Source organism: Drosophila teissieri, unplaced genomic scaffold (genome assembly GCF_016746235.2).
Source record: "Drosophila teissieri strain GT53w unplaced genomic scaffold, Prin_Dtei_1.1 Segkk35_quiver_pilon_scaf, whole genome shotgun sequence".
Lineage (NCBI taxonomy): Eukaryota > Metazoa > Arthropoda > Insecta > Diptera > Drosophilidae > Drosophila > Drosophila teissieri.
In genome coordinates, this window is record NW_025225001.1 from 1,274 (window position 1) to 73,362 (window position 72,089).

Here is a 72,089-nt window from a genome sequence, read left to right on the forward strand (position 1 = left end):
TACAGCATCGATGTTGTCAATGCGCCACCGCTACACAGTAGCTCCAACGGCCAAATTCAAAGGTTTCTCAGTACACTGGCAGAAATCGCCAGATGCCTCAAAATTGATAAAAAAAACAAGAGAGAACGCTATAGTCGAGTTCCCCGACTATCTGATACCCGTTACTCAGATGGTGAAAGTGTGCAGGACACACAACACTCACAGTTTTTGCGGTTTGTGGTCGTTAAAGTGGGCGTGGCAAAAAGTTTTTTGGCAAATCGATAGAATTTTACAAGACTAATACAAAAATGAAAAAATATTAAAACATTTTTGAAAAGTGTGGGCGTGGCAGCTTTTGGCGGTTTGTGGGCGTTAGGGTGGGCGTGGCAAATATTTTTTCGGCAAACCGATAGAAATTAAGGAGACTAACACAAAAATGAAAAAATATCGAAACATTTTTTAAAAGTGTGGGCGTGGCAGTTTTAGGCGGTTTATGGGCGTTAGAGTGGGCGTGGCAACATGAATCGACAAACTTGCGCTGCTTCTATGTCTCTGGAGTCTGCATGCTGAATCTCAACTTTGTAGCTTTTGTAGTTCCTGAGATCTCGACGTTCATACGGACGGACAGACGGACAGACGGACGGACAGACGGACATGGCCAGATCGACTCCGCTATTGATCCTGATCAAGAATATATATACTTTATATGGTCGGAAACGCTTCCTTCTGCCTGTTACATACTTTTCAACGAATCTAGTATACCCTTTTACTCTACGAGTAACGGGTATAAAAATATATATTTCAACGAGAGTACAGAAGACATTAACTTACACAAATTAAATTTAAGATCCATCCACGCTTCTAACACTATAATTTATTGGAAAAAATGTATACATATTATTAATAGTTGGAGGTGCGACGACCACATGCCTCATCTACACAAGGGGGAGGGTGGAATTTACTACAATACCAGAGCCAAGTTTCGTGACGACGACTCCTTCGTTGTGGCCGTCACTTCAATCCGGGAGGGGAGGAGTTACCGGTCCCAACCGGCACACAGACCCTCCAGCTTACCCTGGAATTGGTACAAAGTAACCAAAATGTAAACACCGGTTTGAATTAGGCCAGCCAACGACCGTTCAGCGAACGGCCGTTGCTAACAGCGGAGAAATGTTTACATTACATTTCGACAGGAAACCCTTACTCCTCCGGACTGGGAAATAGGAGCACGACATCAGCAAAGAATTAACCCACTCAAGAATAGGCAACACAGCACTTCACAATTTCGGCTACTCGACTCACCCAGTCAAGAGTCTGCGACGCAGCATTTAAGGATAACACTTACACATGTAATATAAAAGTACTATGTATTTCCTATTTACTTCTCTCATCGGAGGTCTCATTGTGACCGCCGCTGAAATAAAGAATCAGATCAGTATTGTCATCGAACAAGAATCAACGTCTTCTCACTCTAAAAATCCAAACTCGGAACTTCGGGCAACTAACATCAAACCCTCAACACCAGCAAACTACTTTAAGGACTTAGCATCCTGAATCATAACTCGCGCATGCATAGGTTACGAAAGTGAGTGAGTTGGCAATAACTGAAGACATAAATTTAGGAGCTGCTGCCGGCTGCGAGACCCGACATAATCCCCCTTGTTGGAAGCGTGGTTTTCAACAGCATCCTTAAAGTGTAGCAAACAGAGCTTATTCACTGCCCGCTTGCTCAATCCTGTTGGTGTCCTCAGCACAGTAACTCGGGCGACTCTCTTCAACGACTCTCGCTAAAGGCCACTTCAAGGGCGGCAAGTTTTCATCCTTAACGAGGACCATGTCAATTACAACTAAAACAGGCTTGGGAGTGCGTTACTTCGATCGCTGCTGCAGTAAGGTTAAATACTCTTCCTTCCATCGGGACCAGAAAATCTGCTCCAGGTAGGCGATGCGCTGTCAGCTATCCACACGTCGGAAGTATAAGTTTGTCACATTTGGCTCGATAAACGATGAAGGCGGGCCACCATTTAAAAAACCAGATACATCGAGGCGCTCATTGAGTAGATTCGGTTTCCCTCCCCCCAATAGGCCAATAATAAGAGCGCGAGGACCAGTATGTAGTTGCGCTCATAAGCGTGATTCCTAATGTCCATAGTAACTGGTTGATCCATTGTTTGATCCTTTGTTTGATCCTTTGGTTGATCCAACAAAGATTTCTTCAGTCGACCAACTACTCAAAGAATCACGTTGAATCTTGATGGTCCCTGCAGCATCCAAGAAAACACCAAAGTCGCACTTTTAATTTACATACTTCCATCGCGGAAATGAGGCATGCCGAATCTGCGCAAAACTACAGCATATATCTTGCCATTCTGGATCTTGCTCCAAAGGAAGCCTTTCGTCCCAAGACAACTTTTCTTTGCACAGCAGCTGAAGAAAAATCTTGGACTTTGTGATTACTGGCCAACCAAACCAAGAGGATCGTGGAACCGAGCGATTGTGGATAAATCTGAACGTCGGCAAGGCCTTGATATTGATTGAAGGGTTGAAAATGAACGACAACTGATCAGACACCGGGACCGAAGCGTGGCCTAACCGTTTTGTTAAATCGCCCCCATCGTCAAACTTCAGGAAGGACTCCTTATCATCTTCCGAAACTCCTTTCAAAACAGGTGGTATATGTGAACACCACTTCCTTAGATAAAAACAATAGAGAACGCTATAGTCGAGTTCCCCGATTATCTGATACCCGTTACTAAGCTATTGGAAGTGCGCAGGAGAGTCTTCAACACTGACAGTTTTTGGCGGTTTGTGGGCGTTAGAGTGGACGTGGCAAAAAGTTTTTTTTGGCAAATCGATAGAAGTTTACAAGACTAATACAGTAGTTCCTGAGATCTTAGCGTTCATACGGACGGACAGACCAACGGACAGACCAACGGACGGACACACGGACGGACAGACGGACATGGCCAGATCGACTCGACTTTTGATCCTGATCAAGAATATATTTACTTTATACGCTTCCTTCTGCCCGTTACATAATTTTTAACGAATCTAGTATACCCTTTTACTCTACGAGTAACGGGTATAATTACATCTGGACAAGAGCGGGGACGACTGCTGTATTATGTGTTTGGCCTCTTCTTTGGAGTTGGCGGCAGATATCACATTATCAACATAAAAGTCCCGGCGAAGAATATCAGCACCCACTGAAAATGCATCGACCTCACAGCTAGATAGGAAGCAGACCTCGTGGCTTCCGTAACATGCACTTGAATATGCACAGATCATCTTGAGGAGAATCTCACACAAAATGCAATGGGAGTAGCTATCCTCAGGCCAAACCCTGACACACTGGTACATTTTACAGATGTCTCCTGTGATTGCAACTGGATACGAGCGAAAACGAAGAAGAATCTGGAATAGTTTTGGCTGAATTACTGGACTAGCCAACAGAACATCGTTTAAGGAGTACTCTGCAGAAGTTTACGCTGTTCATGACGCAATGATGAGGTCCTTAGTAGCACCGAAGCAGCACCTCAAGGCAATCCATTTCTGTTTTCTCAACCAGAACAACCGCGCACGACGATATTAAAGCCTTGTCATTGGAGCGACTGCAGCCTCCGGAAACAACCCAGCCTAAACGAGTCTTTTGAATCAGGCAATCCCAACAGAAGCTTGACTTGACCGAGTCAGCAGGTCGTAAAAATAACTGGCGCCAATCAATACATCTAAGCGCTGAAGGCGATTAATATCTGGATCCTCGAGCTTAAGGTTTTGGGATTAGAAACGTCGATGTTAAATCTGGGCTGATGTTTAGTTATATTGGAAGCAATAACAGTCATTTACTCGGAGGTTCGAGATCGCATTGTTAGGTTAACTAAAAAACCATCTGTCTGGAAATTAGAGTCACCTATTTCGGTAACACAAGCGCACAATATTGTTTTCTTAAGTTGAAGCAATATTACAAATCGGGACGTTATCAAATGTAGCTGGGAGTCGAGTACATCACGGCAAGGAATAAAGGTTCCCGAACACGGTGGCAGTGTCTAGGAGTGCCGTATCTTTGCCTAAATCGTGTGCAATAAACGCCATAAACGCCCGGGCAATGCAGAGGGTTCTGTCGCATGATTAGATAAATATGGGGCCACCTTTTTCGTAAGCTGAGATCTTTCGAGGGAAGCAGACGAGGATAAGTTTTCAAAGTGAAGCAGAAGCTTGGATTCGCAGGCACCGTAATGGCCGAAGTAGAACTTTCTCAATTGATGACCACACAAAAGGCAATTTATTCTTAAAGCTCTGACAATACTGAATTGAGTGATCAGAATCAATTTAGAAAACACACGTGGGAGGGTTATGATGTGTGGCGCGAAAGGCTGATCTACGCATATTAGCTTTCGGACAAGCTGGACCCGGCATCGGCCCAAGTAGGGCGATAATGCATCCAGCGATTTGTTCCGTCATACTTAATCCATTAAAAGCGCGAATATGACCGTTGAATTTGTCCGACAGTTCACGAAGCATTGAAACGGAACCACTCTGTACTGCCCTTAGCCCCAGAATCTCAGTGACACGACCCAGAAACCCTACATGCGATTAGCAAATCTGTTGTGTAACAATTTCAAAGTTGCCCTCCGAAATGTCCAGTGAGCGAATGGTTTCCGACGCAGTGTTTCTCAGACATGATGGTAGATGCAGTAGCAATTTTAACAACATTTTCAATAACATTTTTGATAAACTTGATCCTATTGATAAGTCAAACTATACAGAAATACTAAAAAGAACAATTAAAGCCGCAATCGATCGAAAATGGCCAGATAGAATGTACATGTCATTAGAGCGTAAAGATATTGATACTATTTCTAAATTAAAAGTAGACACTATGGAGTTAGGTCTCTATGATGCTAATCCCAAATACCAGTATTTTAATAAATCGGAAGGGCATAAGCAGGGTGGACGTTTCCATCAGACTGCCTCCGACACTCAAGAGACGTGGGAGGACGAAACAGTCTCCATGTCCGAATAAACTATTATAATAATATGACACAAATTCCTCTATTGACATCATAAATGAATTTTTTGCAGGCGTGGATGAAGAAGAAAAAGATTTGACAGTATACACTATAAAAGGGCCAATACAATTAAAGAAAACAATTACGATGAGGCCCACATCAAAATGTCTCTCTTAAATATCTCGAAGAAACGAAAGCTAAGATTGATTATGAGATGGACACTGTAACTTTATGTTCGAGAAACTACAAGTTCAGATTAGAGGAAAAGAAGAAAGAAACCGCATCTAAAAAATGCCTTAACCCAAACCAAAATAATGAATTTGCAACAGTAGAGCAATTGATCAGAAACAGCAAGAGGTTAAAACGGCACCTGCAAAGTGCCTTAAACCGAAGCTTAAAGCAAGGCTTAAACAGCAAAATGTCTCACTTCAAGAATAAACATTGACACAGTGGACTATGATGCAAAGCACTTTGATCCCAAGTCCGTTGACGACGATATAGTACACTTCGCGATAAATAATGAATTACGAGAGTGTAACGAGTACAGACTCGAACATCTAAATGTAGAGGAAGTTAAGTGTTTAAAGATGATCCTATACGAGTATAGAGACATTCTGTACAAAGAAAATTCCATGCGAAAACCTCTTTTTCAACTAAACATGGGCACTATTAATATACACACATGGCCTTTGGTTTGAAAAATGACCCAGCATCATTTCAGAGATGTATGAACAATCTTTTGGAAGATTTACGACGATTGTTTAGTATAGCTGAATGGCTTTATAATTTACTCCCCTTAACTGAAGAAGCCATGCGGTAATCAATAACGGAAAAAACACTATTACATTTCGTCTCTAGACAACTATAGTTAGACGTGCGGAAACATATCCGTCACCAAAAATAAATACGGTGTGGCCGATATAGAAGGATTTTATAAGAGAATCATTAGTGGTGAACAAAATATAGAGGATAGATGTTGGACGATAACAATTCGAAGAAACGAACCGCGGTAAGAAGATCGTACACTTTAAGTCAACATTTAAAAAACAGAAGAAAACAAGAGAGAACGCTATAGTCGAGTTCCCCGACTATCTGATACCCGTTACTCAGCAATTCGAAGTGCGAAGGAGGGTCTTCAGCACATACAGTTTTTGGCGGTTTTGTGGGCGTTAGAGTGGGCGTGGCAAAAACTTTTTTAGCAAATCGATAGAACTTTACAAGACTAATATAAAAATGAAAAAATATCAAAACATTTTTCAAAAGTGTGGGCGTGGCAGCTTTGGGCGGTTTGTGGGAGTTAGAGAGGGCATGGCAAAAAGTTTTTTTGGCAAATCGTTAGAAATTTACTAGACTTACTAGACTTTACTTTATACGCTTCCTTCTGCCTGTTACATACTTTTCAACGAATCTAGTATACCCTTTTACTCTACGAGTAACGGGTATAATTACATCTGGACAAGAGCGGGGACGTCTGCTGTATTATGTGTTTGGCCTCTTCTTTGGAGTTGGCGGCAGATATCACATTATCAACATAAAAGTCCCGGCGAAAAATATCAGCACCCACTGAAAATGCATCGACCTCACAGCTAGATAGGAAGCAGACCTCGTGGCTTCCGTAACATGCACTTGAATATGCACAGATCATCTTGAGGAGAATCTCACACAAAATGCAATGGGAGTAGCTATCCTCAGGCCAAACCCTGACACACTGGTACATTTTACAGATGTCTCCTGTGATTGCAACTGGATACGAGCGAAAACGAAGAAGAATCTGGAATAGTTTTGGCTGAATTACTGGACTAGCCAACAGAACATCGTTTAAGGAGTACTCTGCAGAAGTTTACGCTGTTCATGACGCAATGATGAGGTCCTTAGTAGCACCGAAGCAGCACCTCAAGGCAATCCATTTCTGTTTTTTCAACCAGAACAACCGCGCACGACGATATTAAAGCCTTGTCATTGGAGCGACTGCAGCCTCCGGAAACAACCCAGCCTAAACGAGTCTTTTGAATCAGGCAATCCCAACAGAAGCTTGACTTGACCGAGTCAGCAGGTCGTAAAAATAACTGGCGCCAATCAATACATCTAAGCGCTGAAGGCGATTAATATCTGGATCCTCGAGCTTAAGGTTTTGGGATTAGAAACGTCGATGTTAAATCTGGGCTGATGTTTAGTTATATTGGAAGCAATAACAGTCATTTACTCGGAGGTTCGAGATCGCATTGTTAGGTTAACTAAAAAACCATCTGTCTGGAAATTAGAGTCACCTATTTCGGTAACACAAGCGCACAATATTGTTTTCTTAAGTTGAAGCAATATTACAAATCGGGACGTTATCAAATGTAGCTGGGAGTCGAGTACATCACGGCAAGGAATAAAGGTTCCCGAACACGGTGGCAGTGTCTAGGAGTGCCGTATCTTTGCCTAAATCGTGTGCAATAAACGCCATAAACGCCCGGGCAATGCAGAGGGTTCTGTCGCATGATTAGATAAATATGGGGCCACCTTTTTCGTAAGCTGAGATCTTTCGAGGGAAGCAGACGAGGATAAGTTTTCAAAGTGAAGCAGAAGCTTGGATTCGCAGGCACCGTAATGGCCGAAGTAGAACTTTCTCAATTGATGACCACACAAAAGGCAATTTATTCTTAAAGCTCTGACAATACTGAATTGAGTGATCAGAATCAATTTAGAAAACACACGTGGGAGGGTTATGATGTGTGGCGCGAAAGGCTGATCTACGCATATTAGCTTTCGGACAAGCTGGACCCGGCATCGGCCCAAGTAGGGCGATAATGCATCCAGCGATTTGTTCCGTCATACTTAATCCATTAAAAGCGCGAATATGACCGTTGAATTTGTCCGACAGTTCACGAAGCATTGAAACGGAACCACTCTGTACTGCCCTTAGCCCCAGAATCTCAGTGACACGACCCAGAAACCCTACATGCGATTAGCAAATCTGTTGTGTAACAATTTCAAAGTTGCCCTCCGAAATGTCCAGTGAGCGAATGGTTTCCGACGCAGTGTTTCTCAGACATGATGGTAGATGCAGTAGCAATTTTAACAACATTTTCAATAACATTTTTGATAAACTTGATCCTATTGATAAGTCAAACTATACAGAAATACTAAAAAGAACAATTAAAGCCGCAATCGATCGAAAATGGCCAGATAGAATGTACATGTCATTAGAGCGTAAAGATATTGATACTATTTCTAAATTAAAAGTAGACACTATGGAGTTAGGTCTCTATGATGCTAATCCCAAATACCAGTATTTTAATAAATCGGAAGGGCATAAGCAGGGTGAACGTTTCCATCAGACTGCCTCCGACACTCAAGAGACGTGGGAGGACGAAACAGTCTCCATGTCCGAATAAACTATTATAATAATATGACACAAATTCCTCTATTGACATCATAAATGAATTTTTTGCAGGCGTGGATGAAGAAGAAAAAGATTTGACAGTATACACTATAAAAGGGCCAATACAATTAAAGAAAACAATTACGATGAGGCCCACATCAAAATGTCCGTCTGTTCAAAAATTCTATGTCCATAAATCTCTCTTAAATATCTCGAAGAAACGAAAGCTAAGATTGATTATGAGATGGACACTGTAACTTTATGTTCGAGAAACTACAAGTTCAGATTAGAGGAAAAGAAGAAAGAAACCGCATCTAAAAAATGCCTTAACCCAAACCAAAATAATGAATTTGCAACAGTAGAGCAATTGATCAGAAACAGCAAGAGGTTAAAACGGCACCTGCAAAGTGCCTTAAACCGAAGCTTAAAGCAAGGCTTAAACAGCAAAATGTCTCACTTCAAGAATAAACATTGACACAGTGGACTATGATGCAAAGCACTTTGATCCCAAGTCCGTTGACGACGATATAGTACACTTCGCGATAAATAATGAATTACGAGAGTGTAACGAGTACAGACTCGAACATCTAAATGTAGAGGAAGTTAAGTGTTTAAAGATGATCCTATACGAGTATAGAGACATTCTGTACAAAGAAAATTCCATGCGAAAACCTCTTTTTCAACTAAACATGGGCACTATTAATATACACACATGGCCTTTGGTTTGAAAAATGACCCAGCATCATTTCAGAGATGTATGAACAATCTTTTGGAAGATTTACGACGATTGTTTAGTATAGCTGAATGGCTTTATAATTTACTCCCCTTAACTGAAGAAGCCATGCGGTAATCAATAACGGAAAAAACACTATTACATTTCGTCTCTAGACAACTATAGTTAGACGTGCGGAAACATATCCGTCACCAAAAATAAATACGGTGTGGCCGATATAGAAAGATTTTATAAGAGAATCATTAGTGGTGAACAAAATATAGAGGATAGATGTTGGACGATAACAATTCGAAGAAACGAACCGCGGTAAGAAGATCGTACACTTTAAGTCAACATTTAAAAAACAGAAGAAAACAAGAGAGAACGCTATAGTCGAGTTCCCCGACTATCTGATACCCGTTACTCAGCAATTCAAAGTGCGAAGGAGGGTCTTCAGCACATACAGTTTTGGGCGGTTTTGTGGGCGTTAGAGTGGGCGTGGCAAAAACTTTTTTAGCAAATCGATAGAAATTTACAAGACTAATATAAAAATGAAAAAATATCAAAACATTTTTCAAAAGTGTGGGCGTGGCAGCTTTGGGCGGTTTGTGGGAGTTAGAGAGGGCATGGCAAAAAGTTTTTTTGGCAAATCGTTAGAAATTTACTAGACTAATACAAAAATGAAAAAATATCGAAACATTTTTCAAAAGTGTGGACGTTGCAGTTTTGGGCGGTTTGTGGGCGTTAGAGTGGGCGTGGCAACATGAATCGACAAACTTGCGCTGCGTCTATGTCCCTGGAGTCTGTATGCTTAATCTCAACTTTCTAGCTTTTGTAGTTCCTGAGATCTCGACGTTCATACGGACGGACAGACGGGCATGGCCAAATCGACTCGGCTACTGATCCTGATCACGAATATATATACTTTATATGGTCGGAAACGCTTCCTTCTGCCTGTTACATACTTTTCAACGAATCTAGTATACCCTTTTACTCTACGAGTAACGGGTATAATTAATAAGAGTTGTTACGTCGGTGTATTAAAGCCCGTGTACTGGGTAAGGACTTAGGCCGAGAGAGGAGCATCCGATGTTCAGGCACCTGGTTGCCAGCGTAAGCTCGTCGATTTTGGGTAGTGGGATCTTGATAAGCCCCTCACCTCTCCAACATAACGAGAATAAATATTTGAAGTGCCTGTAAAAGTTCGTACCGTTCGTCAGTCAGCAGTCCTCACTGCCCCACAGTGTAAGCTGTATCTTGATCGAAAAACGATCGGGCAATGTCTCGGCCTCATTACCCCCGCTTCATGCGTCCGCATGCCTGATGGATTCAATTCTCGCGTCAGCACCCCTTTTAGAAATGTTTACCCACTCATTTTGTTGTAGAGAAATGAATAGCATAACTTTATTGATTAATAAATTGTTGGCTAGTGCCATGTGTATTACAAAAATGAAAGGCTAGCTATGAGAAGTTGACTATAATTGTTTTTAGCCGGGAGTATCGATTTAATCACCGGACAAAAATGCGCACGTCAACCAAAATGGTTGGCTATTCACGACTACAAACGTCGCTCTGAGGGCACTTGCCTTTGCAAATCAAAAACAAGGCGGATACTCGCTGCTGAAAAGTTTATTTTATTTAAACAATTTTGAACATTTAACATTTTATTTCTATTAAAGACTAACAATAAAATATTTTGTTTTATACCGGACACCCTTCGCTTATCATTATTTCAAAAATAGACATATATTTACTAATCGTTTAAAAATAAAATTGGCATGAAAATATATGCATATATAAGAATATAGAGAAAAACACGGGAACAGTGTTCCGTTAAATTTACGCCACTTCGATCCGGAGCGATGAGATCTCGACGCGTTGGATCTTGGGTGCTGCTATATATACTGATGGAATTATATATACAAGTTAACTAAAGCAAACGTCGCTCCCACGGGCGCATGAAATACGACAACATCGGCATACTGCAACGTAAGCATTATGCCGGATGTCGATACGTAGCCGGCAGACACTGCAGATTTGCGTGGCCGCTACGAATATGAGATCGCAACAATGTGTTTCGTTTTCATGCTAGCTCCTAAGTTTGAATTCTTGTATTTTATATTCAGTTCTGATTTTGCCTCCGACGCTACAGCTCCGCTTGGCTCGGTGTAATAAAGCATAAAAAGTAACTCCTAATCTTTCATTGTCACGGCTCCGCCTGACACCTGATTAGTAAAGGTCGCGCGCGTTAACCGCCGGCCAACCCTTATTATAATTGGCGCCCAACCAGTGGTATTTGACAGTGCGTTAGTCATTACCCACGATCACAAAAAAAGTGCAAAACAAACTATAATAAATTCTAAAAATCTAAAACCTAACTACAAGTTAATCAGACTCAGCCACATTAACAGGGCTGTAGCAACAAAACAAGTGCTTGTGACCACTGTTGTTTACAACAGAACTATTTAACAAGCGGCTGCTGCTGACCTACGTCAACACAGGCAGCACAGCTACAACGCCATTAACCTCGCCTCTTGAGTGCAGTTGGCTGAGGTGCGCTATAGCGCAAACTTAATTTCACGTCACACCGAAGCCGCGGGTGCTCTTCGGGCAGCGACTTATTGTCAGAGACAAGCAGTGTACAAAAACAGAAACCAACTTCAGTTTAGAACACAACACAACACAAAAAAAAATGTAAGTGGGCACCTTTTTTTTTAAACTGCACTTAAACCTGCGAAACAAAAAATAAGCATATAAACACATTTTTGCAAGTGTCTTTTCTTAAATGAAATTAAATAATAAATAGTTTTAACATACGTGAAACTAGTAAAGGATTAAGTTGACGGAAAACTATTGGCAGCAAAAATATATAAACATTTGTTGAATAATTACTAAAAGCGGCGCATCAAATGCATGCGCGCACAAATATTTTTCCGTCCGCCTTCATCTTGTTCGTTTTGTTTGGTCGTTCAACGTAATACGATCCGTGGGATTTCACAACTTTGTTGCCTCCGTCCTCAAGCGTTGTGTTCGAGTTTTCGTTGTTTACATTAGAAGCATATGACTTCACCCTTCCTTTTCTATAGAAACACTCGCCGAAAGTGTAGTGATTCTGACTCTGATTGCGACGACCATCGCATTCGCTGTTCAGTGCCAAGACGCACACCCTCACCCCCACCCTCACCTCGTCCTACAGACAGCGTCATGGACCCAGACCAGTTGAAATTCGAAATGCAGGCAGCCGTCACCGCTGCCTTAGCTGAGCAAGCCGCTGCAAATAAGGTCTTGATTGACAAAGTCAACGCAATGGCCCAGCAGCTGGCCGCAGCGCATATTACGCCACCAGAGGTGCAAGCTTATGCACCCATAGAGATAAGAAATGATATCCGCTGCGACGAACCATTAGATGCCGTCAAATGCTTGCCCGAGTTTGCAGGCGCACATGAATCGTATGTTTCATGGAGACAGGCGGCTCTCGCAGCCTATCGTATTTTTAGGCCGTACGACGGCAGTTCACGCCATTATCAGGCGGTCATAATTATAAGAAACAAAATCAGGGGGGCCGCGGACGTGGTTCTAGCCTCTTTCGGCATAGTTCTTAACTTCGAAGCGATTATAAGTCGCCTCGACTTCACGTACAGCGACAAACGTCCAGTTCACGTAATTGAGCAAGAGCTGGCCACGCTGAGACAAGGCAACATGTCTCTGCTGCAATACTATGATGAGGTCGGCAAAAAGCTTACATTGTTGACTAATAAAGTCAACATGTCATACGAGCCGGTCCTAGCAAAGGGCCTCTGCGAAAAGTTCCGCGAAGATGCACTACGTGTGTTTGTTTCGGGACTCAAGCGTAGTCTCACGGATGTGCTGTTCTCAGCAAAGCCAAGGGACTTGCCGTCGGCTCTGGCGCTCGCGCAAGAGGTGGAATCGAACCATGAAAGATATGCGTTCGCTGCCAACTTCGCGAGAAGCATTGAGGAAAAAGAACACAAGGCAAGTACCCAACAGCGGGTCAAGCCACCCCAACAAGAAACACAGGCAAGCGGGTCAAAGAACCCACATTTTAGTAGGCAAAATAAGCAGCAAGGCCAATACGGCCAGCGAAATGCCGAGCAGCAAACTCGCGCCAGTGATCCAGAACCAATGGAGGTAGACCCTTCGCTGTCAAAATTTGGCGTCAGCAGGCGGTCGGCCATGTCCGATCGCTCTAACGGAAAGGGCAAGCAACAAAGGGTGAATCATGTAACCCAAGATGCTGGGCAGGGGCAGACCATGTACGCCGAAGCCGCCAACGGCGCTATGGCGCAGATCGAGGACGATGCCGAAAGTGATTCTGACGCCCTCAATTTTTTAGGGGAAAAATCCCCGCTACCCGTCATTAGACGAAGAGTAGCAGGGCAGGATATGAGCTTCCTTATTGATACCGGCACGTCCAAGAATTACATCAGACCACACAAGGGGTTGCGTGGCGTCCGTCCGGTTAACTCGCAATTCACCTTGCATTCCATCCATGGCTCAACCACCGTCACACAAAAATGCTTTGTTGCGTTGTTCAACGTGAAAGCAACATTTTTCATTTTACCAGACTTGTCAACCTTCGATGGGATAATCGGTCTCGATTTGTTAGCTCAGGCTGGGGCGTCACTCTGTTTGGCCTCCGGTCAGCTCAAATGGGGTACGGAAGTTGAGAAAATCTCCTTCCACAAATGCACTGATGTCAATTTCACCGATGTGGATTGCTCAGATGCACCCGCTTCAGTGCGGGAGACTTTTCGGAAATTATTAAAGGCCAGAAAAAAGGCCTTTGCAGACCCAAACGAGGCTCTGCCATATAATACTTCGGTGGTTGCCACCATCAGAACGGTGAGCGAAGAGAACCTGGTAGCGGACGCCTTGTCCAGACAACAGCTTAATGTGCTGGAACAAGAAGAGCCCGAATCTTGCGCAGCAACGATTCACAGTGAGGTGTCTCTCACCCACACAATCGAGTCAACAGACAAGCCATTGAACTGCTTCCAGAACCAGATAATACTGGAAGAAGCACGTTTCCCGTCTAAAAATACCTTTATTTTATTCGGGAATAAAAGGCGCCACACGGTTAACTTCGTCTGCAGGGGGTCTTTACTAGACGAACTGGCAGACATAATCGTCCCAAGGGCCGTAAACGCCTTCCATTGCGATTTGCACACGCTCGCAATGATACAAGATGAGATAGTCCGGAGGTTCCCAGCCACAAAGTTCTGGCATTGCAGGAACCGTGTCGTGGACGTACTCAGAATCGAAGAAAGAAGGGAAATCTTAACTGCTGAACATAATAGGGCGCACAGAGCAGCGCAAGAAAATGTAAAGCAGGTATTGTCGGAATACTATTTCCCCAAAATGGCCAAGCTGGCCAACGAGATCGTGCAGAATTGCAGGACTTGTGCAAGGGCAAAGTATGACAGGCACCCGAGAAAACAAGAACTCGGTGAAACGCCAATACCGTCACACACAGGGGAAATGTTGCACATCGACATTTTCTCTACCGACAAAAAGTTTTTCCTCACTTGCGTCGACAAGTTTTCTAAATTTGCCGTCGTACAACCAATCGCCTCGAGAACTATTGAAGACCTGAAGCCGGCGCTGCTTCAGCTCATGAACTTTTTCCCAAGGGCAAAGACCATTTATTGCGACAACGAACCGTCGTTGAAGTCACACACGATCGTGTCCATGCTGTGTAACAACTTTGGGGTAAGCGTTACAAACGCACCACCACTGCACAGCACCTCCAACGGGCAGGTGGAGCGTTTCCATAACACGTTGCTGGAGCTAGCCAGATGCATAAAGGTAGACAAGGGCTTGAGTGATACGGTCGAAATAATAATGTTGGCCACTACCCAGTATAATAAGTCGATTCACTCGGTCATCGACAGGAGACCGGCTTACATCGTCCTAACACACCCCGATGAGCCGCAGCTAGAGATCCGCAATAGGATCCAGAAGGCTCAGACCGCGCTGAGGGCCAGAGAAAACGCCTCGCGGCAGAATAGGACATTCGATGTTGGCGAGAAAGTGTTGGTAAAATCCAACCGAAGACTCGGCAACAAGCTCACGCCGTTGTGCGAAGAAAGAGCTGTAGAAGCGGACATGGGGACCACGGTCCTTATTGAGGGGAGGGTGGTCCACAAGGACAATTTAAAATGACGCGCTCAGCAGCGAGGTCAGTGTTTCGCTTAATTTTAAATTTTTTCTAGCCACTTGGCGTAATTTTTAATAGATCTAAGCGTAGCGCCATCCGCGCACATTATATTCTTAAGCATTTTTATTATTATTAGTGTTGGGTTCCCCTTGTCTACAAAATAAAAAAATCAACCATTTAAACTTTCACCCACAGGACCAATCTTATCCTTCTCGTGTCTCTATCATTGGCATCGGCGCACATCACCGATTATTCGCGCGCCAAATACATTCCCATAATCGATGGCCAGATCTTGGTGTGGGAGAATTTCGCCTACGTGAGGCACTCCGCAAATCTTTCGGAGTACGCACGTGTAGTAGAGGAGACGGTCGGTCTGCTTAGCCACTTCCCGCAGTCACACATGAGAAATTTGCTGAATGTAGATTCAGCACACCTCCGGGACTTGCTGGATGCGCTGGGCACGCACCATCGAGTGGCCAGAAGCTTGGACTTCCTGGGCTCCATACTAAAGGTTGTAGCCGGTACGCGAACAATAGGCAGATAGAAATCAATACAAAAATCCAGAGTCAAATTAATAAATTAACTGCCACCGTCAACTTAATCCTCAAAGCAGCAAAAGCGTCGCAAATTGACTCCGGTCATTTGTTGAAACGTTGCTCGCGAGAAATAGAATGCTCATGATGGAGCTTCAAAATTTAATGTTGGCCGTGACACTTGCAAAAATGAACATTGTTAGCCCAAATATTCTTGATCACGCAGATTTGAGTTCAGTTTGGCTAGAGGAGCCCACCAACACCCCCATAGGGGACCTCATGTCCGTATCGTCCGTAAAGGTTCTGCAGTCCAATAACGCATTACACTTTATCATTAAATTTCCGGTAATTAAGTTCGCCTGTAAGAAAATTACTATTTTCCCCGTCAGTCACGAAGGAGCCATGCTACGTTTAGATGATGGCGTTATCGCAGAGTGCGACAACGAGATCCACACCGTCAAAGCTTGCACCGCATCAACCAGCGCCACCTTCTGCCAGCTATCATCAGGCAGCTCTTGTGCGAAAGAACTCCATGCAGGCGGCGAGGCGCACTGCGAAATACAACCCAGCAGCCTGGACCCCATCACCTATGTAGATGAGGGGATCGTCATCATCAACGACAGGGCCGCCAAGGTACAAGTGGACAACGGCTCTGAAATCTGGGTGCATGGTACGCACCTTGTTACCTTCGCCCGACGTGCCGTCATTAACGGAACCCTGTACGTCAACCAGAACGGGATCCAGAACAGAGTACCGGGGGTAGCGAAATTCCCTCTGCTGAACATCACCTCTCACCAAAGCGTGCTCAGTCTCCCGTACCTTCATCGCCTAAATGAAGGTAACTTAGAGACAATCCGGAGGTTCAGAGAAGAATTCAACGCCGAACGACCCCAGCGAGTGGCACTGACCGTAGCAGCATCATGTTTCCTCCTGTTATGTGTTGCCATTGTGGGCTGGCGCGCCTGGAAGGCCAAAAGGTCCGCAAGACAACTGAACGTGGCGATTGCTGAGTTAAGGTCGGCCCAGGGCGGCCTCCGTCTTGAGGGGGGGGTAGTTAACTAAAGCAAACGTCGCTCCCACGGGCGCATGAAATACGACAACATCGGCATACTGCAACGTAAGCATTATGCCGGATGTCGATACGTAGCCGGCAGACACTGCAGACTTGCGTGGCCGCTACGAATATGAGATCGCAACAATGTGTTCCGTTTTCATGCTAGCTCCTAAGTTTGAATTCTTGTATTTTATATTCAGTTCTGATTTTGCCTCCGACGCTACAGCTCCGCTTGGCTCGGTGTAATAAAGCATAAAAAGTAACTCCTAATCTTTCATTGTCACGGCTCCGCCTGACACCTGATTAGTAAAGGTCGCGCGCGTTAACCGCCGGCCAACCCTTATTATAATTTACATATACATTCAAGCACCACTAATTGTAAACCGAACAGTAACGTAATATATACACAGAAAAAAAAGAAGTTACACTAAGTAAAGGTCGTCATATCATATCAGAGATATATATATATCATATCAGATCATATATACATACGTTGGTGTGAATGTTTTCGGAGGCACGCTTCGGCCGCTACCCGATTCTCAGATTACTTGAATTATGCACTTGTTTGGAAAGTCACTGCTGTTACATTTTCTTTGCTGATATCCACTTAAAAAAACACCGGTTAACTTATTCTTTGTTTATTTGTTTTGCCGGAGTAGGAGTAGGATTTCTCTGTGACCTATTGCGGCCGCTGATCTGGTCATCGAACACTCGGTTATTGTCGACTTGCATTTTCTTTGTCGCGTTCCGTCTGACTCAACGAGATGGTGGCACCCCTTCCCCTGCTTTAGATTCTGGTTGTGAATTTGCAAAAGTCTTATCATCTTACAAAAAGGGTGTAAGTAACAGAGTAAATACGATAATTCCAGACCGACCGAAGAAAGCAAAACGATGTCACATACTTCCCATATTACTTATCTGTATGATACCTCTTGTCACAATGGTGCAATGCAGTAATATTAAAGTAAGCCCGCGCAGTGCAAAGAATGGATACCTTATATTCCAAACAGGAACAATGGTAATTCCGACAAGCCACGAATATCATTACTTAAGTATAAATATAACAAAGACAATTCTAGTGTTCCCAATGTTCCCCAAATACAGTATTTAGTTAAGAGACTAAAACGCACATTATTGGAATGTTGTGCAAAAAAACATTTGTGAATAATTGGTTGGGTTGGGTCTGAAATAATTTAGTAGGTGCCACATAGGTTGGTTGTTAGGCATTTGCTGTGTATAGGTGGGTCTAAATGGTTGCATGTATTGATTTAAATTTGGTTTAAAGGGTTGAGAATATTGTAAATAACTGTGTCGATATTGAGTCTTGTACGTGTCCGTCCCAGTTCCTTTCGATGGCTTCAAGTAGGATCCTCTGTTGTCGCACATTATTAGCTTGGTAGAGTGGCATTACGAAGTCGACTCTGCTGACGAAGGTGTAGTTGTTTTATGGATCACCCTTGAATGGCATGATATACATTAGTGCCGACGGTTGCCGTTTGTCGCCACGATTTCCGGTTCGTCATTAGCTTGTTATGCCATTGTAAATTTTTAATTTTGTTGTTTTTCAGTAACATTTTTTTTTTAACTTTTATGTTTTGGTTTTAACTGTTAGTTGCCATTGGGCTTAATGTGTTTTATAATCCAAGTTGAAGGGTTTTCGTGAATTTGTGTAGGGAATTAATAATGAGACCTGCATAATAAAATTTAATTTATTTTCACTCGAGTTTCTTTTTTTCGGCATCGCTTGCTCCGGATGTCGATTTTTTACATTGCGTGCACACTCTGCATATTCTTATATCTTCGAACAGTATGTAACTATATATAAGTTAACGACCCGCTCCCGGCTCTCCGCGCAGTTGCGGGCCACAACACCAATGAATCGACAACATAACTCGACGAACCGATCGTCACTACAATGTGCAGCGTCAATAACGAGAGCGCAAGTAAAAACAACAACACGCGGCGTCAAATGTCGAGCCAACGTACACAAGCTTCGCTGCCAGCATTGGGTTTCGCCCGCTGTTGTTGTCTTAGGTTCTGCCGTCGCTGCGCCCGTTTCGCAACATCCGTTGTGGCACTCAGCTTTTTACTCGGGTCGGCTGGCCGTTGCTGATGCAGCATTTTCCACAGGCGACGCTGGACGCAGAGCGTCGTTGCATTGGCTTCATTTGAACTTGGTCGGAGGAATTTTGTGCATTCCAGTGTGAAACGGCAAGCCGAGTTCATCGGGAAACATTGTACACTTTCAAAATAAGAATCTTAATATTGCATTATATAAAAAAAATCAACAAGGACGAAAGCTTTGATTTACTAGAAAATGTAATATCGAGTTCATCGAGAAACATTGTACACTTTCAAATTAAGAATATATGGTCGGAAACGCTTCCTTCTGCCTGTTACATAGTTTTCAACGAATCTAGTATACCCTTTTACTCTACGCCCACTCTAAAGCCCACAAACCGCCTAAAACTGCAACGCCCACACTTTTGAAAAATGTTTTGAAATTTTTTTGTATTAGTCTCATAAAATTCTTTCGATTTGCCAAAAAACTGTCAGTGTTGAAGACTCTCCTGCGCACTTCCACCAGCAGAGTAACGGGTATCAGATAGTCGGGGAATTCGACTATAGCGTTCTCTCTTGTTTTCTCTCAAAAACAAAAATATAAAGAACATCTCTATTTCCTTGGTATCTTCCATTACACTCAATTGTAATTAATTAACCGAAAAATGGAGAACAAATTTTATCCCAGGTGCATCGACAAACTTACTAAATTTGCTAAACTATTTCCCCTAGAGTCAAAATCGGCAGTACATTTGTCCAACCGTTCTTAATTATCTTCGGTCGTTGCAAATACAACTATAATACACCCCTACACAAAAAAGCTACATAGGTCAACGGTCAGATAGAAAGATTTCACTCTACCTTCTTAAAGATCTACCGTTGCCTGAGGACCGAATATCCTACTTTTAAGAGTACATAGTTAGTTTCTATATTTTTTGACAGATACAACAACTCTGTCCACTTAGTGACAAACCAAAACCAAGTGTTTTTTTTTTTTTGACCGTACAGCTAGAACTTACTACCAGGGTTTATCTGACTCATCGAACATAAAAAAACCTAGCCAATCACAATAGAAAAGAACCAGTTAGTTACAATCGAAACGATAAAATCTTTAAGCTTTATTCACAATTGCCCACTTAACATAGCGTATGTTTTAACATATCGTCAGTTTTTACATAGCGTCAGTTTTAACATTCTCTAATTAAAGTTGGCTGCTATAAACACAGCTGATCATTGTTAAGCGCTTAAAAATTTTCAAACACTCATACGTTCCTGTGCTTACACTTCAGTACCAGTCCCTAATGGCCCAAAATTAGCGTCACGAGGTTTATGGACGGCCCCTTATGCTTTCTGTAAAGAAAAGTATTTTAATAATAATATTAATATATTATAGCAAAACAAGAGAGAACGCTATAGTCGAGTTCCCCGACTATCTGATACCCGTTACTCAGCTAGTGAAAGTGCGAAGGAGTCTTCAGCACTGACAGTTTTTGGCGGTTTGTGGGCGCTAGAGTGGGCGTGGCAAAAAGTTTTTTTGAAAATCGATAGAAATTTGGAAGACTAATACAAAAATGAAAAAATATCAAAACATTTTTCAAAAGTGTGAGCGTAGCAGCTTTGGGCGGTTTGTGGGCGTTAAAGTGGGCGTGGCAAAAAGTTGTTTGGCAAATCGTTAGAAATTTATAAGACTAATACAAAAATGAAAAAATATCAAAACATTTTTCAAAAGTGTGGGCGTAGCAGCCTTGGGCGGTTTGTGGGCGTTAAAGTGGGCGTGGCAAAAAGTTGTTTGGCAAATCGTTAGAAATTTATAAGACTAATACAAAAATAAAAAAATATCATAACATTTTTCAAAAGTGTGGGCGTGGCAGTTTTGCGCGGTTTGTGGGCGTTAGAGTAAGCGTGGCAACATGAATCGACAAACTTGCGCTGCGTCTATGTCTCAGGAGGCAGTATGCTTAATCTCAACTTTCTACCTTTTGTAGTTCCTGAGATCTCGACGTTCATACGGACAGACAGACGGACAGACGGACGGACAGACGGACGGACAGACGGACGGACAGACGGACGGACAGACGGACATGGCCAGATCGACTCGGCTATTGATCCTGATCAAGAATATATATACTTTATATGGTCGGAAACGCTTTCTTCTGCCTGTTACATACTTTTCAACGAATCTAGTATACCCTTTTACTCTACGAGTAACGGGTATAATAACAAATATACATACCAATCAGAACGGAAAAGAATTTGGGAAATGCTTTTAAAGACTTTTTCCCGTTTAAGCCGTCTATGTTGTAGGCGCACAAGAGCTTTTCTGACAAAACGCCCTTGATTGCCTTCGGCAAATTGTTACGCTTTAAGATTAGTGTTATTGATTCCATCTGAAGGAAAAAAATAAAAACACAGAATAAATTGTACGTTCACTTAGACCATAAATACTTTACTTACGTAGCGTTCTTGGGACCCTGAGCTTAAGTTCAGCTCTAAAGCCACCAGGTCTTCTTCCGATGTGACTGGGAACGCCACTTCCACAGCCACATTCTTCGCCTTCCCCTTCACGAAAACCTCCAACAAGGCCGTCATCCTCGCAACCTGGTATGTGGTCTCCGCCAGCTGCTTCGTGTTTGCCTCCAACACAGTTTCCAAAGACCGAATTTTTTGGCTTATCTCGGCCGTCTCCGCCAGCTGCATCGTGTTCTCCTCCAACACAGTTTCTATTGCCCGAACTCTTTGGCTAATCTCGGTCGGACCAATTGGTCGTTAACTGTCGGGGGTTGCCGGGTTTCCAAGACAGGATCATCCTCTATTAAATAAAAATAGTACTGATATAAAAATGAATGCAATATGATTTTATATGGTTCACTTACCCTCAAAGGAGAAAACAAATTGGGTGAGCTTTTGGGCTGGTTGTCGGCTCTTCAGACATCTTAAAAAAACTAAAAAAAATGATATTGTATTTTATCTGTTTTTCTTGTTATACTTTAATTAAATACGTTTTTTTTTCGGTCATCGAACCTAAAACCGTCGTTTAAGGTATGCCCGATTCATATTGAAAAACACGCCTACGGACTAAACACCTCCAAAAAAAATGTAAATAAAATTAACAAAGGGAGAATGTAAACCCTACGAAAAATGTATATATGGAACTAGCACTATTTCGCTCTTACATGGCATCGCTACCGCTTTCCTAACCATATTAGTAACCTTAAATCTTTCTAAATCGAGTACCATATTCCCACTTGCAAATACCTAGAGCCAAAGAGGATACAGGCGCATTATAAAAGCTACGAATATCTAAAAATCTCCTACCTATAATAAACATACCTTCTGCATCCTGTTCAAAAGAATCTACTTCAATCAGAATGTATTCTAGTATATAACAATAACTATCTGGCCTTTTATTCCTAAGCGTACATCCCTTCAACTTCAAAACACTACCTTATAAATTTACGGGATCATTGTCCACTCGAATCCCACTATCCTCAACAATCTTCCTATAAATTTGTTGTAATACTTGTGTCGGCTTTCGGACAAATCTCTTAAGAGTTTGTAAATAGTTCTCGAAATCGTAAGAAGAGCCTGAAACCGGACCTCCGATTTGCTTAATCGTCTCTTTTACATTAAGTAAACCGTGAACATTGTATGAAACACTACTTTCTCCATAAATAATTGGAAAATTGTTCAAAAATAAATCCAACATTTGCTGGGAATTTTTTATGTTTGACTCTCGTTGCAAGTGAGAGGAAAGCAGCCTGTAAGCACAGTGCATCAAAAGGAATAAGTAATACTAGTCATCATTAATTGTATCTTTAAGAGCTACAATACCAGTGTATAACAAAAATTGTCTAAATTCTGTGGCTTTCCAATGCGGCAATTCATCCAATGTTCTTGGTTCTCGAGCAAACTCTTGCGGGACACAGCTCTTCATCGATTGCAAACATTGGGATATTAGCTGTTTCCTTGGTTTGGAAACCCGATATTCTCGCTCTATTTTATTTTCCACTATTCTTTTTAAAAATTTTCGCATGACACCCAAATCAATAAGGTGCATGCAATCTAAAGGGACTTGAGTTACCATTAGAACCCCTAGTTTTTCTAAAGCAGACTGAACAGTTAAATATTCTACTTTATGGTGGTTACGTCCTTTGCCTAAAGTTTTCATCTGTAATCAATTCACCACGTTCAGTGCTAAATGTCAATACAGAATCTACTATTCGTCCTACCTGGGTACATTTGCTGCAACCATGGCTAGACGTATGTCCAGGCCTGCCAGTAATAAATGCTCGAGCAGGAGCATCACAAACTATGGGTCTAATTTCCAAACCAATTTTTTTATTAGAGATTGTCAAACCATTTTTAATAATTTCGGAAGTTTCGGACACAATTCGCAATTAAAAGGCTTATTATGTCCCATAAAAACTCCATGTGCAATACGGGGCGGCTATGGATATTATTTATTCTTAGAAGAATGGGCCATAACTGTGCCCTAGAACTCTTAAAAATTGGAAGTCCGTCAATGTTTATATCGATGATCAGTACGTCCGGCAATTGGGGAAACACTGATAGTTTATTTAATTGTTTTGCTCATCCGATATGTAAATAGAACCCGCCCGCTACTTTACTTATATCGGGTTTATCAAAACAATTAAATTTATAAAAGGGCTTAATTTTCAACTTATGAGCATTTAAAATCTCAATAAGTTCTATGGCACATGTTCGTGTTGGCTTATGCTTTAAATACCAATTTTTTAACTTAAGTCAGAGCAATCACGAACATGTGCATCTAAGCTACCTACATCAAAATTACTAGCTCCTATCTCATCTTCCCCCATAAGTGGCTCCAAATATTACCCATTCACGGTTGTGGTAGGCCGCTTTTATATTATTTAATTTATTATTAGCTTTATCATAAAATAATCATCAATAAATAATAATAATTACCACCGAAGAAGTCCAAAGCAAAAAGCAACTAAAAAATAAAATTGCGTCAAATAAAAATATTGTTTTAAAAATGTCGCGTTCAAAACCATATTTTGGCTAAATTGCTATATTTCCTTAAGCGCAATATTTTTTAAACAATATTTTTATTCGGCGCAATTTTAATAGGACTTTATTTTTCGAACGATTTTTTCAACAAATATTTATATTGTGAGCGGCTTTTTGTTGTGGATTTTTTCGCGCGATTAATCAAAATTAAAATTTTTATGCTACTCTATTTTTATATTGTATGCCAAAATAAAACAAGAAAGAACGCTATAGTCGAATTCCCCGACTATCTGATACCCGTTACTCAGCTAGTGGAAGTGCGAAGGGTAGTCTCTAACACTGACAGTTTTTGGCGGCTTGTAGGCGTTAGAGTGGGCGTGGCAAAAAGTTTTTTGGGAAATCGATAGAAATTTACAAGTCTAATACAAAAATGAAAAAAAATCAAAACATTTTTCAAAAGTGTGGGCGTGGCAGTTTTGGGCGGTTTGTGGGCGTTAGAGTGGGCGTGGCAAAAAGTTTATTGGCAAATCGATAGAAATTTACAAGACTAATACAAAAATGAAAAAATATCAAAACCTTTTTCAAAAGTGTGGACGTGGCAGTTTTAGGCGGTTTGTGGGCGTTAGAGTGGGCGTGGCAACATGAATCGACAAACTTGCGCTGCGTCTATGTCCCTGGAGTCTGTATGCTTAATCTCAACTTTCTAGCTTTTGTAGTTCCTGAGATCTCGACGTTCATACGGACGGACAGACGGACATGGCCAGATCGTCTAGGCTATTGATCCTGATCAAGAATATATATACTTGATATGGTCGGAAACGCTTCCTTCTGCCTGTTACATACTTTTCAACGAATCTATTATACCCTTTTACTCTACGAGTAACGGGTATAAATAGAGGCGCATGAAAACTTATCTTTAAAAAAATAGCGCGGCCCATTTTTCACTTTAATTTCGACTTGGGCGTGGTATATTTTATAATGAATATAAAATTAACATAACAATTGCATTCCATAGTTTTTTTTTCTGTGCACATTCTTTTAGCACTTCACATTTCTTGCGCTTAACATTTTATGTACAAATATGTATTTTAAAGACTTTTCGCAAAATCATGCAGTTTGGAATGCAATTAGCTATGCTAGTTTATCAACACGAAACACTTTACTTACTGGATTTATATATTTTATGTTGAAAATGATTTAAACAAACACGACTAAGTTCCCGAGAGGAATAGAAGGAATTAAAAAAAAAAAAAGAGAAATAATTAAAAACGGACGCATTTGCGTTGCGTATAGCGACAGTTTAATTTCTTACAAAACTTAAAATCCTTAAATCAACAAATATAAATTATATATACAATTAAAACTATATACATGAATATCCCACCAATTATTAAACCGGTATTTAGAAGTCTAAATATTGCGTTTTTTCTCGACTCTGATTTTGTCTCCTCTCATCTCTCACTCTCATTTTCGGTCACTGCTCCGAACTACTTCGAAAAAAAAACAACAAATATGAACTGCGGGCAGAGGCAGCGGCAGAGCCACGACAGAATTCGGCTTGACTTTGGTGTTTGAAACTTTGCTAGAAAAAGCCTGTGAGATTTGTTTTTGTTTTTCGAACTCTGGCGAGGTAAAATACGGGCAGGGAATTTTTGTACTGAAGGGTACTTATGTTATATATTTATATGTCTACTTATACTTACTTACATCTATATGCTTATCCTACTGCAATTCGGCCATCCTAACCGGTTGATAACCTGATCCAACAACATTTGTTTTCTTTCTTAATCTAATGTCCTAAGTGCTGCGCACTCCAAACACCTAGATATGGACTACGAGCTAATTGAAATCCTTTCACATGTTTTAATACAAATATGTCATTGCGCATAGCCTTTGCAATCATATTCTTCACCATTACATAGTCTCCTTTTTATACTTTCTAGCCTTCACTAGACTTTTATTATACAACTTTTCATTATAATCCTGAACTTGTTTTTGGTGGGCCGCTACTTCTTTCCATATTTGTGCCACACTTTCTGACTTTGAATCTTCAATAATGTCAATTAGCTTTTCTTTAAGTTCATCAACAATCTTCCCTTTTTGTTCCACTTGACCATTGACTTGCAGTGAACCTGTGGCTATCAGGATGTGTTTTACATTATATTCTTCCATGAATTCTTCGAAATCTTTTGACGTACAACAACTAACGCGGTCTGAAATTATACACTGTAAGTACGCAAATCATCTATTAATGCCAATATTACTTCTTTTGTAATGACTTTGAGTCTTTGTAAATCCTTGATGATAAATCTACTGGAACATAATGGTCAATGTGCAGCAACTCTAACTGTTTGTTTCCCTTGGGAATACTATGTAAAAAACCTTCTCCTTTTCCCGATTTTGTAGAGAGAGCTACATATTTTAAACAATTTTCTATATGTGTTGTCCATTTTTCCTTTAAATTTGGAAAACAATAAGTTTATAAAAATGATATCCATAATTTGATCCCTTGCTATATGTCCTACTTCGTTCTGGTATTTATATAACACCTGATAATAATATCCTATTATCATTTCTTTTTCTTAACGAAATACCTTAAGTTATATTTTTTCTAAAAGAGTTTTTCGTTTTTTAATCTTTAAGTCTCCCCCTTCACAAATGATTAAATTCTCTTCAAAACTGTTAGATTTTACTACTAGAATGTTATTATACCGGCTAGGTGCATCAACATGTTGCGTTTTATTCTCAGCTCTTTGACATACTATATCCAGATCATAGCTTTCCATTTCCAAAGCCCATCTAGATATCTTTGGATTAAGTTCTTCTTTATTTAGATTTAACTTAAGGGCGTTGCAGTCGGTCACCAGCTTGACGTGTTTTCCTTGTAGATATATCCTAAACCTACGAAGAGCATAAATAACCGCTAAAGTTACGAGTTGTAATTTAGCCTCATCCGTACGTTTAGAAAAATATAATACAGGTATTACATCCTGTATTATATTATACTTATAATCGTTATATATTATATATATATATACCATCGTTATTTTTTTTGTAAAAGCACTGCACCAAATCTTAAAGCGCTCGCGTCGCAATGTAATTCTATGTCATCCTTGTAATTATATAATGCTAATACCGGTGCCTCGATTAGTTGTTGTTTTACCTTACTAAAGCAATTAATTTCTTCATTCATTTCAAATCGAAATTCTCAAAAGATCATACAATAGTTTTGCTTTTGTGAAACAATATTTTATAAACCATCGAAAATATGAAGCAAGACCCAAAAACTTTGCCTTGCTTGAAGACTTACGTCGAAAGACTGCTGGTGCATTATTCCGAATTTTAAATATTCGTCTAGAAATTGTTGAAGCTTTTCTTTTTCCGTATATGACACTCTTCGAGGATTGCAATTAAAAGGTTTTGCATTTTAATCTTTAAAAACCGGCATTACATCGGATCTGTAAAACGTTGGATCCGAGCTTGATCCCGCAAGTTTTGTGCTGGTATTCCCTCGACGATATTGATGCTGCTCGCCAACATCATCTTAGAATTACACAGATAATTGTTAAATATGATGCCACTTTAAATTCTCAAACTTTCGCCGTGCTTCTGCTTTAGAAAGTTAATCGCCGAATGCTAAGATCAAGTGCTCCAAAAGATTCTCTGCCGGCTCCTTCAGCTTGTACTAATTTCACGCTCTTTGCGGCAAGGTTGTACATTTCTGCCATTTTTCGTACTTGTTGGGTCCAAGCATTAGCACACGACAGTCCATCATAATCTATGATGATTTCTTTGGCCAAAGATAATGAAATTTTTGATTCATATGCTTTGTTTACAACTGCAACTCGCCGTTGATCAACACTGTTTGGTATTTTTCCGTTGTCATTATGTCGTCGCGCGAACGGAGTTGCCTTAAACGGCTACTCCACCATGAATCCCGAAAGAAGGGGCAAACTTAATCCGTGGTAGTAGGCTCGTTTTATTCTGTAAGGATTAAGGGTTATAACAGTTGAAACTAACTTATCCCTAGCTCTCCGCAGCGTGTCCTCCAAGCTTTCGCGCGATAATATAAATGCCAAGTTTTCCCGGCTTATTGACAAGTTGCGATGGCGGTAATCAGTGTGCCTGCACACATTTGGCTAATAATCCTAACATATTCGGACTAGTTCACAATACAAAGATAAATTAAAAATACTAACTATTGATTACAATGTTCGATCCGGGACAGCATTATTTTAACATAATCTTTATCGACCACTGCTCGTTTTATTTGTTCGCCAATCACTGCTTGATTGCGGGTTTCGGTCATATTGATGACGTCATTGGTCACTCTTTGTGCAGAAGTTCTTACTTGCGCAAGAAATTTTTGGAGTTTCTCCTTACCAGCCTCGATGTGTATCTATTTTTTTTCAATAACGACCACTTCTGATCGCTCCCTGTTTTCTCGCCGTTCTCAGCGCAATTTATTCAGCCTTTAGAACTCTCGCTGCCCCAAACCGTAAATCGTTTGTTGTTTCGCGTATAAACTTCCTTCTTTTGTTCGCGGGTAGTGGCTACCTCCATCTTAGCATTCGAAGTCCTTAGCATTCGGAGTCTGTTGTAGGAATCAAGATCCCTACTCCATATCTTTCCCGCACTTCCTGGTGGCGTGTCGCCATATTAGATCTCGTTTGAAGAGACCTGCTCGGGTCGTTTTCTTCGCGACGAAAGCTCGGTTATTCCCTGTACCGGTAACGGGACTCGCCCTCCGAGCCAACCACAGAATTCGCAACTGTGTGCGTTAACGGTGCTAGCCCTTCAATACGGCCTGTTTGTTTGTGTACATCGTTTGTTGTTTAGATACCGCGTATAATCTGCCTCTTTTTTTTTGCGAGTGGTGACCGCCTCCATCCTAGCATTCTGAACGGATAACAAACCTTGGTGCCAATTTCGCCGCGAAACCTTTGACAGGGTGTGCTTCTTGTATGGGCCAAGGAGGTTACAATTGCGACCCTGATGCTGCGTCGCTACTACCATCCAGGCAGCTTAATCTAATGAAAAATTTGTCGTATACAATTAATTACATATTTATATAGACTTATATTGTGTTGGGGCTATAGATATCATGAATAACATCAATGGGCACTTGTTTCATACATGTTAGGTCAAATACAGTCTCTCTTGGTATTTTTTCATGGTCACCTCATGGATTTTGTCTCCTATTTTTGTGACCTTGGGATCACGAGAGTTCCCTATATACCACGGAGCACCAGTGATTTTGCGCAGGGTTTTCGACTGTACTGTTCGTAATTTTTTCAGGTGGGTTTCCGCAGCAGGCAGGAGCCTATATGCACTTAAAAATCTTAATTTCATTTTTTTTAGGAACACATTGTTTCTTGGTGATATCAACCACATTTGTCTGCATTAATGCCGATGTTACAATGCAGCCCAGTTCTGAAATACACAAGCAACCCGGATGAAAAGTCCTAGGGAGGCACTTGCATACTAATACGATCACAAATTAAACACCACTTTCGTAGTAATTGGCTCGTTGAAAGGTTGGTGCAGCTGGCGTTGGAATGCTAAGCATACTTGAGTTCTCGGACAGTGAACCCTAAGGGAAAGCTTAGCCACAGCACAAGCTTAATTATGTTTCTTGCCTACATACTGGTCGGCAGATCCTAGGAAGCATCCAGATTTAATTGAATTTGCCATCGCCAAAAGGATATCCCAATCAATACGCACAGCCGAGGCACCTCGGCTTTCATCTGACCACTGCCAGGTGCTTTTTATCTATTGCAACATCCGCAACATATCGGCTTACAAGCATCCTGATTTTTCTGAGTCTTGGTAAGCGAGCAAGACAATTTAACCGAATCCAGCCGCAACCAATTTACTTTTATTTACTTTCCCACAGCTTACCGCATCTGGCCGACGAAATAAAAAAAGTCATACAAGATCAGCAGAATGCTGGCTTCGTCTTAAAAACCGCGAAAATTAGTCTTAAAGTGTGCAGTTCTACACATCTGCTTGCTCTTCAACGCAATTACTAAAATGTGATACTTCCCTCAAAAATTAAAAAAATCGGTCAAAGTAATGATTCCTAAGACAGGAAAGGACAAAATACATCACACCCACAAGCTGATGAAGTTAGCGTAGGTATTCCCGTCATAGGACACCAAGCAAGGACTCTGTAATACCTTTCTAACCACGCTAGGACCTCGTCGTCTCCTCTTATAGCATCCGTGTGGATCTCAACGTTGCAGCTGTGATCATGATCCGCGGGGTCTTTGTTACATTCCTCTTTGCCTATCTTGCTACGCTTACGAAGTTTAGCCCAGCATTGTATTAAGTTCTTAATTCGTCATCTTTTTCTTTTTTATTATTTTGCCGAATCGATATCACCGCGTGATCGGAAATTGCCATAATTGTTGCACGTATGTCAGATCCCATTTTAATAATGGGAAACTGCTGCATTTCCGCCGGGCGAAACACCAACAGGTTAAGCCGACGTCTGCTCCGATCGGTCGCGCCGGTACCACGGTCTCACGAACGCTCTGGGCACCCGGAGAAAGTTCAGACTAGGAATAAAGATTCTAAGAATGTCGACGCAGCGCAACTATTATTATTTTCATTGCATTATTTGTCTTGCCACTTTCTATTGGTATATCGAAAACATTTCGGCCAACCATCTTCAAACGCCCACAAACCGCCCATAGCTGTCACGCGCACACATTGAACTTAAAAAATTTTGTTTGTATTATTTTTCTTGCCAATTTCTATCGACAGGGCAAACAAAAATTACCTGGGTAATTTATGTAGCTGACAGAATTTGGAACGAAATCGATCAAAAAGACAACACTAAAGAAGTGATAAAAACAGAACTCCTAGTGTTTGGTCAAACTCATTTTATTTTAGCTTTATTATATGAAATGTTACTTTTGAATTGTTACCCATTATACCTCATGTAAGGTCTCCTAGAGCTAAAATCAGTCGTTTACAAACACTCAAACACTTCTCGCGGAAATCTCATTGAAACTAACAACGCATTAATAAAGGGGTATACAACCCCAAGATTGATAGCTCGTGCAGCACAAACAAATCTTTGTGCATCAAACATTTTGGCGCCCACCGTGGAGCAGTGTATAAACAATTTCTAAAAAATAATTTAATATCAATAACTAAAACATGCCGTGACGTGCCCCAATTCGTGTGCTCGACCGGTGAATGCTTTGGAAACTAAACAATATTTTATTTCGCCGCAATCACAACACTTGGTTCAATTCGCATAAAGGCAACGGTCCTTCGGTTCTTCGCACTCTTATCGCTCGTGTGTCGTTCGCTCGCAGTCGTTCTACACCCACTGCTGACGTCGACGCCAATCGCTCATAACATATTCATAACATAATGATCTTATTCTAATAAGTGAGGGTATGTGTGCGTATACATGACTCCCCCAGCGTAAGTTTCGACAATGTGGTTGAAATTATTTGTTTAAGTAAATATATAATAGGGGTACAGAAATGTTAGTTATCACAATCTTCAGTTTGATATTTAAATCTTCGTTTCACCTGATCCTTATAGATTTTTCTTTTATGGTCTTTATTATTAATCAGGTAGTTACCATATTGCGTGTAATTACTTATTTCTTTGTATTTTAAATTTGATTTTCCTACTTGAAACATTCTTATTCTTAACAAATATGTTTATGCGAAGTTTGACTCGTTTATGTTATTTTGTTTAGCAATTAAAGTTTGTTTATTTCTTACTAGCTTTTCCGATATTTTCGAGATGTCTTAGTGACAAAGTATATTATTAAATAAATCTATCGGCCTAATATTTGTGGTTGAATGAATTGTATTATTATACAACAATTGCTTTATAAACATTTTCTTGAACAGTGTCAATATTGTTTGGATCAGCATTATACAATCGCATATGTTCATTGAGGGTTAAATGTAATATTTCCACGTCCGAGTTTCCAGTTTTCTTATAAGGAGTTGTAAAGTGCACATCTATGTTATTTTCGAGGCGAAATTGCTTAATTACGACAACGTCGAATTCGTAAGCAGTTACGATCTTTTTCGGCTTTCCTATGTATTGAATTCATACTTTTATTGCGCTAAGCAAGGAAATCCAAGATCTGCCTTTAAAATGTTGAGCGGTGGCATATTTAGACATTTTGTCAATTGATGTAACGTACATAATATTTCTTTTAGGATACCAGATGTCTATGTGAAATATATCGTTTATTTTATCTGGCGTTTCTGTAAAATTTAAATTATATTTTAAAGGTAGATATACAAATTTCATTAGCAGCAATATGGCGAGCACTTGCAAGAAAAGGAGTACCTGCAAACCTCATCGCCATCATCAAATCGATGTATGACGATGCCAACCTGGCGGTACTGCACAATGGAAAAACTAGTGCACCTTTCCAGACGAACACCGGAATTCGGCAAGGATGCCCGCTGTCACCACTCCTCTTCAACATCGTAATCGACAAGTTAATGAGCGAAGTATGCTCTTCCAAGCGCGGAATTTCGTGGAACCTCACCAGACACCTTGAGGACTTGGACTACGCAGACGACATTTGTCTCATATCGCACAGACTCGGCAACATACAGAGGAAAAGTGACGACCTCGTCAGGATAGTCAGCAGCGTAGGGCTCGAGATAAACATAGCGAAAACAAAAGCTATGCGCTTCAACCACTCCAGCCAAGGAAACATCAACATAAATGGGAACCCAATCGAGTTCATTACGAGTTTCCCATACCTTGGCACCATCATATCCAACAGTGGTGGAGTGGATGATGATGTCTCCAGTCGTCTTGGCAAAGCCCGCTCAGCATTTGGGAGACTATACCGCATATGGAGAGACCGAAAAATCAGCTGACGAACAAAGCTCAGGATCTACAATGCGTGTGTGAAATCCATACTGCTATACGGAAGTGAGACATGGCTCGCCACGAAGAAAATAACGCAGAAGCTACAGGCTTTCAGCAACAAATGCCTGAGAGTCATATGTGGGGTATTCTGGCCAAACAGAATAGCCAACACAGAACTGTGGCGCGTTACAGACGAGTCCCCGATTCACATACAAATAAGGAAGAAAAAATGGATGTGGATAGGGCACGCTCTCAGAAGAAACCCGAGTAGCATTGTGAGGATGGCACTAGACTGGAACCCCCAAGGAAGCAGGCGAGTAGGAAGGCCAAGAGCAACCTGGAGAAGAACCGCTCACCAAGAACTAGCCCAAATAAACACCACATGGGAAAGTGCAAAACAGACAGCTCAAAATAGAGTTAGATGGAAAGCTCTCGTAGAAGCCCTAAGTTCCCGAGAGGAATAGAAGAAATTAAAAAAAAAAAAAAAAAAATACAAATTTCATTAATGCCTCTGTGATTATTCTTTATGTGTTCATTTTCGATAATCTTCAAAAGTTTTTCTTTATCATTTATGTCTTCTAACCATATTTCTGACTTTAGAATTCTTAAATTTGTATTACTTGAAAAATACTGCCTATAAATTTCTTGAAATTTTACAAATAAACTTTAAATTTTCCTCTGTGATTATTCTTTATGTGTTCATTTTCGATAATCTTCAAAAGTTTTTCTTTATCATTTATGTCTTCTAACCATATTTCTGACTTTAGAATTCTTAAATTTGTATTACTTGAAAAATACTGCCTATAAATTTCTTGAAATTTTACAAATAAACTTAAATTTTCACAAAATATTACAACTAACCCTTTTTCTGGCAGTTTCTCTTGCATGAACTAAAGCATATTTTCCTCGTTTCCTCTTGATTTATAGATGTCTTATTTTCTTGTTATGCAAAATTTTGACGTTTAGACACTTAGTTGTAATACTAATAAAATGAAGATCGTCTGAGTCCGCACTGTGAACAGTTTCCAAATCGTTAGCGAATATATGAATTAGATCTGTTTAGCTATTGAGCTTTTTCAATAGCTGTTGCGAATAATAAATAGCCGAAGAAAGTTTTGTCTATTTTCCGATACTGTTTATTTTGTTAATTGTTTATGGCAGCTAGGGCCGACCAAGAGCTATATCGAATTCACAAGTTGAGTCTTTGCCGAAAAACGAAGAAGTGACAATTGGCGGGACAGACAGCCGAATGCAGCGCCCAAGCTTAATGTAGGTATATAACAAAGAGAAGAAGGAATAAGCGCCGTACAGATAAATACGTGTGAGAACAGCGGTTTGCACTATGGGCATCGCAACTGCTACCACTGACTACTTCGGCTTACAATATTAAGAGTATACTGCACAGTTTTGGCGGCTGCATGACCCAACAAGATCTTTCGAGAAATCTCCATTTATAATTTTTTTCTTAGGCGTAACTAATGTGTTAGTGTTTTCTAGCATTTATATACATATCTAAGTTATTTTTATTTAAGTTATTTATTTCTAATATAGTTTGGACATTTTTGTCATACTCTTCTGTTGATGCTTTGACAATTCTGCTAAGTCCGTCTGCTAAAGCGTTTTCTTTTCCTTTTATAAATGTTAGGTCAAAATCAAACTCGTTTAATTGCACTTTCCAACGTTGTAGCTTTAGATTGGGTTCCTTTAGATTATTAAGCCAAACTAGGTGTCTATGGTCGGTTTTAATAATAAACTTTCTTCCATAAGTATAATATTTAAAGAATTTTGTTGACCAATAGATTGCAAGAAGCTCTTTTTATATTTTACTGTAATTGAGTTCATGATTTTTAAGTGAACGACTAGCATAAGAAATTACTTTATTATCTTGCATGAACACGGCCTAATGCTTTGCTAATGCTAATAGTTACTTGCGTCTGTAACTATCGTGAATTGTTTATTAAAATCTGGGTAAACGACTATCGGATCGCTTGTTATTAGGATTTTCAACTTTTGAAAAGCTTCTATGTATTCTTGATCATGTGTTTATTTTAGAATTTTTGTTTAAGTATTTTACTAAAGGCTGCGCAACTTTGGAGTAATCTTTTATTTAGCGCCTCCACTAACCTGTGATGCCTAGAAAACTTTTAATTTGTTTTTGTTTTGTCGGTAAATTTATCTTACAAATTGCGTCAATTTTCTTCTGACTTGGTGAATTAGTGGTGTGTCCGAGAAATTCAATCTCCTCTCTGGCAAACTCGCATTTGTCTGAATGGAGTTTTAAATTTGCCTTAGGTAGGCAGCTGAAGATACAGCTTAGATGATTGACGTGTTCTTCTATATTCTATATTCTTAGAAAATATAAGGATGTCGTCCATGTAAGCAATGCAAAATTTTCCGGTGTAGGGGCTAAGGATATTATTCATTAGCCTTTGAAATGTTGAAGGTGCGTTCCGTAGTCCTAATGGCATACGAAGGAACTCGTAATGGCCACTTGTTGTTGAAAAGGCTGTTTTGTGTACACCTTTATTGTCCATTTCTATCTGATAGACCCCTTTTGCAAGATCTAAAGTTGAATACATTTTACAGTCACTTAATTTGTCGAAAATCTCATCTATATTTGGGATCGAAAATCGATCATCGATGGTTTCTTTATTAAGTTTACGGTAGTCTACGACGAGCCGCCACTTTTGCTTATTCGACTGGTCCATTTTCTTCAGAACAACCCACAAAGGACTATTATATGGGCTTTTAGAATGTCTTATAATACCTTGATCTAACATGTCTGCTATTTGCCTGTTAACTTCGTCTTTGCGAATTTCTGGGTATTTGTATGTTTTCGAATAAATGGGAAGATCTTTGTAATAATCCTGTGTTTGATTTCACTTGTGAAACTTAGGTCTTGGCCTTCTTTGTAAAAAATATGTTCGAGTTTTTGTATAAGCTTGTTGGCCAGTGGACAAATTAAGTTCATTGGAATTAAGTTATTTAAGCCAAGATCCAAGTGGTTTTCCTGAACTAAAAGATCTAGATAAACATAATTGAGTAAAATCTTTTTGTTTGAGTAATCGATGACTGCATTCATGTCATTAAGTATGTTACAGCCAATTAAACCTATCGAAATACTTATACTCTATACTTTATTACACTGAATTCTGCTCCAGTGTCAATAATAAATAATAATGGCCTCTTTTTACCTTGAACTTCTATATATGGTATTTGTCTTGATCCTCTATATGAAAATTTACACTTGATTGATTAATATCCATTGACTCGAAACTACGCCTGTTTTGCTCAGAGCTTTGCTCATTTCGCCTATTTGTTGAAACTTGAGCAGAATTAGAAGTTGAGCTATTATTCCATTGATTTTGATATCCCTGTCTTCTATTACTTACCCTAGACGTACCATCAGTTCTTTTCTTGTTGTACGACATTGTTTTGTTGATCCCTATTTGCTTCATCAAAACTACCTTGTGTAACGACTGGTTCGTTTACATTTCTATTATCATTACTGAAATGGATCCTGAAGTTTGGTTTATTGTACCTATTATTTCTTCGAATAGGTCCGTATAATGTGCAGCTTTGATGCCGAGCATCTTCAATTATTTTATAGGCATCCTCTACAGATTGCGGGTTTCTCTCGAATATTAACGTTTCTGTATTCGAAATTTCATTACTTTTATTATAATATTCTTCAATAGTTGATTCCACTCGACACAATTTTAACATATCCATTAAGACATCGCTTGTTTCTTTTTCACCAAAATTTTTCAGAATTACATATTTAAAACTTTCTCACTCAGTCATATTTCCATGCCTATAAATCACTGGCCTGCATAATCCCACAAATTTATTCTTTTTAAAGCCAAACAACCTTTTTTTTTTGAAGTCGAAGACATCAAAAGAAGGAAGGATATTATCTATTTGTGTAATTAAATCTGGCAATTGATTTGTATCAGTACCATCAAAATTTTGTATTAACTTGATGCAGTTCATTGTTGAGTTAAATGCGGCTAAGCTATTTTCGTTCATTTTAGATTTCTTTGTTTTCTCTCAAGATTTGCAAGTATTGATAGTCAGTTTTTTGTTTCTTATTTTAACTATAATTTTTATACCCGTTACTCGTAGAGTAAAAGGGTATACTAGATTCGTTGAAAAGTATGTAACAGGCATAAGGAAGCGTTTCCGACCATATAAAGTATATATATTCTTGATCAGGATCAGTAGCCGAGTCGATCTGTCCATGTCCGTCTGTCTGTCTGGCCGTCTGTCCGTCTGTCCGTATAAACGTCGAGATCTCAGGAACTACATAAGCTAGAAAGTTGAGATTAAATATAAAGACTCCAGGGACATAGACGCAGCGCAAGTTTGTCGATTCATGTTGCCACGACCACTCTAACGCCCACACTTTTGAAAAAGGTTTTGATATTTTTTCATTTTTGTATTGGTCTTGTAAATTTCTTTCGATTTGCCAAACAACTTTTTGCCACGCCCACTCTAACGCCCACAAACCGCCCAAAACTGCCACGCCCACACTTTTGAAAAATGTTTTGATATTTTTTCATTTTTGTTTTAGACTTGTAAATTTCTATCGATTTGCCAAAGAACTTTTTGCCACGCCTTCTCTAACGCCCACAAGCCGCCAAAAACTGTCAGTGTTGACTCTCCTTCGCACTTCCACTAGCTGAGTAACGGGTATCAGATGGTCGGGGAACTCGACTATAGCGCTCTTTCTTGTTTTTTTTTGTTTTTACGCGCGAGTTCCACGGCCATTAAGAGCTTTGTCGAAAAAAATTATTTGCATAAGTTCTTCTTCTCCAGATTGGGTGTTGTCTCTCCGTACGTGCAGGTGTTCCAAAGCTTTCTAGTTATGTTTTATGTTCCTTTTTACACTCGGCCACGTTCATTGGTTAGCGTATTGAAGAGTTCCGGACTTAAATTACGTTAGAACAGCTTACTGTGGTTCCGATTAAATTTCTTGACGTATGGCTGGTTTCCTTATTTTCTTCTCTGTTGATCCTCGTCGCCAGTTAAGTGGAAGGTCGAAAGGGTGCCTCCCGAGCAGAGACTTCTTTGTCCAGCTAGATGTAAGCGTTGATCGCCGAGACCTTTGTGTCCCCAAGCGAGTCGATCGATACTTTGGAAACGACTTCTTCGTCGTCTGTAGAATGAACGTTGAATTCCTCAGTAAAACACCACCATCGACTTCTTTGTCGAGTAAAAAGGGTTTAACGAAAACGATGGTTTTGTTTTAACTAAAGAGGTTTATAGATACGTGCGGACTGCTCTAGGTCTTCTTATCTTCTAAGTAAAGCTAAGCTTTGAGTTGAATCCTACGACTTAAAGCTTAGCGCTATGTGTATTCATAACATAATGATCTTATTCTAATAAGGGAGGGTATGTGTGCGTATACATGACTATATATCCTTTATTGTTGTTACTTATTTATTTGTTGTTATTTATTTTATATTCTCTTATAATATGAGAACTATTTTTATTTTTTAAAATCTTAATACTAGTTTATTTTGTCAGCAATTTATTTTAAACTGTCTTTTATGAGACGTCCTTTAAAATTTGGGCAGGTAGGTCTTTGCGGCGGAGACGGGATTGACTGCTGAGATGCGTCAGACTTCTCGCTAGGGTGTTGGGGTGCGAAGCGAGCTTAACGTAGTATTTCCTCTTGATTTCGGCTATTGCATTTTTGACTAGAGGGATGTTAAAGTGTCGTTGATTGTTTCCGTTTCGAACATACCGCGGTGCGCCGGTAATATTTCTGTATCGTTCATTGAGCTCGTTCGACGATTCTATTGCAGGTATTTTTCCATAGCTGAGAGCCATAGGTCCAAATTTGTTTCAGTGCAGAGTTGTAGAGTAGTACCTTGTGGTTCAAAATTTGGGGGGGAATGTGCGATCAGCCAGTGCAGGGTGTTGGCTTTGAGTTTTAAGTGTGTTTTTTTTGGCTTCAATGTGCTTGCGCCAAGTGAGACGTCTGTCGAGGTGTACCCAGGTATATTACCTCTTGTGCTTTCGGTATTACTGAATTGTTTAGCGAAAGTGATAGGCAATCCTGCTTGTTTAAAGTAAAGGTGACGTGCTAGTTTTTTTGTTCCGTTACTTCTATTCTCCAATTTGAGAGCCTCTTCTCAACGTCCACCAGGTGAAGAGCTAGTAGCGCTGATGCTTATATCGGACATCTGGAACGGCTAAGAATGGCGGTGTCGTCGGCAAAGGTGGATGTTTTCAGACTTCTGCTTGTTGGTAGTTCAGCTGTGTATAAGAGCTATAGAGTTGGCCCAAGAACGCTGCCTTGGGGGACCCCGCCTCCAATTTGATGGTCTTTGGATGTAGAAGTATTGCTTCTCACTGCAAACTTCCTTTCGTAGAGGTATGACGTAAGTAGTTTGTGTGTGTGTTTGGTTAGTTATACCCGTTACTCGCAGAGTAAAAGGGTATACTAGATTCGTTGAAAAGTATGTAACAGGCAGAAGGAAGCGTTTCCGACCATATAAAGTATATATATTCTGGATCAGGATCAATAGCCGAGTCGATCTGGCAATGTCCTTCTGTCCGTCCGTATGAACGCTGAGATCTCAGGAACTACAAAAGCTAGAAAGTTGAGATTAAGCATACAGACTCCAGGGACATAGACGCAGCGCAAGTTTGTCGATTCATGTTGCCACGCCCACTCTAACGCCCACAAACCGCATAAAACTGCCACGCCCACACTTTTGAAAAATGTTTTGATATTTTTTCATTTTTGTATTAGTCTTATAAATTTCTATCGATTTGCCAAAAAACTTTTTGCCACGCCCACTCTAACGCCCTCAAACCGAAAAAAACTGTCAGTGTTGAAGACTCGCCTTCGCACTTCCACTAGCTGAGTAACGGGTATCAGATAGTCGGGGAACTCGACTATAGCGTTCTCTCTTGTTTATTTTATTATACCCGTTACTCGTAGAGTAAAAGGGTATACTAGATTCGTTGAAAAGTATGTAACAGGCAGAAGGAAGCGTTTCCGACCATATAAAGTATATATATTCATGATCAGGATCAATAGCCGAGTCGATCTGGCCATGTCCGTCTGTCCGTCCGTATGAACGTCGAGATCTCAGGAACTACAAAAGGTAGAAAGTTGAGATTAAGCATACTGACTCCTGAGACATAGACGCAGCGCAAGTTTGTCGATTCATGTTGCCACGCCCACTCTAACGCCCACAAACCGTCCAAAACTGCCACGCCCACACTATTGAAAAATGTTTTGATATTTTTTCATTTTTGTATTAGTCTTATAAATTTCTATCGATTTGCCAAAAAACTTTTTGCCACGCCCACTCTAGCGCCCACAAACCGCCAAAAACTGTCAGAGCTGAAGACTCCTTCGCACTTTCACAAGCTGAGTAACGGGTATCAGATAGTCGGGGAACTCGACTATAGCGTTTTCTCTTGTTTTTTTTTGTAATCGAAAATAGTTAAGTTTAAACATCTCCTGTCTAACAGGATCCGCTTTGGAGACCAAGGAGCCTTTCCAGTTTCTGGAGAAGATTATTTACTGGAATTGGATAAAATTAAAGTTAGTTCAAAACATCAAGGTCGCCTTGGTTGAAATCGAAACTAAAGGCCAAGAATTAACGATTGCAGATATTTGACAGACGAGGGTACACAGCTCCTTAAAACTGAGAAGCAATGTTCCAACGCTTGGCCATCTTAACTGCTGTTTCCACCAATCCCTCAAAATGTGGTGATCCCGGTGATCAACGGTGAATCCTTCAGTTGGCAGACTTGCCTTGCCGAGACCCGATACAAGAGCGACTGAGCGAGTCGTTTTGCGCTGCTACTGCTGCAACTGGGAGCCGGAATCAAGAAATTCCATGTATGGTATGAATAACATCACACGGCTCCAATCGAGTATTACAGCTGTGGTTAGCAGAACAACGTCGGAAGTGGGACCCTGAACGATTAGATAACTATTAGACTGAGAGCCTGGAGTTACAATTTCAGGATTAACGGCAGAATATGCATTTGTTTGACTGCCACTAGTATTAATATTAAGTGTATTGGCCGAAAGCGATTCAATTGCTGGCTGCAAAGGGTTAGCCTGCAAATGTAGCTAAGTATGGTGCTCATTTCCACACACACGGCAGCCTCCGCTCGTGCATGCCCGGGTGTGGTGCGAACGTTTTAGGCACTTAAAGCAAAGGGATAACTTCCTAATTTCAACATGGTGCACTGTGGGAGATAAATTTTCAAACGTACGGCAATATTAAACGGGATGGTCAGCAGCATTGCAAAATACGCAGGGCGCCTTGTTTGCGGGGCCACAAACGTTCCCTAGATTGTGACAACGGTTTACCAAAAATAGACTTCCTTTGCCGAGGCAATTTTATGCATATACGTAGTATCCTCCCAGGAAGTTTGTGTTTCATCATCCAATCTTTGTAGCAGCATGTATATATGTATGTATATATAGTAAAATGTTTTTAATTACACTGAGCCGAATTAATGTCTCGTCCCGCTGACTAAAGACAACGCTAAGAATATTAAATAAAAAGATCGAAGAAAAGTATTTTTCAAGACTTTATTTATTAACTCTCAGCTTAAGACTGATTCAGGTGATACAAAATATTTCTTATGAGGCCCTTAGTTTACATTTATTCGGGATAGGAGCAAGCTCTCCCGCTTGTGGTAGTATGTGTTTGTATGTAGGGAGAGCGGCATCGCTTACTCCGGGTGCAAGTGTTTATATCGTGGGATCTGCATATTCTGCATGTACTGGCTATGTGAATATTATTAAATTGGGAATTCGTGGGATCTGATATTCAGCATATTCTTAAATGCTGGCTATGTGAATATGTCACTTCCCTCCCCTTAAAAGGGTTGCCTATGCTTGGGCTGCCATTTCAGGGTACAATGCGGGCAACTGTATTTGTGGCGGATCTATTTCTTGTTGTGGTTTTTGATTATTTTTTGCTTGTTTTCTGAATTTTTTATATAAAACAGTTGGATAACAGTGGATTAGGTGTAAAAATTTTTGATAGGACAAGAAAAATTATAAGAACAATAACTAAAATTATTATAGTTGCATAAAATGTGGTATTATTTTCTAAAATTAATTTTAAAATGTCATTATGTTCTACTATCTTAATTTTAGTCACATTAATTGGTAAATACAATGGAGTTAAATCAAATTCTGGACTTAACGAATTTTCGCTTAAAATAACATTTCCAATCTTAACTTTACATTGTTTTATTATTATAATTTTGTTTCCATTTATTTTAATATCGCCATTTAGTTCTTGACAATTTTGTGCGATTTTAGTTTCCGTTAGATTCCATGTAAGTATAATATTTGGTTCAACGTATTGAATTATTTCTTTCGAGAGAGTTGGTATAAAATTACAAATGGGATTCTTGCGCTTAATTATGTTTTTAATGCATTCATTATTAACTTATATTTTATCTTGATTATAAATTTTATTCTCATTTTCAAAATATGATTGTTGATCTGAATGGTCTAACTGATACCCATTATGGTCGGGATAGGGAATTATTTTAATGGTGTTCAAGATTTTGTGGTTAATAGGAATATGTGAAATGAGTAATAGTTCGTTCTTTGTTTTGTCAATCCAAGTTGATGTTTTGATTAAAAGTATATTCTGGCTGTTAATGCTTTCTAACTTGTCGTAATTGAGTAATTTTGGGTTAAAAAGACCAAGACGTGAAAGTTGCATGCCCATTTCTATGTCTTCATAGACGAGAATTTTACGACATCATTTAATTTATGAACTTGAATTGAATTTTCTGCAATTAGATCTATTTTTTTGTTAATTTTTACTCTATCATTTTCATCAAGTGTGCCAAAAAGAAATTTAAAAGATGAACCTATTATGTCGAATAGTCCACGTTTTTGCCTAAATTGTTGATGAATAGTTAAACCATTTAATTCTTTCAAAAGTTTGTTGTACATGTCGGAGCGCTAAAAGTTGTTCTATGATTGTGTAGCGAGTCCCTTGATAGCTTTTCCAATTGTTCTTCCGCTGCTTGTGTGTTTCTTCCCAACTTTTTTCCTAAGAAGAACAACCACGCTAAACCAGGGCCACACTCGATCTTTTTGTATGTCAAGATCTCACAACCAAATACAAACCGTCCTATCGATTTGTATCGTAAGCAACTTCAAGTTCTTAACTATTTCGTTTTACATCTTTCTCCTTAAATCCTTCGTTAAAGATCTTTTTTTTTAATTTTTCATATTTCAAATCAAAGTATTCCTTAACTTTTCATAATACAACTCAAATCTTTCTTTTAATAATTCTTTAAATTTTTCTCTCCATAGTTCAACTAATTTGAATTCAATTCAATTCATTCGTTTCATTTCTTACTTAATTTCTCTCTTCTTTTATCTCAACTTTTAATCATTCTCTTTTTTTTTATTTTCTTTCCAAACAATAACATCATTATAATACCACTCTAGGGTCAGGTACCGCCACGTAGCCATCGACAACTGTGTACTTCCATACACCTTCCGCCATTCTACTCTCTATTTCAACATCTCCATTCACTTTCTCTTTCATCAACTTCCATACCGTCTCTTTCAACGGCTTCACTACTGTCTCTTTCAACAGCTTCCATACCGTCTCTTTCAACGGTTTCACTACTGTCTCTTTCAACAGCTTCCTCTGACGGGCTAACATCGATCTCCAGCTCGCTTGGCACCTGCCCATTTGGCAATCTTCTCAATCTTTCATGCGCATACTTATAACGTCTATTACCCTTCATACTCTTTAAGGTATATCTGTCATTATCCAATACTTTTGTAATCTCAAATGGACCTCTATATTTAGCATCTAATTTAGTCTGGTTTCTCTCACTATTATTAAGCAACACAAAATCTCCAACACTAAATTTTACTACCTTAGCTCTGCCTTTATCAAACCTTTCCTTCTCATACTTTGCCGATCTTTCTATATTTTCTAAAGCTTGAGTTCTTATCTTGGTCAGATCTATTTCTGTTTCTGGATCATGAATTGGAACAAGACCTAAAGGACGAGCAACCTTTCCCATTAATAATTCTAACGGGCTCGCTTTGGTTATCTTATTAGCAGTACAATTAATAGCTAATTGCACGTCACCCAATGCCTCTTGCCAAGATCTAGAACTTGTTTCAACAGCTGTCAATAAATTTTTTAAGGTACTCATAACCCTCTCAACCTGGCCATTACCTCGGCTTGCTCCTGTTGCTATCAAATGTAGTTTTATGTTTTGGGAAGAGCAAAATTCAACAAACTTGGCACCTGTGAAACTTCTTCCCTGATCAGCCACAATACGAATAGGGACTCCAAACAAAGAAATTGATGATTTCAACGCCATTACACAACTTTCTGCACTTAATGTGAAAGTGTGGTAAAGATAAACGTACTTGGTAAATGCATCGATCTGTACAATTACATATTCCTTACGATCGCTTTTACCACTAAGCTTGCCTGTTATGTCTATGTGGATAGTATGCCATGGAACGTTTATTTTGGGATAGGATGTAATTCCATTTGTACTTTCCCAGAGGATGATTTGGAAACTCTGCACGGACTGCAAATAAGCCCACCAGCGATAGACTCTAGGCAACAACTCAATCTTATTTCGTGATGATTTTAACGAATTACAGTCAGTGAATATTACAAACTTTCTGCCATGTAAGTAGTGCCGAAAATGCTTAACAGCATTAACCACGTCAAGTGTTTCCAACTTATATGAGGTATATTTGGATTCACATACACTTGTTGTCTTGCTATAATATTCCACTACATACGGTTTATTTTCAATTCTGTGTAAGAGTATAGCACCATATCCGATTGCACTGGCATCGGTATGCAATTCGATTGGATACTGCGGGTCAAAGATAATTAAGACAGGTTTATTTGTAAGAATGTGAATAATTTTTCTTCGAATTGCCTCGTGTTCTGTATTCCACTCAAACTTATTTTTCTCTGAGGTGAGCAAATATAAAGGCTTCATTAGCTGAGAAATTCCGGGAACAAACTGTCGAAAGTACGATGCTAGCCCAATAAACTGTCTCAATGTTGTTACAGACCTCGGAGGGGGCAAAGCATTCAGAGATTCTACTTTGCGATTATTTGGGCTAATCTCCCCTGCTCGTACTTCAAATCCTAAATATTGGACAAAAGTCCGTAAAAAGAAACATTTTTCAACATTAAATGAGAATCCAGCCTTTGATAAAATATCCAAAACAATTTTTAGTCTTTCAAGTGCCAATTCCTTGGTTGGAGCTACAATCATTATGTCGTCCATATACACAATGACATACGAATAGGCGAGATCACCCAAGGCCTTTATGACTGCTCTTTGAAAAACTGACGGTGCATTCTTGAGTCCGAATGGCATCGACAGGAACTCGTACTGTCCATCAGGGGTGACGAATGCCGTATATTCGACAGAGTTCGGATGCATAGGAACTTGGTAATATCCACTTGCCATGTCTAAGCAGGTGAAAAACTTAGCACCGCGCAGCCTGGCTATCTGATCAGATATTAAAGGCAAGGGAAACTTGTCGGCAACTGTATTGGAATTCAATTCTCTATAATCCACGCAAAGTCTGGCTGATCCATTCTTCTTCTTCACCAATAGAACAGGGCTCGCAAAAGGGCAGCTACTCGGTCTGATAACCTTGCAATCTAACAATTCTTGAACTTTTTGTCGAACTATATCTCTCTCGCTGGGACTCAATCTATATGGTCTTCTCTGTACCGTTTTGGTCTGATCAATCAATCGAATTTGCATTTCACCAGAATTGACGCGAGTCTGAGACGTACCCTGTATAAAAGAATCTGAGTAGGATTTTAACAATGTTATTATTTCGTTTTTGTTTTCTCCATTTACATTGCTTTCTATTATATCAAATGAGTTGTCTATGAATTTAGAGCACGTTTTAACAATTTTTGTTTCATCCTTAATTATTTCAACCCCTTTACAAGATACTACTGCAGCATATCCCTGAGCCAACACTTCTCGTCCCAGTACAATATTATTGGACATACAGTCATCGGGTACAACATGAAATGTTACATTTAAACTATTTCCATTAATAAGAATATTGTTATCAATCTGCATTGTACTACAAACATTTGCATTTCCGATACCTTTTAAGCTAACTACGTTATTTACTTTTCTACCGCTTAGCTTCTCTGCAAAACTCTCTTTAACCAAAGAGCACTCTGCTCCAGAATCGAAAAAGATTGGAAAGTCCTCACCTCGTAACAGCATACTTGTCTTCGGTTCATCCACCACGCACAGCTCAGCTCTCTTTTCGTTCCGCAATCCAGCTCCACCGCCTGGCATATTTTTAGGGCATTGTGAGGCTATATGACCTTGCTCTCGGCAACGATAGCAAGTTATATTGTCTTTAAAATGCTGCTGAAATGGTTGGCTTCCTCGTTGATCCTGTCTCGACATACCGGCGCTCTGCTTCTTGTTTCGGCAATCAATCATTTTGTGCCCCATCTTTCCGCAAAGATGGCACTTCAGTGACGCCAACTTAGCTCGCTTTGCTCCAGATTCCTCATTTCCAGAATGATGTGTGCGCTTGTCAAAAGCGAAGACCTGCAACTCAGCCTGTAGGTCACGTCTATTTTTGATCTCGGCAGTGTATGCAATTCTTTGCACTCGGCGGTCAAAGTTGGCCAAATGTCCCAAAACCACGGACACCGCAATCCTCTCAGCATCCAAGCCCTTCCACTTGTTAACAAGCGAAGTCACCATGCGACTAGCGTATATCGCAAGGCATTCACTGTTGCCGGGGCGACTGTTTAATAACTGCAAAAACATGGCGGCTGGCGTTTCAGTATTTGCATAGCGTTGTTGAAATAACTGTTTCAATTCCGGCCAAGTCACGCCTGCGTAGCACACTTCAGAAAGCCATTGGGACGCGCTTCCTTCCAACGATTTTGTTAAGGCCAATATTAGAGCACTGCCTTCCAGCGGTTTTTCAACCAAAATAATGTCAACCGTAGCACACCATTGAGTAGCGTCGGCGCCAGGAATGTCGGCGTTAAATTTCGGCAATGTGACGACGCAAGTTTGTGCCTGTTCTCGTACCGACGCTTGCAGAGTTTTTGCCAATTCCAGGAAACTTTGGCTTTGTTGCTCCATCAAGATGCGCAGTTGGTCTTCCATGATTAGTAGACGAAAGTACAATCCCACTTCTGATGTCGGAGCGCTAAAAGTTGTTCTATGATTGTGTAGCGAGTCCCTTGATAGCTTTTCCAATTGTTCTTCCGCTGCTTGTGTGTTTCTTCCCAACTTTTTTTTCCTAAGAAGAACAACCACGCTAAACTAGGGCCACACTCGATCTTTTTGTATGTCAAGATCTCACAACCAAATACAAACCGTCCTATCGATTAGTATCGTTAGCAAGTTAACCATCGATAAGGCGCTCATTTCAAAATAACATTTCCTTCTCCGACATACAAATATTTCATTTTAGGTGAGTCTGAGATTTTGTTACCAAAAGATTTTGTGATTGCATTGATTTCCGTTAAATTAATTCTTAGACAGTGATGTTCATATGCTAGCGGTATTTGAATTGGATTACTTGAAAAGAGTAAATAGCCAAGGTCGGAATCTGGGTTGGTTATTTGAATTTGTTGAGTATGGCCCGTGGTGAATAATAGAAGCAACATCATTATACACAAGGTTCCTGTGGAAGTTTGACGGTATTAGTTTTTTTTTGTTTCTTAAATTGTGTTTTGTAGTATTTGATTTCTCTATTTCGATTAGTAATTTTGTAATGGTCATCATCTATTTTTTCTACATTTTTATTTTCTTTAAATGGATTTTCTAATTTACCCTTTTGAATGGGACCTTTTCTGTATTTAGTGTCAATGTTAAATTCCTGTCGATCGTTATTTATTTTATTTATTTTCATTTCTTTTATTTTTTGAGTGTCTAATATCGGATGACCAGCGTATAAGAAAATTTGAGCAGGTGTTTGTCCAGTTGTCTCATGTTTAATTTTATGGTTGTATGTGTAAAGGATTGTTTCTATCTTGCTTAATTTTACTTCTTCATCATCAGATGAATTGATTATACGGATTTTTTCATTTATTGTCTTATGTAATCTTTCGACGTCTGCTACTCCGTTTTTTGCCGTATTAAGTTGCAATTCGATTCCTTCGGATTCGAGCCATCGCTTTAGAGTCAAGCTAGAGAAAGCTCCGTCTCTGTCTGCCTTTAGTAATTTGGGTTTACCTAACTGATTAAAAATGCGCATTAATGCGTTTCTGCATTCTATCCAGTCCTTTGTTTTAATTTGCTCGAGTGTAGCGAATTTAGAATAAATATCAATACAACTGATGTAATGTTTTCCCTCAGATGAATAAATATCTACCATAAATTTGTCTCGACAATGTTCGGGATTAGGTGTAATTTTAAAAGGCATTTTAGTGTTTCTATGTCTGTTTTAGCCAAATTGCATATGCTGCATTCGTTTATTATATTCTGAATTAGTAGTTGACTATTTGGAAAGAAGTGATTTTCTTTAAATAATTTTGTCATTTTCTGAATACCTGGATGTAAAAGTTTTTCATGTGATTGAAGTATGATTTTTTTAAATTCGGCGTATGAACCAACATTCTTTAATAGGAAGAGACTGCGAATTACTTTAGTGTAGGTGGTATTATTAATTTCTCTCTGTGTGCTCTTTGGATAATTTCAAAATCTACATCGCTCTCAATATAAATGGTTATGTTTCTATGAATAAAATGATCAAGTAAAATTTGTTTAGCGTTTTCGAATGTCATTAAATCATATTGAATTGTGGTAATGGAGTTACAGAATATTGTTGAATTCTCTATTTTATTTTTATCGGATTTAATAAAAATGATTTGTTTTTTGAAATAGTTAATTGGTTTTTCTGTTAAATGAATGAGATTGCTATTGTCTTCTTCTGCACTATGTTGAGTTACTTCGCTATGATGATTTTCTTCAATTTTAATTCTTGATAAAGGCGTCAGCAACTGAATTTTCCTTCCTTTTAAAATAATCGATTTTAAATTGGTATTCGTTTAATTTAGCTCTCCATCTTTGTAACTTAGCATTCGGTTCCTTTAAGGTATGTAGCCATCTAAGAGGTTGATGATCACTAGCAATGAGAAAGTGTCGTCCTAGTAGATAATGTCGAAAAGTTTTATTGGCCCAAACTATGGCTAGTAATTCCTTTTCGATAGCACTGTAATTTAATTCGTGTTCATTAAGTGTTCTGCTAATGAAGGATATAGGATGACCATTTTGAGAAAGTACTGCCCCAAGGGCTAAATTACTGGCATCTGTGGTTAAAATACATTTTTTTCGAAATCGGGAAGTTGGAGAATTGGTTCTCTAATTATTAGAGCTTTAAGTTTTTTGAATGCTTCTATGTAGTCAAGATCTTGTACGTCTATTTTTGCTCCTTTTTTTAAACATTTGGTCATTGGTTTTGCTATGTCTGCGTAATTTGGGATAAATTTACGGTAATAACCGGTTAATCCAAGGAAAGCTCTGATCTCTTTTACTTTTGTTGGAATTGGATACGAATCTATGGCTTTAACTTTTAGAGGGTTTGGTTTTATACCGTTAGGTGTGACGATATGACCAAGAAAATTAGCTTCTTTTTTTAAAAATTCGCATTTATCTAATTGCAATTTTAAATTGGCTTCAGCAAGTTTTGAAAAAACTAATTGTATTGAATGTAAATGCTCGGTAAGAGATGTTGAAAAAATTATAATATCATCCAGATACACTAAGCAGTGTTTGTTAAGCAACGGTCGAAGGATGTTATTCATGCACCTTTGAAAAGTAGCGGGTGCATTTCTAAGGCCAAATGGCATTCGAAGGTATTTGTAATGACCGCTTTTGGTGGAAAATGCAGTTTTAGATATTGATTCTGGGTCCATTTCGATTTGATGAAACCCTTTTGCCAAATCTATAGTTGTAAAATATTGACATTTTCCTAATTTACCAAGGATTTCGTCCATGTTCGGTATTGGGTATCTGTCGGGAATAGTTATTTCATTGATTTTTCTGTAATCAATTACTACTCTATATTTAATTTTGCCAGAAGCATCCGTTTTTTTTGGTACTAATTAAACCCTGATTAAGCATTTCCTGTACTTGGGTTTCGACTTCAATTTCGTGCGTTTGAGCAAGTGTTTTGAATAAATTGGGGAGTTGTGTATTGTGTTTAATACGTGTTTAATGGTATTTGTAAATTTTAGCTTGTCTCCTTCTTTATATTGAAGACTTTTAAATTTATTTAATAAACCTTTCAACTAACTTTCAAGGTAACTGTAGCATTTTTGTAATTTATAAATGATTAATTTAATTTTTCAACAATTTTCTGCCAATTAACATATCGTAATTATTAGAAAAATTGTGTACATAAAATGGTTCATTTGTTTTAAAAATACTATTTTTGGGTAACATAACCAAATTGTTCAACGTAATTGAGCCATTTGATGTTACAACTTCACATCTAGTATTTTGAATAGGAAGACAAAATATATTTCTATTGATCATATTTATTGTGGATCCTGTATCTATAAGGCATTTGTAGGTGCAACCTTTGTATGCTATTTCTATGTATTCGTGTTGTCCGGGGCTGTTAACCGAAAATTTTCGTTTGGATTTTGTTTGTCATTAATTTGGACGGGTTGTACATATTTTTGGTCTTCATTAACGAACCCATGGTATTGATTGAGGTCATAATACTGCTGTTCATAATAATTTGGTTGAAACTGTTCGTATTCGTGTGCGTCTTGAAATCTCGATTCGTCAATCGACATTTTGGTTGGTTCGCTGTCCGATGGTCTTAGTCGTTTGGTAATTGGATAGTAAGTATTTTTAGATGTGGAGGGTTGTTGTAGTTGAGGGTTTGTGTTTCCTCTAAAATTTGCTGTTTGAGGATTTTGGGTTTTATTGGAATGTTGTGGAAAAGGGGTTTTGTGAATAATTGGTTGTGGGTTCATGTATGGGTTCGGTCCAAAATAATTAGGTGCGTGCCACATATGTAGGTTGGTTGTCGGGTATCTGCTGGGTATAGGTGGGTCTAAATTGTTGCATGTATTGATTAAAATTAGGTTGGAAGGGTTGAGGATATTGTGGATGCCTTGGTCGATATTGAGTTTGGGTATTATTAGTATTAAATTTGTGTGTTTTAGAATTCTGATTAGGATTTGAGTTTTTATTCCGATTTTCAGGATTTTTATTCAGTTCAAAATTAATATGTTCTTCATAAATTCCCTCATTTTGTGCAATAGTAATTAAAGATCTTAAGTCTGCAATATCATGATGAACCAAAATAGTAAATAATTGTATTGGTAGTTTTCTTATTAGTATTTTGATAGAGTCTCTAATAGCCTGAACATAAATTAAAAAATCCGAATGGTTACCTTCTAGGTGTAATTTTGAAATCAGCAATTGACGTCGTCTTTCTGCTTCTTCGCAGAATGCTCTTAGGTTTCCTCTGTAAGGTGTCTCCCGGAAGTTCGTTTGTTAGTTTGTAGTTCGGTGTTTGGGGTTTAAATTCTGCGATGAGTCTAGATTTGAGGGTGGGCCAATCTTCGATGTTCGGAAGCCCCAAAGATCTTGTTACTTGGCCGTCCAAGTTCCTTTCGATGGCTCCAAGTAGGATCCTCTGTTGTCGCACATCACTAGTTGGGTAGAGTGAAATTACGTAGTCCACTCTGCTGAAAAAGGTGTAGAGGGTTTCTGGATCTCCTTTGAATGGCATGACATCTTTTAGTTGCCGACGGGCTTCGGCAAGGTTGTTATCGCTTAGTGCCACGATTTGGGGTGCGGCAATATTTGGTTGCGACATTGTTATTGTAAATTTAAATTTTGTTTAAGTACACAACAAAAAAAATATTTATTTGGTTTTATTTATTTTTTGTTTTGTTTTTACTTATTGAAGAGTATAAGGTTGTTTAAATTAAATTTAAATTTGTTTGTTGTAACTTTTTAAGTTTGTTTCAGTACACAAAAATAATATTTATTTGGTTTATTTTTATTTTTATTATTTTTGATTTTAATTATTTAAGAGTCAAAGTTTGTTTAAATTAAATTTAAATTTGTTTGTTGTAACTTTTTAAGTTTGTTTCAGTACACAAAAATAATATTTATTTGGTTTATTTTTATTTTTATTATTTTTGTTTTTAATTATTTAAGAGTCAAAGTTTGTTTAAATTAAATTTAAATTTGTTCATTGTATTGGTTTTAACTTCTAGTTGCCTTTGGACTTAATGGTTTTGTTTAGTTTTTGTTTCACTTCCACTTTGTTTTTTGGACAACCGAATTGGAATTATAATCCAAGTTGAAAAGATTTTGCGTATCGCGTTGGGATATTTTTCGAAAACCGGATTATAAAATTAAATTTATTTTCCAATCGACGTTCTTTTTTTCGGATACTTTTTGTATCCTACCGACTGCGCCAGTAAAATGTTTTTAATTACACTGAGCCGAATTAATGTCTCGTCCCGCTGACTAAAGACAACGCTAAGAATATTAAATAAAAAGATCGAAGAAAAGTATTTTTCAAGACTTTATTTATTAACTCTCAGCTTAAGACTGATTCAGGTGATACAAAATATTTCTTATGAGGCCCTTAGTTTACATTTATTCGGGATAGGAGCAAGCTCTCCCGCTTGTGGTAGTATGTGTTTGAATGTAGGGAGAGCGGCATCGCTTACTCCGGGTGCAAGTGTTTATATCGTGGGATCTGCATATTCAGCATATTCACATGTACTGGCTATGTGAATATGTCACTATATTAAATTGGGATTTCGTGGGATCTGATATTCAGCATATTCTTAAATGCTGGCTATGTGAATATGTCACTATATATATAAGAAATCAATGTTGGCTAAGTTTGCTGCTATAGACAGAGTTAATACTCGATGGTCCGACTATTTAGGAAGATGTACATTTAATGCTGCTGAAATCTAGGCTTTATCGGTACGCCGTCACCACAGACGTGACCAAAATGTACAGTCTAGTAAATATTGACATCTCCAAAATATCCACATACACATATTAATCCATGATGTTTTGATCCAACGTATGGGCCGAACTCCATAGAACGAAAAACAAGCCCATACCATTATACGGGATCCTTCGTGTTTTCGTGTTTCGTGTTTCTTCGTGTTTCGTTAGCAGCTTTAAATGGACCCTTCTTGGTCTCGCGCACTAGCCTTTTGACGTGATGGGTGCCCAGTGATGGTTTTCTTCCACGTGTTTCAATCTTCTCATTGTAGGTGATTGCAATAAGAAGCATTTTGTTCGAACATTGAAGGATTTGACCAATATTTCTGTATGATTTTCCATCAGAAATTATTTTTTCATCATGTTACGTTTATCTGAATTGCAAAGCTTTCCACGTCCCATTTTAATCATTATTCAACGTACGTTTTCAAAAATAATGTTGGAAATAGAAATACAAATGTCAAGTTGTATAACCATTAGCTTTTCAACCAATACATACCTCCAAGTATCAAATATTTAACAAAAAATTTAGACCTCGCCGCAAAAAAAAAAAAGGTATGGTCAAATCCAAAAATTTTCATCATATTCTGATAGGGGAAATACCCAGATTTAGGCGAAGAATCGGTATTTCGTAATAACGGTACCGTAACCTGAATTTATTTGATCGAGAATAAAATATGCTATTATTTTTTTCGCAACTGTTTGTCTCTGGAATTTGCATGCCTTACCTCAACTTTCTAGCCTTTAAACTTTTCGAGATTATAGGGACGGGCATGGCCTGATCTACTCGGCTACTGATCCTGATCAAAAATATGTTTACTTTATAGGGTTCGAAACATTTTTTCAACGAATCTAGTATACTCTTCTTCTTGTTATTTCCAACTTTAAGTCCTTCCCACGCTTTTTTTTTGTTTTGTGACTGTTTTCGTAATACATGTATTAATCAAACTATTATTTCAATACCATATGTAATTTTTTGATGCTATAAACTAGTTATTTGTAATAAACTTGATATTAAAATACTAATTGTGGGAACCTGTACCAAACAGCGACGCTACTGGAACAAGCAGCGACGTCACAGACGCGGGAGCGGGAGAGACGCGGTGATGAGTGGGCAGCGAGAGAGGGAGATTGAGTCAATTGTGAACCACCGGATTGATAAGTCGTATTACCGAAGAACGAATAAAATAGATCAATAACAGAAGCTCAGCGTGTATAAATTGTGTATTTTCGGGGTCTTTACATTGGCGACGAGGTAAATTATTACTATTATATTATAAACGTCGTGTGCTAAATAAATAACAGGCGAATAAATGAAAATAGCAAACAGTGCAAACAGCAAGCGCATAAGACTCCTGTAAAAATATTCTTCTTGGTGGTTAATATCCAACTAAATACACATACATACAGGAAAACAGAAATTATATATATATGTGTTCAAAAAGTGTACAGTCGGAGGAACAATAAGTTAAAATCTAAAGTCCAACATAAAATAAGTATTTACATGCAAAAGAAAATGAAAAGAAACGAAGAAACCAAATAACGGTGAATAGAAGTTAACACCAGAGGACTTTAAAACAACAAATAGCCAAGGCTTGCACGCGCATCCGGCCGTGCAGCTGCAATAACAGAAAATTGCAAGATCAGCGTCTGGAGCGCTTCCCGCTGGAGCGCTGACGGCAACCAAAAGCACCGACGCGGGCAGAGGCAGCGACGGAGTTGACACCGACAGGCAGAGGCATAAATATCACCAAAAATTGTAAACCAAGTTCAGTTCTAATTTTTATTCAAATAAAACCGGACCTCGAGTCCGAATTACCTTCTTGTGAAACAATTAATTAATGTTTTACTTAACTTAGATGCTTAGTGAAGCTGTTTAAAATAAAAGGTTGTGCGCGTGAAGAGAATTCTCTGCGTTCGCTGTGTTCACTTGACATATTTAGAAAATATAAATGGCCGAGTAACTTATACATAAATGCTTATAAATGATACAAGCCAAAGCTAGATCAACAAAATGTTGGTCTTAGAAGGGAAAAATGTAATTATATATATATTCTCTTTTGAATTTTAGATTGCAAATGAAACATGGCTGAGCACAATTTGAAACCATTCTTATGTGAAGGCCTAGAGAAATAAATTCTGCGAACCGAATGGGGAAAATGGTTACGAGCGTTTGATATATTTCTCGAAGTCGAGAACATAAAATCGCCAAGGCAAAAGAGGAATAAACTGTTACATATTGGAGGAGTGCGTTTTTCTTGCCAGATGCTATCGTTGATGGAGCAGAGGGAATTGATGTGTTTCAGATTTTAATTGACAAGCTGAACACCTACTTCTCCCCTAAACAAAACTCTACATTTGAGAGGCATTTATTTCGGAGCTTGGCTCCGTTGGAAAATGAAGATTTTTCAAAATTTGTTTTGCGGTTACGCCAACAAATGTATTAATGCTCATTTGGAGAATCTAAAACCGAGATAGAGCAGATTTGCCTCAAAGATAAAATAATTGACTCGTGGGCCCCTATAGAGTTAAAGAAAAAACTTCTGGCCAAAGAATATTCACTAGATGAAATAATTGAAGTATGCCAAGTTGAAGAGCAGATTAATAAACAGTCTGAGTGTCAAAATCCGATGTCGACGCAATTCGAAAAATTTTTACTCGGAAGACAAAGCCACAAGATGAATGTTCAAGATGCGGACGTTTTGGTCACGCTAGTTATGACTCATCATGCCCAGCAAGGCAAGCGAAGTGCCTTGAACAAAAGTTCAAAAATTGGTAATTTTTCCCGAAAGTGTAGAACCATCCTTAAGAAACGGAACTCTCAGTCTAATTTTGAAAATGTTAAGAAACGTAAGACGAATGTTCGTTCTGTGGAGGGCGAGAACACAGAACCCAAATTGGAAAAGGATAACACAAACTGTTTCAAAATAGCAAGTGATAAGGAAGAAGAGCTTATATACTGCCGGGTAGGAGGCCAGAAAATTCCCCGAGTCATTGACTCAGGATCCAGATTCAACCTCATCAGCAGCTCGGATTGGCAACTGCTACAAAAGAAAGGCACTATAATATTCAATGAAAGATCACATTCTGAAAAACAGTTTCGAGGCTATGCTTCTGAACAATTGCTTGAGGTAATTCGTGTTTTTGAGGCACCCATTTCGGCTGGAAGAGATAATGAAGTGATTGCGACATTTTACGTTATAAAAAATGGTCGACAATCATTATTGGGGTGAGACACAGCTATAAAACTCAATGTCATTTGCCTGGGTTTGAATGTCAACCGCATTGAAGAGCCTACACCGTTCCCGAAGTGGAAAGGCGTCAAAGTAAAGCTGTGCACAGATCCCGAGATTAGACCGGTGCCGGTAAGAAGAATTCCGGTAGCTTTAGAGGAGAAAGTTCATGCTAAGCTGGAGGAAGCCCTTAAACGTGACATAATCGAACCAGTTATGGGTCCAAGTTCATGGATCTCTCCCATCGTACTGGCATTTAAAGAGAATGGAGACATTCGGCTATGCGTGGATATGCGATTGGCAAATAGGGCAATTCAGCGAGAGAACTACCCTTTACCCATTTTTGAATCCTTTATGACAAAGTTAAAAGACGCGAAGTTCTTCTCCCGCCTTGATCTTAAGGATGCCTATCACCAATTGGAATTGGAAGAGTCTAAAAGGGAGATTACAACGTTTATAACGTCAAAGGGGCTCTTCCGATATAAAAGATTGATGTTTGGGGTGAATTCGGCTCCTGAGATTTTTCAGCGCCGGCAGGAACAACTGCTAGCTGCATTCCCGAATGCCATGAATTACATTGATGACGTGATCATTTTTGGGGCCAATAAACCCGAACATGACGAAACAGTAAAATCAGTTTGCAAAGTGTTTAACGACAATAATGTTTTGGTAAACAAACAAAAGTGCACTTAGAAAACAAAAAGGCTAAAATTCTAGGGGCACATTTTGTCCGACTCGGGAATTGAAGTTGACCCCGAGAAGATAGAGGTTACTAATTCTTTTAGAGTCCCCAAGAATAAGGAAGAAACCCGCAGTTTTCTCGGTCTCATTACCTATGTTGGGAAATTTATTCCTGATTTGGCCGAGAACGCGGAACCCCTACGCCAATTACTTTGAAAAGACAAATTTCAATGGGGTGATACCGAGGAAAAGGCTTTTCAAAACTTAAAATGTCATTTAGCACATGTTCCTAATCTTGCCTATTTTAACCCAAAGACCCGCTTAATAGCGGACGCTAGTCCTGTAGCTCTTGGATCGGGCCTTCTGCAGTTTGATATGGATGGCGATCCGTTGATTATTTCATTTGCCAGCAAAGCCCTGTCTGAGGTTGAAAGGCGCTACTCTCAAACGGAGAAAGGGAGTAGAGAAATTCTACTATTACATAGCTGGTCTACATTTCGAGCTGGTAACAGATCATAAACCCTTAGAGGCTATCTTCAAACCGACATCGAAGCCTCCGGCTCGTATTGAGAGATGGTTACTATGCCTTCAATCATACAACTTTAAAGTAATCTATAAAACCGGAAAGGAAAATATATCTGATGTATTGTCCCGACTTTGCCATCCAATAGAATGGAGTAGGCATCTTGCGAGTAGTGGAAAGCGCTATTCAGAAGTCAGTGACCATCTCCGAGATCGCTGAATCTTCATTGTGAGACGAAGAAGTTGTCGATGCTATACACAGTCTAGAGAACGACTCCTGGGAACGAAAAACATCAACGAAATTATATCCATTTCGATCTGAATTGTCGACCATAGGACCTCTTCTACTGAGAGGAAATCGCATTGCAATCCCAACAACTCTTCGCAAACGGGTACTTGAATTGGCACATGAAGGACACCCAGGAGAATCAGCTATGAAACGCCGCTTAAGATCCAAGGTATGGTGGCCGTTGATCGACAGAGATGCTGAAGAATTCGTTAAAACGTGCAGAGACTGCCTCCTGGTATCCCAGTCAATGAGACCAGCCCCGATGGACAGGAATCCATTTCCTACGGGACCGTGGATATGGGCTGCGTCAGATCTGTTGGGACCCCTGCCTAACAATGAATTCATCTTAGTTTTTATAGACTATTTTTCTTGCTATATGGAGTTTAAGTTTTTGCGGTCGATCTCATCGAGCAATTGGATTGGAATCATGAAAGAAATATTCTGTAGATTGGGCCATCCAAAATACTTACGTACCGACAATGGACGTTAATATATAAGCGATGAATTCTCAGAATATTGCAAGACATGTGGCATAGAACAAGTTAAAACCCCACCATACTGGCCTCAGGCTAATGGGGAGGTGGAAAACATGAATAAATCCTTAGTCAAACGGCTGAAAATTGCCTACTCAAATTCAAAAAACTATAAGGAGGAGATACAAAAGTTTGTGCTGATGCATAATGTAACTCCCCATGGAACCACAGGGATTGCCCCAACCCAATTAATGTTTAATAGAATAATACGCAACAAAATACCATTAAATGAACAGTTCACAGACTTTGCGGAAAGAGATAGAGATATCATGCAAAAAGAAAAAGGAAAAGAATCAGCGGATAAAAAGAGAGGAGCTAAGAAGATCGATATTAAGATTGGCGATAAAGTGTTGTTACAAAACGTAGTTTTTCCAAATAAACTAACACCGACTTTTGACCAAACAGTGTTTGAGGTATTAGAGAGACATAATAACATAGTAAAGATAGCAGGTGGCGGCAGAACATTAATGAGGAACGTTGCGCACCTAAAGAAGATTCCAGGCGACGTATCTGTCGCACCAGCGCCCGAGTTGGGTATTCTCCAAACCATTCCAGCATCTTTTCAGGAGGCCCTAGAAGACCAGCCGTCGGAAGCACCTCCTCAAAACTCTCCTTCGAAGGTGAAACCCCTGAAGCTCCGTCTCATAAATAAAGGAGGGATGTGGGAACCTGTACCAAACAGCGACGCTACTGGAACAAGCAGCGACGTCACAGACGCGGGAGCGGTAGAGACGCGGTGATGAGGCAGCGAGAGAGGGAGATTGAGTCAATTGTGAACCACCGGATTGATAAGTCGTATTACCGAAGAACGAATAAAACAGATCAATAACAGAAGCTCAGCGTGTATCAATTGTGTATTTTCGGGGTCTTTACACTAATAATTTCAACAAAAAAATCTAAACATTTTTTAACGGAAGGCTACGTCGTCGCTTTTATCTTACCTCGGTAAGATGTGTTTTTGAATTATTGTCTAATAAACGACAAATAATAGGAAAATAAAAGTATTTTGAAATTCTTTATTACAGTAAGTAATATTGATATTAAAAAATGTAGACAGTAGCGTTTCTGATGTATCCCTTTGGTAGTAAATAAAAGAAATAAATCGATAAAAAAATTTAGTTTAATGAATATATTTTATATATACACAATGTTAATTATTTATTATCCATTTTTGACTAGTTTCTAACTCCAAATTTGTATTCACAGGGCCCAAAATGCATTTTCCATAATGCATGGACTCTTTTCCGAAGTAATTTTCAATAGCACCCAGCAGGTCATCAATAGTTACTGAAAGAATTCGATAACGATACCTATTAAAATCCTCTTGTGACACTTCATAGAGGAAATAATCAATGCCAATATTTCCAGGAGCTATTGGAGAGTCTAATTGCTGCAACACACCAAGCTTTGCCTCAAAAAGAGATTGTTGATCAATTACATTTTGGTTCGACCTCAACCATTCATAAGTTTCATCGAAAGCGGTGAGGGTTTTAATTGAGTGTGGGTCTCGATAACTATAAAAACTGAAAATCCCGTCTGAGCTGATTTTCGCACCAGCTCCGTAAGCCCCATTCTGCTCACGAATCACAGGTAATAGATATTTGGCTGATACCAATTTTGCAAGAACTCGAAGTGTTGGATGGTCTTGGTGGAGATATGGGACTGTGAATAAAGCTTTTGCACAGTAATTCACTGGTATGTTCATCACGTATTGTTGACAGCTGGGTTCAAAAAAATGTATATTACGACTTGTTTTCGTTTTTTCAAATGCTGACAGGCTCTCCAAAAATATTTCGTAGTTATGTATAGCCGATGGCATATAAGATTGTGTGGTGTTAATGGCACCACGCATATTATTCTTGTTAAAAACTTTTGTTACAATTTTCGACAATTTATCACAAATTTCTACCATGCTAGTTGATTGTACGAAACTTTTCATAAAGTCTATATGATCTACCCCATATAGTAAGGATTTGAGCTTACCAGCATCACAGACCTGTGAAGTTGCTCCCAACATAGCATACAAATGACCGGAACTTGCCACTCCCACAGATATATATGATATATAATTTTCTATAAGCATTTTAAGACGCTCCGAGTCATCAAACTTAACATTTTTAAACAACTCTTGGGTCAAGCGAAACATGTCCGGAACATTGTTATTAAGTGCATGTGTGTTCATCATTACGCTTAGACTATAACTTTTTGACTCCTTTACATCTTCAATTAAATGTAACTTTAAATCAATACCACCTGTTTTTAAGAGGATACGTTTATCGAACTCTCTATAATTATAGTTAGTGGTGCCCATGGCACTAATAATATTGCAAATAAGTGGCATAAGCTGAGTTTCTTTATGACTTAGACCTGTTATATTGAACATGCACTTAAAATAAGTAATGTCATTGGTCGGAACCTTGCAAATCTGGGTCCGAACATTTTGCACATTTTGTATGAAATACTTAGGCCATTTTGGTGGATCTCTTACATCATTCATTGTCAGGCAAGGCAATAGATCAGTATTTGACTTAGCCTTTTGATATGAATCCAATTTCAGTCCACTCTTATATATTTTTTTTAACTTAGCTTCATCAAGAAGTTTTACTTTTTGCTCTACCAACTCTAATTCAGCCTGTTTGAATTTATCTTCATATGCCTCATCAGGTGACATAGTCAATGTTAGTCTATGATTGTTATTGGCAAAATATTCCTCTATTTTTTCTTGAAAATAGTTTTTATGCTGGCTTATACGTGCTCGTAGGCGCGATATCATATCCGATACGCGGAGGTTGCTGACTACATCGCCATCATGATTCCATAAAGCTGTCGAATTGAAAAGCAAAGTATTTCCGAAGTGGGGGCTCTGGTGTTTCAAAGACAACTCAAGATTGTGCAGAACACTTTCAACATGCTGGGAATCAAATCCCCCATTGATAGAATCAACAATAGTTTTGTCAAAAATTTCGATGAATTTTTTGAAGTCATCAACTCGAAGGTCTTGTAATCCAACGACAAAAGTTGTGTCCTTAGTATCAGAAGAATATCCAGTGGTTTGATTGTACCCACCCGAAAAATTGGGTTCTATAAGGTTTTTGTAAAAAGGAGAGTTAGGCCCACGAATAAGTACCTCAGATAGCACGTGTAATTCAAAACTTTCTTGTATGTTGGTCACATCACACATCAACAGTGCAATAGCCATTTGGTTCTGTCGATCAATTGTCGCACCCATGTTATCAAGTCTACTCGATATATGTACAAAACGAGGTTGAGTCCAACGCTCTTGCTGATGTATCAGACTGTAAGAGTTGTCAACCCAGCTTTGATCTGATAAGTACTCATTATCGAGAAGTGCAAGCGTTTTACTTGGATCATGTAATCCGTAGGAATATATGCGAGCATTACTTGGGTGATAATATTTTTTGTGGAATTCAACTAAATCCTTGTGTGCTAGCTTGGGTATTTCCAATGGATTTCCGCCAGACACATATCGATATGTGTGATCAGGAAGAATATTATTGAGGAGGTTCTGGCTGAATATCTGCGCGTTTTCAGAAAACGCACCTTTCATTTCGTTATAAACAACTCCTTTGATTACAAGCTTGGAATGTTGATCCAATATATCTCTGTTTTCTAGCCTCCAGCCCTCTTGTAGAAAATCTAAATACGCCAGGTTTGGCCTAGAAAAGGAGAAATTACGATATATTGTTATTAAGGTATATCGTATCATATTTACATCTTACCTGAATACGGCATCTAAATAAATACGTTGCAAGTTCCTAAAATCTATCTCATTCATTGTCGAAAAAGGATACATAGTATAATCTGGACCGGTCATTGCATTCATAAGCGTCGCTACCGATCGGTTAAGCATTTTAAAGAAAGGATCCCTGACAGGATATTTTTGTGAGCCGCATAACGATAAATGCTCTAAAATATGCGGTAGACCAGTAGAATCAAAAGGCGTGGTTCGAAAGTTAATGGAAAACACGTTGTTTGAATCATTTCGGTCGATATGCCAAAATTCTGTACCCGTGCGCTCATAACGGAAAGTATACGACGTAAGTTCAAATTCAGAAATGTGTTCAACACGTTCGCATTGAAAGCCATGATACATCTTTCCTTCTTCATACTTGTATTTCCTTATATTAGTTACATATGGTATTGAACCAAATTGTTGGGGAGATAATTTGGGCTCCTTGGTATGGACTCCGGGAATGTCCTTAAATGTGGACACCGACTTAAAATTTATAAATTGATTCCTCAAGATTTGGTTATGTGAAGACCACAGCAGCTTGCATCGCGACAACATTGCACCTTCTAAAAACGGATTCAACACTATCCGTGGTGAATTGCTGAAAACATAAGAATAAATATGTATGTTTGTACATGTGTACAAATGATTATAGCAAAGAATTATACATACATATGTGTTTATGTAAATTATTAAGTTGTTTATATTTCTACCACACTTACAGGGTAGGGATATGTTTTATTTATTGGGTATTTTATTGAGAAGCGGGGCTTCTTAGAAAAAGTTTGGTGAGTTAGTTTTATATTTATTTCTAAGGAGGACCACTCGCGTGCAATAAAACATCAGAACTGAAATTTATACAAAATGTTCTTTGACTTAAAGCTAACAAAATATGATACCCACACCGGCCACTCAAGAATGCAGTGTCTGCCGGCTATGCAGGAGCATCCGGTCTAAATGCTAGGACAGCAGTTTTACAGACGATAAGCCACGATTAGCAAGGCTGCTTCAGTGTAGGTTAACTTGTACATAATACAACATGCCATTATATTCCATTACCTCAAAATCATTACGAACTACTACGATCACAAAGTCAATTTTGAATTCCGCTAAGCTTAAGTAGGCTGCACATCTAATGCTTTTTATACAAATTAGGCGGTAATTACCTCGATAAATAATTATAAGGAATCTGTGAACAAAAATGACTAGATGGTTCTTCTAACAGCATATATATAAGTCCTTAAGCGCACGAGGCGGAAAGTAAAAGGTTGTGTGCTGCGTAATTGTGCCCAGCATTTGTATTCATCACTAGAAGGCCGCAATATGAATATATAAATAGCGACTTGTATTACCAATTCTTTGGCCATTGCTTATAGGGTTCTGATAAATGAATTTTCATTGTTTTTAGTTATATTATAAGTTATCACTAAGAGTAAGTTATTCATTTATTACACATTGGCTCACCAATAATACATATATAATAAATATGTAAGTAGTTTCGGGAATGAATTGACTTAAATATGGTTACTGAAAGGTACATTAACTCACCGATGTATAGAACCGCAAATACCAAATTTCAACATCTATGACACATTAAATCTACAATATGATTATTTTTATGCGAGCGCTTAATGATAATGTCAGGGTGAATTATAGTCTAGTCAAAACATATGAATTACTGATATGTCAACCAGAAAATACCCGATATGTCTTAATTCAGCACATCACATCAGAAGTGATTTGCATTTATATCAATTTTGGAACTCCGAAAATCATGTTTCTACGCTGTGCGAAGCTCCAGTGATTATACGTTTACTTTCGAAATTCGAACGACCATTAGACATTAAATTCTAATTATTAAATTACTTCATAAGTAAAACAAAAAAACTGTTTTGTTGTAAGTATAAAAAACATATATATATATAAAAACATTGACCATCTGCGTGTACTCACTATCGATTATTTCGTAAATAATTGTTTTCTTATTCTCCACTCAACAATAAACAAAAAAATTTAAAAATCGTAAAACTATCTAGTTATTGGATAAAATGAAAGTCTGCTAGAATAAAGATAATTTGGGTATTCAATGTCAGTGGACATTTGCAAAAACTATCAAAGCCTAGAAATCAAACTTACGCGCGTTTTCAATCAAAATCGATGCAATTTTTTCAAACACATAGTAGTATTTACACAACCTTAAATCGAGTTATTGAATTTTGTGCTGGTTTTTAGAAAGCACAATAGGAAAAAAACAAGAAAGAACGCTGTAATCGAGTTCCTTCACCATCAGATACTGTTTACATAATTGGTGGAAGTGCAAACGGAAACTTACATTTATTTCCAATAAGATAGAAATTGGTAAAATAAATGAAAAATGATAAAAATCAAACAAAAACAAAAATCAAACGACGTTACAGTTTTTTAACTGTTCTTATAATAGAGTATCTCCACTATTCTACTGAAAAAAATCATTTAATTTTTTGTTACTTTTCATCGTAGTATAGATTTTATTTGTTTTGGTAATTTCTGTAAGAAGTTATGCTTCTGTTTATAATATACTTCGTTCCCCAAATGTAAATTGTTGTATTTAAAAAATAAACAAGAAGTTGTCTGCGACGCTAGATAGATACATGACAATAGCCGCTTTTGACCACATTAAAGTTATATGAATTCTTTTATTAAAGTAAATTTTATTTAATAAATGTTATTTTGTAAGCCTACAACATAAAACCTCCGACGACGCATAGCTTTCAAACATAAATATTTAACATTCTATTTTTTTGTATTTATACTGAGTGGTTATTAATTTTGTATTATCTTATAATAAGAGAACTCTTTATAAGTCTTAAAATCTTAATACTTGTTTATTTTGAAAACAGTTTATTTTAACGTGTCCTTCGATTGCGGCGAGATGGGTTCGTTATTTATTTAAAGAGATTGCCGACGTTCGTCTTGGCTCATAGTTATTTTTTTTCTTATTATTTGAGAATAATTAGGAAACTATATAAGTGCTCTCATTGGATTTAGCGTCTATTTCGCCTTATTTGGAGACTCTGATATATTGATCTGTTTATTAAACCTTCACTACACTCCAGTGCACTGGCAAATCGATTGCTTTAAACTTAAAAACTGGCAAAAATTGGTTTAGAACAGGTTTATGGGGTGTTTAATAACTGAAAAACTAAACATACTAATTGAAATAATTAGAAAACGAATTTTGATTTTAACCCTATATTCAAAATTATTGACATCGTGGCCGAATTTATGTTTAAAATTAAAATGAAATGCCCACATTTCTGGGGACTCGGGTGAGAGAGGCTTTGGGTTCTATGTTTTTATTTTTTGTTTGTGGTTTTTCTTCTTTTTCAAAATTTGGGGCTTTTAATTATTATAATTAAAATATTAAATATATAATTATTATAATTAAAGACTTTCACGCACACATCGGACTCCAAAATCCACCAGTTGGTGAAATAGCTAAAATGGTAAGGGCTCGATAAACATTCTTCCCGTCCGAAAGCATGATCAATTACCGTGCCTACTAATCGATTATACGTCGACGACAAGGTACCTTACAATGTCGACAAAACGAAGCCTTATACATTGTCGTCGCGCGAACGGAGTTGCCTTAAACGGCTACTCCACCATGAATCCCGAAAGAAAGGGCAAACTTAATCCGTGGTAGTAGGCTCGTTTTATTCTGTAAGGATTAAGGGTTATAACAGTTGAAACTAACTTATCCCTAGCTCACCGCAGTGTGTCCTCCAAGCTTTCGCGCGATAATAAAAATGCTTAGTTTTCCCGGCTTATTGACAAGTTGCGATGGCGGTAATAAGTGTGCCTGCACACATTTGGCTAATAATCCTAACATATTCGGACAAGTTTACAATACAAAGATAAATTAAAAATACTAACTATCGATTACAGTGTTCGATCCGGGACATCCCCGACCCCGTGAAGACCCGCGTCACTCAAATCCAATACGACAAGTTTAGAGACGGGTCGCATCATTGTCCTCGATTGGCCGTTGTCGTTCACGCGCACCTTAGCGCGTCTGGTGACTCCATCAGCTCCGCTGTAGACTTCCTTCACGATGCCTTTGCACCAGGATCGCAGACGAAGACCAGATCACCTTGGTGGATGGGCTCTGTTCTTCGTCACCACTTCTCGCGGCGCACAAGCGTAGGTAAATACTCCAGGACCCACCTCCTCCAGAAACGGTCTCGTAGCAAACGAGCAATCCTCCACTACTTTATCGTAGAACACTCCTTGGGCAGCTCCGCATCCTAACCAGTCGTATCCGGCAGATTGGCCACTCCCTTGAGTAGGTCATTAGGCGTCAACGGCGCCTCCTGGTCCACATCCACAGGCAAGTGGGTAAGCGGACGCGAGTTGACAATATTCTCCGCCTCAATCAGGAAACTCTTCAATACATGGTCCCTTGGCGCAACTTCCTCATGCGCCAACTTCAGATGAATCGCCCTTGTCGTCAAGCACGTAAACAAGGCGACCCAACGCTTCTCCTTGTGACGGGACACAGTCACCAATAGTGGCCCAAAGTAGTTTAATCCAGTGTACTTGAATGGCCATCCACCCGCATCCAATCTGTCCTCTGGATTGGGTCCCATTATTGGCGGCATCGGCCGAGCTCGCTGCAACTTGCACTCGTTGCACGATGCGATGACTCTCCTCATCACACGCCTCATCTTCGTGACCCAGAATCTCGTCCGGATCTCCGCAATTGTAGCATCGACTTTTTGATGCAGCATCCTGGCTTGGAAGTGTGCCTGTGTGACAGTATGATGGGCCTTCTCGCACTGTACGGCACGCACAATGCGGCATCAATTCTGCCGTAGGCTCGCAGAATCCCGTGCTCGTCCAAGTAGGGCACCAACCCTCGAATGTCGCTCGAGCTACCGACGTCCGTTTTACCTTCTGCCGACCGGATTTCGTCGGGGAACGACTCCAGTTGAGCCTGTCTCACCAAAAGGTTCTCCGCGGCCTGAAATTCTGCTGCAGTATGGCCATATTCCTCGAGATCGCTTTTCTGTTTGCGGCACCGGCGCGCAAACCGTAAGAGCGATTGAAGCTCGATAATTTCTGAAACAGGAGTACGAAATCGTTTGCCGCAACTAACGCAAACTCACTGGGCATCTCTTCTTCATCCGGGACATCTGGAACGCGTTCAGTTTCGTGCTCAGGGTCCGGCCAGCTGGCTGCCTGAAAAACGCAGGTCCTTTTAGCCACCTTGAATCCTGGCTGAGGTCGACTCCTTTCTGAGACCGCGTCGCATCATCCGCCATCTCTCCAGAGGAATCGTTGGGGACATCTATCCCTGGGTCGGATTAGAACTTGGTGGAACATCTCCTTGATGTCACCGCAGACTTCGACTGCTCCCTCTCTGAAGTGGAAGAGCACAGCTGGCAAAGGCTTATAGGGCTGAGGCCCTTTGTCCAGCGCTGAATTTAGCGATGTTCCTTCAGCTTTGGCTGCAGCGTCGAACACAAGCCACACCTTGCCGGGCTTGTTGGGGTTTTCGACACCAAAGTGTGGCAAATACCAAAGTCGATCGCTCCTTACCGCGACCTCATCCGGCTGCAACTTCCTCGCATACCCTTTAGAGACGTAATCCTTGATGATCTGGTCATATTCTTGCGCCAACGGCTTGTTGCGCTTCAATTTCCTCTCGACGTTGACCAGCTTCTTGTATGCCATCTCGTAGCTCTGTGGCAGGACAACGTGGTCGTCCTTCCAGAGCAATCCTGTCTGGTAGCGAAGCCCGACTCTCACCGTGGTGTCTTCGAGGATCCTTTGGGCGCAAACATCGTCGCTGGCTCCGACCTGTGGCGCGGGCTTCACTCCCAAGTTCACCACGTCCTCCACCATTTGCTCCATTGTGTCGTCCACTGACACGGCGAGTAGGCAGGATCTCGGCATGGTCGGCATGGTGATGGCATGGTCGATTGCCCACTTACGTAAGGCTTCATCTCGCGCATCTCTCTGCACGCCCTGGTAATCCTGTCGACTTAATGTCTGCATCGGCAGACTCAGGCTTTAAACGGCATAAACGTTTTTTAATGCGGGGCGAGTGGTCTTTCCGACTCCACTTATCTGCAGGCTCACCACGTTGGTAGGCTCTCTGGCTGCCCTACCTCCGAACCCTTGGATGTTAAGCTGCCGACGCTCTCCTTGCACTCCAAGATCCCTTCGCAGCTCGTCATCGATCATCGTGACCGAGGATCCTTCGTCTAGGAGCGCATATGTATCACCCCTCCGACCAGCTCCGTATAGCGTAACGGGCAGTATGCGAAACAGTAGGCGTCCTCCTTCGGTGTCAACGCAGCTTGGGTTTCTTTGGGTGGGCGCTTCACGAGGAGCACTTCTCTCCAGGCTGTTTCTTGAAGCCGCTGGCTGCTGGTTTCCTTCTTGGTCCCTGTGACCATCTTGTCGCGAAGGCATCCTGGCCGGGCTGCGTCTGGAAACTGCTGGCTGCTGGTTCCCTCCGTGGCGTCTGAAACCACCTCGCTGCTGCGGCCTTCGCTCTTCGTCAGCGCCATGTAGCAGACGATGATGCATCCTCCGGCATCCGTTAATCTGGTACTCAGATTGCATATGGCAGAATTTGGTAGCGTGCCCGCTTCGTAAGCATGTGAAGCAGAGTCGGTGCCTCTTCACAATGCTCCATTTTCCAGGCGGCGAAGCTCCAACGAATTCTTGATTCTGTGTTGTCCTCCGCAGATGGGACAACCTCCATGGCGATCATCCTGTTCGCCTTCGTAGTGGTCGACGCTCGCATGCAGAACTCGACGCCTCGGCTCCTTTCCCTCGACGTCCAAAACTGTACACACCACGTTTGCGTACTCCTGTAGCCATCGTTGCAGCATGCCTGTCCCACTCCACTCGTTTGCTTGTGGGAAGCTTGACCACAAGCTCCTCCATTAGAGTTGGATTCCCGAGGTGCTTGGGTTCCGCCTTCGCTGACTGCAAGGGAATAATCATAGCCAGGTTGTGCTCCGAAATCGGCTGCACCTCTCGCAGCTGCTCCATCACGGTGCTGACATTCCCGGGATGAATTAGCAGCGCCTTCACTGTCTCGCGAGCTTCATCCTTCAGCGCCTTCAACAACCTCTGGTTGTTCTCCAGATCCGTGCAGTTGTACGCTCGGGTCGTCTCCTCGAACACACAACTGAAGATCGGCCACTCCTCAGGCTGTCCTCCAAATGCAGCCACGTCCGGAAGCTTTCTTCTTGTCATCGAGGCGTAGGGTCCGACAAGTGGCGATGCTGTTGCCGCGTTGTGGACGCTCAAGCCCGGTGGCAGGAATCCATAGGCTTACTGCGCAGTGCTTGTTGCACACAGTGGCGCCACAAAATTGTTGCTAGTCGTTAGCAATGGCGATCCACTCCAAGATGAAGGCAGCGTGCAGGTCGCGCCGCTTGCACCGGCACCGTTATAGGGAATCGACCCGACCCCGTTGTGTGATGCCTCTCCATTAGTGGGTAATGGAGGGCCGCTCCAAGATGGCAGCTGCCCCTACGCTCCACTATTGGCGCCAAGTGCGCTTGGGTTAGCTGGGCTTGGCGCGCAATTGGTGGCGCTTGGCGCGCAATTGTTGGCGCTTGGCGGGCACTTGGTTGCGCTTTGCGGGCAATTGGAAGCTCTCGCTCTTTTAAGTTCCTTCTCCAACGATGCGATCCTCGCCATGAGATCCAACTAGAGGGACTCGTTCATCTCCGGCGCTGAGTTTGCAGCTGTGCCGGCAGTACTTCCGATCTGGGAAGCTACTGTAGTGCTGGTATTGGTCGGGGTGTCAATGGCCGCTGTCGTGGTGTTTCCCCGCGGCCGGGTTCCCGATCCACTACGCGCTGGCTGCTGATCCGGTGTAGGGGTGACAGCGCCTCCGTTGAGCCGGGCACTCTTCCTGGGGGAATGCTGCATCCTCTCCAGATCCGTTTTGGCTGCGTCTGTGCGCGTTCAAAATGGCCTGTCTGTGGCCGCCGATGCTTGGCGCTCCTTGCGCCTTGTTACCGTTGGCTGCGGTCTCCGCAAATGACGCTCCTGCGCATCTCCTCGTCGCTGGCTGCGACCCGGTTGTACCGCCGTTCGACGCTGGTGGCTCCTCTGTCGCTGGCTGCGACGCCTCTGTCGCTGGCTGCGACGACTCTGTCGCTGACTGCGACTCCTTTGCCGCCAAGTAGCGCTGGCTGCGCTCCTCCTTGCTGGCTCCTGGCAACTCTCTAGCTAAGCCGTCATCCAGCGCAAGTTGCCCTTGCAGTCGGCCTCGGACTGCGAGTAAAAGATGTCGTCGCGCGAACGGAGTTGCCTTAAACAGCTACTCCACCATCAATCCCGAAAGAAAGGGAAAACTTAATCCGTGATAGTAGGCTCGTTTTATTCTGTAAGGATTGAGGGTTATAACAGTTGAAACTAACTTATCCCTAGCTCACCGCAGTGTGTCCTCCAAGCTTTCGCGCGATAATAAAACTGCTTAGTTTTCCCGGCTTATTGACAAGTTGCGATGGCGGTAATCAGTGTGCTTGCACACATTTGGCTAATAATCCTAACATATTCGGACAAGTTCACAATACAAAGATAAATTAAAAATACTAACTATCGATTACAATGTTCTATCCGGGAAATACATCGTTTAGGTCCCAACTCCGAATCGAAGCAAAGACAATATGATTTTGGTTCACAGCCTTGGTCGGGATTCCTTTTTCATAATTAATTTTTGAGTATACTGTTTAAATTCACCACCGTTGAATACTGAATATATATGTCGGAGAGGGATATGTTATTTTGAAATGGGCGCCCTATCGATAGTCATCTTGCCTGAGACGGGTTGTATTTGATTGTTAGATCTTGATACACATTGAGATCGAGAGTGGCCCTGGTAAAGATTCGGTATAAGCAATCGAAAAGCGAATATACAAGAACTAACACACGCAGCGTCAAGAACTGAGAAAGTATACCATGGACTCGCTTAAAATTCAAAGCAATAATCTGGTAGTCGCAGATATCAGCAGTGGGATAGCTTTTTCACCCATTAACCATGGAAGATCCACTGCGCATCTTGATAGAACATCAAAGCTAAAGTTTTCTGGAGTTGACAAAAACATTGCAAGTGTCGGAACGCAAGCCGGCACAAAATAATTTTTGAGGAAAAACCACTGGAAGGCTGGGCTTTAATTTTGGCACTAACTAAATCGCTGGAAGGAAGCGCTTCCCAATGGCTTTCTGAAGTGTGCTATGCAGGCGTGTCGCGGTTGGAATTTAAACAGTTATTGCAACAACGCTATGCAAAAACTGAGACGCTAGCCGCCATGTTTTTGCAGCTACTAAACAGTCTCCCCAACAACAGTGAATGCCTTACGGTATATGCTAGGCGCATGGTGACATCACTCGTCAGCAAGTGGAAGGGCTTGTATATGGAAAGGATTTCTGTGTCTGTGGTCTTGTGACATTTGGCCAACTTTGATCGTCGTCTGCAAAGAATTGCCTACACTGCGGAAATCAAAAATAGACGTGACTTACAGGCCGAGTTGCATTTCTTCGCGTTTGACAAGCGCGAACATATTACGGGAATGAGGAGTCTGGAGCAAAGCCAGCTAAGTTTGCCTCATTGAAGTGCCATCATTGTGGCAAGATGGGGGACAAAATGATCGACTGCCTAAACAGGAAGCAGGTAGGCCGAGACAAGATCACCGAGGGAGCCAATAATCTCAGCAACATGCTAAAGGCGGTATAGTTTGCTACCGTTGCGAGGAGCAAGGTCATATAGCCTCACAATGCCCGAAGAATATGACAGGTGGTGGTTCTGGATTGCGGAATGAGAAGAGAGCTGAGCTGTGCGTGGTGGGTGAACCGAAGACAAGTATGCTGTTGCGAGGATCAGAGTGCTCTTTGGTTAAGGAGAGTTTTTTGAATAAGATAAACGGTAAAAAAATCAATAATGTAGCAAGCTTGAAAGGCATCGGAAATGCCAATGTTTGTAGCACAATGCAAATTGACAATAATATTCTTGTTAACGGTAACAGTTTAAACGTAATATTTCATGTTGTACCAGATGAATGTATGACTAATACTTAATATTGTACTTGGTCGAGAAGTGCTAGCTCAGGGATATGCTGCTGTAGTATACTGTAAAGGAGTAGAAATAATAAGGTGTAAAACAAAAACTGTAAATAATTGCTCTACATTTATAGACAACTCATTGAAAATAATAGAAAGCAATGTATCTGGTAAAGATAAAAATGAAATAATATCATTGTTAAAATCTTACAAAGGGTCTTACATAAAGGGAATGCCCCA

At 40.0% G+C, this 72,089-nt stretch overlaps 2 protein-coding genes across 3 annotated transcripts; both read right to left on the reverse strand.

Annotated features, from left to right (window-relative positions):
• Positions 1 to 20,062: 20,062 nt before the first annotated feature.
• Positions 20,063 to 27,671, reverse strand: LOC122625647. The gene is made up of 5 exons (XM_043805749.1): positions 27,196 to 27,671; positions 21,767 to 21,835; positions 21,348 to 21,702; positions 21,127 to 21,280; positions 20,063 to 20,243 (listed from the first exon to the last, which is right to left on the reverse strand). The coding sequence occupies exons 3-5, from the start codon at positions 21,588 to 21,590 to the stop codon at positions 20,221 to 20,223; spliced, it is 420 nt and encodes a 139-aa protein (XP_043661684.1). The 5' UTR covers positions 21,591 to 21,702; positions 21,767 to 21,835; positions 27,196 to 27,671; the 3' UTR covers positions 20,063 to 20,220.
• A 31,458-nt stretch (positions 27,672 to 59,129) lies between these two features.
• LOC122625646 (presequence protease, mitochondrial) lies at positions 59,130 to 63,932 on the reverse strand. 2 transcript variants are annotated; one of them, XM_043805748.1, is made up of 3 exons: positions 63,915 to 63,932; positions 61,768 to 62,379; positions 59,130 to 61,704 (listed from the first exon to the last, which is right to left on the reverse strand). In XM_043805748.1, exons 2-3 carry the CDS (start codon positions 62,334 to 62,336, stop codon positions 59,178 to 59,180), a joined length of 3,096 nt encoding a protein of 1,031 aa, XP_043661683.1. In that variant the 5' UTR covers positions 62,337 to 62,379; positions 63,915 to 63,932; the 3' UTR covers positions 59,130 to 59,177. The 2 variants fall into 2 exon arrangements, with proteins under 2 accessions (XP_043661683.1, XP_043661681.1); XM_043805746.1 differs by lacking the exon at positions 63,915 to 63,932 and adding an exon at positions 63,327 to 63,483.
• Between the last annotated feature and the right edge of the window lie 8,157 nt (positions 63,933 to 72,089).

Excerpts from the sequence above, each read along its gene's own strand:
- LOC122625647 (XM_043805749.1), bottom strand. The coding sequence starts at position 21,590 with ATGCAGCTGGCGGAGACGGCCGAGATAAGCCAAAAAATTCGGTCTTTG. Across the intron at positions 21,281-21,347 it reads CAGGGTCCCAAGAACGCTAC|ATGGAATCAATAACACTAAT; the intron begins GTAAGTAAAGTA and ends TTTTTCCTTCAG. Across the intron at positions 20,244-21,126 it reads ATTCTTTTCCGTTCTGATTG|AAAGCATAAGGGGCCGTCCA; the intron begins GTATGTATATTT and ends TTTTCTTTACAG.
- LOC122625646 (XM_043805746.1), bottom strand. The coding sequence starts at position 63,361 with ATGTTGAAATTTGGTATTTGCGGTTCTATACATCG. Across the intron at positions 62,380-63,326 it reads ATTTGCGGTTCTATACATCG|CAATTCACCACGGATAGTGT; the intron begins GTGAGTTAATGT and ends TTATGTTTTCAG. Across the intron at positions 61,705-61,767 it reads TATTTAGATGCCGTATTCAG|GCCAAACCTGGCGTATTTAG; the intron begins GTAAGATGTAAA and ends CTCCTTTTCTAG.